The sequence below is a fragment of the Phoenix dactylifera genome, unplaced genomic scaffold (assembly GCF_009389715.1).
Source record: "Phoenix dactylifera cultivar Barhee BC4 unplaced genomic scaffold, palm_55x_up_171113_PBpolish2nd_filt_p 000919F, whole genome shotgun sequence".
Taxonomy (NCBI): Eukaryota; Viridiplantae; Streptophyta; class Magnoliopsida; order Arecales; family Arecaceae; genus Phoenix; species Phoenix dactylifera.
Genome location: NW_024068279.1, coordinates 91,097 through 163,185, shown reverse-complemented (window position 1 = coordinate 163,185; position 72,089 = coordinate 91,097). Strand labels below are relative to the sequence as shown.

The window sequence follows — 72,089 nt, the reverse complement described above, 5'->3', positions numbered from 1 at the left end:
TTGGGGGGGAAAGGGGAGCGGCCCGTTGGCCGCGCTCGGCCTGGACCGTGGGTTACTCACCGGCTGACGGAGTCGGAGGTGGCTCGCTTGAGCCACCACTTCTCGTCAGTCTTTGAGCTCCCGGGGGAGCCCATCGAGGCGGCACGCCGGGAGTGGGATGGCCTCGCCGTGGTTGGCCGGAGCCTTGGTCGGCGGGTGCCAGTCGAGTGGGTGGCCAAGGATGTGGCCGCCCGGCTCAAGAAATGCAGGCGAAGTGGTGGCGGTCCTCCCTCGCCGAGGACCACTTCGCACTGCGGTTTAGGTCGCCGGAGGGCCCGGGACCGTGCCCTGGTGGAGGGGGCCCTGGGTGGTGGCGGGGCAACTTCTTGCCCTGGAGCCGTGGTCGCCGGATTTCTTAACCCAGAAAAAAATCCGGTGAACACGGCGGTGGTCTGGCTCCGGCTGCCCGGGCTTCCTCCAGAAATACTGGTCGACTTCGACCATCATGGATATAGCTGCCAAGGCAGGGCGGCCTTTGGCAGTGGATGGGTGTCACGGAGGGACGCCGTGCCATGGGGTTTGCGCGTGTCAAGGTGGCGATTGACGCCTCCGCCCCCTCCTCCCGGAATCCGGATACTCGGAAGGACGAAGGCTCTCTGGCAGCCGTTCGTCTTCGAGAATATCCCGGATTTCTGCGAGCAGTGTGGTAGGATCGGCCACCTCCGAGCTAGGATGCCCATTTGGGGGTTCCGGCGACGACGGGAGTGAGCCTACCGGGGGAGGTGGCTCCCGGGCCGATCTAATGGCCCGTGGTTGGTGACTTCCCGCGCCCGGCAAGCCACGGGAAGCAAGTGCCACGGTCGGGGAAGGCGACGGAGCCCTCGCGTGGGCCGCCGACCGCAAGCGGGGAAGGTGTCGGAGCCCTCCGGTGGGCTTCCCCCTTCTCGGCCCTCCTCACCGGCCGCCTCGCCTAGGCCTCCGGTGGTCACCACCGGACCTAGAAGGTTGGCAAAAGCCGACCAAAAGTGGCCCGTCGCCACTCCCCGCCGGTGGTGGTAGAGGCCCCCCGGCTTCCGGTGGGCAGAGAGGGGGCTCCCGTGTTGACACGGTCATGGGACGTGTTGACTCGGCCACAGGGGCGAGTTCGAGTTCGAGCTCGAGTGGGCCGTGTGAGGTCCGGGCCGGCCAGTTGGTTCAGGCCGGGCCGGCTGCTGGTCTGGGTGGGGCCCCGACATGGACCTGTCCAAGAAGCGGCCCAGAAATGCTGGGCCGCTACTGATGTGGCCCGTCCAACCCGGTAAGGGGCGCGCGGGACCCACGGGAGATCGGAGATCGCGTGAACCGTGTGGTTCACGCGGTGAATCGCGGCGACGGGCTCCCAGGCCCGTCGCGCGGTGGAGAGAGCGTGGCCCAGTTTGGCTGGGCCACGCGTAGAGGACTCAGGGAAGGCCCCTGTGGACGGGGGCCTCCACTGTTCATTGGCCCACTTGGGGCCTGCTGTTGGGCCTGAGTCGCTGGCTTTGCTGGCGGGGCCCAGTGAGTCTGGGTTCCAGTTTAGGGCCCAGGCCCTGGGGGTGGTTCCGCCGTCTGAGGTTCCTATTACTTTGGGCCCTCTAGAGGTGGAGGTGGGATAGGGGGTTGTGGTCGCGAGTGGGCCCGATTTGGGCGATGCGACTATGGCTAGTGCACTCCCTGTTTGCGGAGACTGCCCCTGCGAGGGACCCTCTGGCAGGGCGGGACGCGCCTGCATTCGTGGAGCCAGGGGTAGGGGACTCGAGTAGCCTTGAGGGGGCAGTTAGTAGGTCCGCTGATCATTCGACGGTTGTTCAACGGGTGAAGGCGGCAGTCTTACGAGTCGTGTCCGGGCTAGCGTCGATGAGGGTCTGCGAGACGACCCTGATCATGAGTTGATGATGGACCCTGCGGCCCAGAGGGTGGATGCACCTGTGGCCGACCTCTCGGATTCTTCCCCATGAGGATTCTTGCGTGGAATTGTAGAGGGCGGCTAAGCCGGCCTTCATGTCTTCATTTAGGCGGTTGGTTCAGATCCACAGTCCAGAGATCTGCCTTCTCTATGAAACACGACTATCCGGTAGTGGACTGGATCGTGTAGTACGCCGGTTTGAGGTCGACTGGGAGTCATATGTAGTTGAGTCCCAGGGGCTGTCCGGGGGTATTGTGGCTCTGTGGAAGCGGGGTGGGGCTACAGTCGATGTGTTCCATAACTGCTCCCAACAGGTCCTGATGATTATTTCGGCACCTAACGCCCGCACCATGGGTCCTGAGTGGTGTGTATGCTAGCACTGACCATCGGACCAGGAGGGTCCTGTGGGATGAGCTCACCCACTTAATCGCTCAGGGGCTTCCAACGGCGATAGTGGGTGATTTTAATTGTATCTTGGAGGGGAGTGAGAAACGTGGAGGTAGGGCTTTTTCTGACACTGTGGATAGGAGGGAGTTTCGAGACTTTCTTTCGCGAAATGGCCTAGTGGATCTAGGATTCTCTGGCCCGCAATTTACTTGGTGTAATAACCAGTCTGGCCAAGCCAGGGGTGTGGGAGCGGCTCGATAGGGCTATTGCTTCCTCTGACTGGCTTACCAGATTTCCGTCCTACAGGGTTAGTCATCTACCCCGGATTGCTTCGGACCACTGTCCTTTGTTGATTTCGACTGTATCCTGGTTCTTCTCACCAGTGCCCCTTCCGCTTTGAGAAGGTTTGGTTGTTCTCTCCCTCAATCCTGGGACATTGTCCGAGGAGCTTGGAGTCTGCCGGTTCCGTGGTGACCCCATGCAGAGGGTTTCACGTAAATTGGAATTGACTAAGCGTCGGTTACCGGCGTTGGAACCGTGAGGTAGTGGGGGATATCTTCAGGAGGTTGGAGAGGTGGAGGCTGCGATTGCCGACCACCAAAGTAGAGAAGACCAGATGGGTGCGCACCCCGAGGCCGATATGTCAGCCTTCGGGGTCTCCTCGGCCACTCACCACCTCGATCTTGCGGCAACATGAGATCTTCTGGAGGCAAAAATCCAGAATTCAAATGGGTCAGAGAGGGTGATCGAACACTAGTTTCTTTCACCGCCTCTAACGATTATCAGGAGGCAGAGGAACATGATTCGATCCTTGCGGGATGAGCAGGGTCACCGGGTTGAAGGCGATTCGGCCATCACCCATATCCTGCTTGATTTCTTTCGCTCTCGTTGGACGGAGGATTGTGAGTCCGATCCTGCCGGTCAGCTCCCGAGGGCTGCTTCCCAAATCAATACGATTGAGAATGCTATGTTGGTTCGTCCAGTGACGGAGGGGGAGGTGCGTGAGGCTATCTGGGCACTGGGTGCGGATAGGGCCCCTGGTCCAGATGGTTTCCCACCTTTCTTTTTCCGGAGATACTGGGGTATCGTTCGGACTGTAGTGGTGGAAGCGGTCTTGTGTTTTTTTTCAATCAGGCAGATATGCCCGACGATTGGAAAGCCACATTTGTCACGCTTATACCAAAGCGTCAGGACGCGGCCGAGCCAAGTCATTTTAGGCCGATCAGCTTGTGTAATACTTTATACAAAGTTGTGGCAAGAATACTGATGGATCGTATGAAGCCCCTCCTCTCCGGCATTATCTGTCAGGAGCAGGGTGCTTTTGTGAGGGGTCGGAGTATCTCCGACAACGTTATGGTGGCCCAGGAGATGATGTGGGATCTTCGACGGGCCTCGCAGCGGCGGAGTTTGATGGCCGTCAAGCTAGATATGGAACGAGCTTATGATAGAATCAGGTGGAGTTTTCTTAGGCTAGCTTTGGAGAGCCTGGGGTTCCATGAGACTTGGATTGGGTGGGTTCTAGGGTGTGTCCGGGGACCGAGGTTCTCTATCTTGGTCAATGGCTCCCCATCTCCTTTCTTCAGTTCTACTATGGGGCTTCGGCAGGGATGCCCGTTATCTCCGTATCTATTTATTATTTGCTCTGATGTCTTGTCTCGGGCATTGCGGGCTGCGTGTGCTGCCGGTGAGTTGGGGGCCTATGTCCAGCTCCGGGGGCCCAGCCGATATCACACTTACTATTTGCCGATGACTGTCTCCTCCTGACCCGGGCTCGCGTAGCTGATGCTCGGGCTATCAGGAGGGTTTTGGGTGCCTATTGCACGGTATCCGGTCAGAGAGTGAATGGCCAGAAATCCTCCATCTCCTTTAGCCCTAGCACATCACTCAGGGTTCGACGGGGGATTCGGAGGATTCTGGAGATGCCTGAGCAGGATGGGACCTGGACCTATCTGGGTGTTCCGATCTCGGGCAGGAGACTGCGAGTTTCTGAGTGCACCGGGATGGTGCAGCGGGTTCAGAGCAGACTAGAGGGCTGGAGGGCAGCGTCCCTGTCTATGATGGGCAGAGTCATGCTGATTCGAGCTGTACTGGGCTCCCATGCCCATCTATCTTATGGCAAATACGGTGGTGCCAAGGTCTGTTTTATTGAAGATTGAGCGACTTCTTCGGGGCTTCTTATGGGGCTCACATGGAGGGGGTCGTGGCGTGCACCATGGTGGCATGGGAGCGCATCTGCCTTCCCCTCAGGGAAGGTGGTCTAGGGTGGTGTCTCTCCTGGAGAGACGAGAGCTACTTCTTGCCCAGCATGCTTCCCGTCTCATCCTGGAGCCGCAAGGGCTCTGGAGCCGGATTATGACTATCCGCTATGGGGGGGCAAGCCCGGAGGGCTGGGCCCGAGGAGGGCGGAGATGCCTCCTTTCTATGGCGTGAGATAGCGACGTACTTGCCATTGGTGTCGAGTCACACCCGATGGCTGATAGGCGACGGACGTAGCATCGATGTAGCTGGTGACCCATGGGTCGACGGCCTCCCGCTGTGGCTTTGGCCGACTATGGTTAGTGTCGAGGCTGGGGAGGGTCTACAGGTTTGTGATCTCATGACCCCCGGGGTGGCTTGGTTGGGATGAGACTCAGTTGGCCCGTTTGTTCGGGCAATCTTTGGCGGAGCGGGTTCGCTCACTACCGTTACCACAGAGTGGTGGACCAGATGTACGTGTGTGGGGTTCCTCAACCAGATCCAGGGTCAGGATGGGCGATCTCTCCCATATCCTGCGGCAGGATTATGAGCCTGGCCCGGATTTTGCCTGGATCTGGCGATTGGGGCTCCACCCGAGGGTCGCGTTGTTCCTCTGGAAAGGTGGCCTGGGACCGTCTTCCTACGAGAGCTGTACTCGCAGGCCGAGGAGTGAGGATCCCATTGGTGTGTGGGGCTTGTGGTGTGGCCGAGACGGTGGACCATGCCCTGTTTCGGTGCACATGGGCTAGGGGCACTTGGCGGTTGGCAGGGGTTCCACCGGTGGTATGGCGATGTAGGGATCTGTTCTTACAGGCCATGCATCAGGGATCGGAGTCCTTGGTGCTGCGTCAGGAGGCTGTCCGAGCTACCTGTATTGCCTACCAGATCTGGTTGGCCAGGAATGCTCGTACCTTCAGCGAACGACGTATGTCGCCGCGATTTGTTGTCGAGAGTGCCCGCGCTCAGGCGGCGGAGCTGTGTTACACTATCCCTGTTGGAGGGACCCTTGATAGCTCGGGACACCTGGGGTTCCCACTCTGCTTCGGCAGCCTCTCGTACGGTGTTTTTCACCTGGGAGCCCCCACCCCGAGTTTCCTCAAGGTCAACTTTGATGGGTCTGTTTTGGATGGTGGCACGCGGGGAGGCGCGGGTTTTGTTATCCGGGACCCGTGTGCCAGGGTTGTGGCTGCCGGTGGCAGTCAGTTATTTGACACTTCAGTTCCCAGCGCGGAGCTGACAGCAGCCTGGGCAGGCCTTCGCCATGCCCGGTGTGTCTTACGGGCTAGGTCCATTATCCTGGAGGGTGACTCAGCCACCATTGTCAGTTGGATCCAGGGGGGTCCAAGGCGTGGCGGGTGTGACCATCCCTTGCTCCGTGACATTTGGGTTATGGCGAGGGATGGATGGGCCTTTCGGGCCAAGCATATTTACCGTGAAGGTAATGGTGCTGCGGATTGGGTAGCTGCGTATGTAGCTTCTCACTCCGGAGGCACCTTATGGAGTGGTGATGGGGAGTTGCCTTTGGCACTCCGAGGTATTTTATTTTCTGACTTTATTGGGTGTATCCGGTCTCGTCAGGTCTGATCCCCCCGCATTAGCAAAAAAAAAAAAAAAAAAAAAAAAAAAGAAAAAAAAGGCGGTAAAAGAATTGAATGGCCTAAGGTAGGTCATATATGACTAGTGAGCCCCATAATGTAGCACCAGAATTGCAGATCAAATGTTATCATCACCAAAAACCAATGGAAGACAGCATGTCAACCTAAGTTCCTTAATAAATAAAAGTTTAATGATCATATCAAATACACCAAGGGATTCCTTAAAAAAGATACACCAAAGAATTGTTCATTTTGATCAACTGCAAATAATGTGCTAAGAAATCACAACAAGATGTATGAAAGTAATGAAAGTTTCTGTATAGCTTTCTATAGGAAGCAGGTAATGTTCTCTGATCAACCAGTGGCAACTTAGAAGGTTGTGATGGCCATAGCAGTGCAGCGGAGAGCTGAAAGCAATACTGAGCCAGTGGCTCTCAAAATTGACCTGTTGCTATTGTTGTTTCATAGGACAACTGCTGGTGTTGATGGACTGGATCCTACTAGGGATTTTAAGACCACATAATTTTAGTTATCTCAAGCAATGAAGGTGCTTAAAGTTTTATCAGTCTATGGCTTTGTTAAGAAAAGATCTATGAAACTAGGACTTAAACCGAGCTCATGATTATAGCAACAAAAACTCTCTTAAGAATCTATGAATATATGACTTGTTTAAGGAAAAAGTAAAACCCAATAATTGTTAAAGATGTTCTTTGTAAACATATTACTATAATACGTGTTATCATGAAATTATGGGTACAATATTTGTACAAAATATATCACAAATTTAACAATTTTCCTTGCTTAATACATACAATTTAGTAGATATTTTATATAATTTTAATTCCGAGAACTTTTCATGGAGCTTCCATGGAAACTCAGCATAAATATTATTTTTTTAAATTAAAAAAAAATAAAGATCCAACCTTGGCATCCAAATAAATTTAAAAAAAAACAAAAAAAAGATCATTGTCAGGTATCATATAGGAATTTGTTTTTCACACCACAAATTGTTGTGCATGGCATCCAATCTTTCAAATTGCACCAATACATTTACGCCATGTTGCATGAAGCTTTGTTTTGGTGCCATGGTTGGGTCCGTAGAATACGTATCATTTTCTTGCATAAAAAAACTAGGCTAGTGCGCAATTCTTGCCGTAAAATATTATAAACCTTGACACTGAGCTATCCCGAGATTTCCATCTTCGCCGCCATTCCCCTTATTTCGTCTCTTCCTCCTCCTCCTTGACCACCTACCCCAATTCTATGAACTATTCCGAAAGAAATTTATTAGGCTCTGAGATCCGATCTGCCCTTGCCTTCTTCCAGCCATCCGCTGCCACTATTCTACGTCACAGCGCCATTTCTTCGAGCCATCCGCTGACAGGCGCCTTCTTTGGTGTTCGGAAGGGGAACAGGGGATTAAGGTCTGAGAAGATCCCTGGTGCCACCTTTCTTGGAATCACATCATCTTCCAGGTTTAAGTCGTTCTTTGTCCTTTAAATCGGTTTATTTTCAGTTACGCGTTGAATAGATAAATCTGGTTTCTTTGTTTCTTGAGATCTATTTTCATGTCCTGAAACCAAGGTAGAGTTATCCAAGCTACTAGTTGCCAAGTTGGTAACTTGATCAATTTAATTAATGTGATGTGAAGAATGAAGGGACAAAATTAGAAACATCGCAAAGCTTAACAAAAAAAGAAAAAGAAAAATTACATATAAAATTACAATTATATGAAGTAAATACTTATGATATGAATGTGGAAAATATTTCTGTGGTATTCAAAACTCGATCGACTTGAATTACCAATCCTCCTAAACACTTTGGAACTTTTGTTTTTCATTACTTAGCTTGAGTTAGATTGCTAAAATGAGAGTTAACAACCTGACCAGGAATCTAAAAGATCAGCTTCAGACCAGTCAATCACAGCATGGTGGTTCAAAGCACAGTTAAATAATATAAATCTTAAAGTGTAGGTTTATCACTTCTCAAATTTTATTAATTGTTAGAGGGTTTACAAGCTCTCCCTCCCTCCCTCTGTGAGGAAGAGGGTTTATGAGGAAGAGGGTTTACAAGTTGAAACTCAAATCTTCCAGTTTCGCTAAGCTTTCAGAGTTAGCTTATCTCGATTCTTTCAACTGAATATATCAGTGATGCCTCATGGCAGTAGGGGTACATGATCAGTGGTTCTTTGGGACTCATATTCTACAAGACTTAGCTACCTAATGAAAGACTTCTTCCCCTCAACTGAAGAGGGGAAGAAGGACTTGTCAGTAAATATGAAAAGTACATTTATGGATTGGAACAACTGCATGAGCATATTCTACAAGACTTAGCTACCTAATGAAAGATTTCTTGTTTCCTAACATACAAAGACCAATCCCTGTCTGCCAAGTTTGTCCAAAAAGGAATCCTTGTTATTTTTATATGTCATTGACATTGATCTTACAGGAGATCATTACTCCTGTTAGATGAATGGTCCAAAGTATTTGACAGCAAAATCCTGGAAGTTTACAATGGTTTCTTTTCTTTTCTTTTTTGTTCAGGTTACAAATCCTGAAAATTCTTATTTTGATATATAGTTGGTAAAGACCAGAAGTACCCTATTGAGAGATAATCTTCTTCTTGTGGCATTACTAAGCAGTGTCTACACATTTTGTAAAAATATTTTTGACAGATATGCCTTTTCTTAGTCTTCATTATACGCCTTCCAAAAGGGTGTGTATTGATGTGAGTGAAACGTTAATTTAGTATATACATTCATATCATTCATGAATTTTGCTTCTTTGTTTATATATTTATATATATATATATATATATATATATAATATATATTATATATAAGATATTCAACAAATTGAATTACCATATCAAGATTAGCATGGACATTCATTCGCTGCTCTCCCTCTGTCTAGGTTTCTAGCTGGCATCTTGAGTAGATAGATCTATTTTGCTTGTTGTCTTAAAAAGAAGACTTATGACAATGATAAATTTTGGAAAACTATTGTTGCCACTCTTTCTGAGCGACAAGTCTGACATTTAGCCCTTCATTTTAAATGAACAAAAACTTGGGACCTTTTGCAGTTACATAAAATTGATTCAACTGTTTTTTTTTTTCTTCTCATAATGCTACTCTCTCATAAGCTCATAATTATCAACAAGCAAAATGAAGATTGCTGGTGATGGCCTAGTTAGATGGGTGTGCCCTCCTTGAGTTGACCACTGGGTTTTAGACTGTGTGAAAGAGAAATCAAATTGGGAAGGTTTCAGATCCCTGAGTTTTTTATGCCAATTTTTTACTAGCTAACCTGCTTGACAGCAAGTAGCGACCATTGGTTTGCAAGTCACAAGTGTAAAAGTATCAAAGGAATAAGCCAAAGATATATTCCTGGAGGTCCTCTTGCTTGTGTCACCATGTCTTAACGTCTATTTGGACCAGGCAGTAACCTCACTATTATGCTAGAGAAGGATATTCCTATGCAAAACTCCTCTGTTCCTCTTTTAATAATTTGATCCCAGGTTTATTCTATTTGTCAAGCCTTCCCCCTTCAAAATCATCGTCCATTTTAGACTAAATCCTAGTACAACAAGAAGCCTATTTGCTTATTTAATAGATTTTTCAAGCCTTTCCCCTTAAAAATCATTGTTCATTTTTGACTAAAATCCTAGTACAACGAAGCCTATTAGCTTATTTAATGGGTTTCAAGTTTCTGCAGACCTTCATGGGTCCAAAAATTGCCTATGCACCTAGTCTTGGAACTTAAAAATAAATTTTGGTAGATAATAAATTGTCCTTTTTTTAGCTTATAGGGAGCATAGACATGAATTTCATATAAAAACTATTATTATAGTAGATGTTGAATGATACAGATCATTGATAGGAAAAAGTTCCATAGATATTGTAGCACTTTTCTGTTGCTCCATAATTATGCATCCTCTACATGACTAACATAAAGCAATGTACATCATCCTTTTTTAACTTTTTTTGAGTGAAATTTCTGCATTACCCTTGTATTGCTTTGTTTTAAGAAAGAAAAGGCTAGTAGTAGTAACAACAACAACAGCAACAATATTAATTGATGAGAGTGACAATAATGGGGACAATGACTTCGTACCAAAAGAATACAGAAAATAAAATCAATACAAGATTCCCATGCATCTAAATATTGATGAGTGGCCAGGTTTCATATGCTGATAGATAACTGAAGCCTGCTCTTCTTTGGCTAGACAGCAGGCAATGGGAAGCAACGAGCGGCCAAATCCAGACCGGTATGTGGTCCTTTATTGGCAAATTTTTATTCTCATCTGCACCAAAATATTTACTTGCTTTATGTCTTTGCACAGGCTTGCAGTGGTTACTGGAGCCAACAAAGGGATTGGCCTTGAGACTGCTCGGCAGCTTGCAAGCCATGGCGTAACTGTCATCCTAACTGCAAGAGATGAGAAGAGGGGGACAGATGCTGTTGAATCCCTCCACCAATTCGGCTTCTCCAATGTGGTCTTCCATCAACTTGATGTTCGAAATCCTGCTAGTGTTGCATCCTTAGCCCATTTCATCCAAAATCAATTTGGAAAGCTCGAAATCTTGGTAAAAAAAAAAAAAACCTGAAGACTTAAAACACTTCTGCTATCTTATTTTCTCTTCATCACTCATTAGAGTCATACTGTGGATACAGGTAAATAACGCAGGAGCCTCAGGAGTTGTAGTAGATGTTGAAGGCCTGAAAGCTCTTAATATTGATCCTGAATCTTGGGTAACTCCTTTGGCATCAAGCCATTTGTTATTATCATGTTAAGATCAGCTGTGATACAATAACAAACATATTTATTGAATAACTAACATTTAGAAGTTAATAAAGTATCTGTTAGAAAAATGATGTTGGGAATATCAAAGCTCCAAGTACCCTCTAGACTCTGAAAAGTAGAATACTTTGAAAAATCTCCAGAATGCAAATGGCTAGCAACTTGCATAAATTTAGTTCATATTATGGTCTGTCGGACCGAAGCCGAACCATCGGTTCGGGCCGTACCGAGCTGACCCAGCGCGAGACTGGGTTGGTCTGGCTGTGGGAGTCGGAACCGACTCCGAACCGGTCGGATCGGAACCGACCCCGAACCAGTCGGATTCGAGGCAATCCTGAACCGGTCCAAACCGGTCCTCCCTCCTTTCCTCTCTTTTTAAGCGTTGGAAGGCCTCATAAGGCTCTCAAGCCTTCTCAAGCATTCGTTTAAGTTTTCTTCAAACCCTCCCCGGCCAAAAAATGTGACGATTCATGATAATTCAAGGAGGATCCATCCCAAAATAAGGTATTCTTCTCTTTACCTTATTTTCTTTTTTTTTCAACACTAAAAAATACCTTGAAATTTCCAAAATAAAGAGAGATTATGCCAAAATTTTTGATTTTGGCATGACTTCATGATATGTTGGAGATCTATGGATGATCCACACAATCCACTAAAATTTTTTATTTTCGGATTATATATAATTTTTTAAATTAAAAAATATATTTTTAGATTAAAAAATAAAAAATAATAAAATAAAACTTAAAAAGACTGTAAAATCTGAACCTTATTTAGGGGCATGAAGCTATTCTCCAACTAAATTTGGTATCCATTTATTCAAGTTTTTACGCAATTATGAGCATAGTGGCTTAGGCCTAAATTTTTTAAAAAATTGAGAAATATTAGCCTTTGATGCATGCCCACGGGCTTAGAAAAATATAGGTATCATACATGGTAGGATTCTACATGAATCTAAGCTCAAATTAATTTTCTAAAATATTTGTATTTAAAAATTATTTTTTATTTTTAAAAATGATTAAAAATATATAATTAATATAAAAATTATGAAAAATTACTACTACGTAATACATATTCAGAAGCATTTTCTGAAATAGAAAATATATTTTTTTGAATTTATGATATTTAAATATATTTTAAAATTTTAAATTATTGAAATTATAGAAATAAATTTAAAAATATGAAAAATTAGTACTATGTATAAGATAAATCAGATGTATTTTTTAAAATAGAAAAATATTTTTTTCATTGTAATAAGATTTTACTATTTTTAAATAATTAATAAACTGACATGTTTGATAAATCTGTAGGAATAGAACCATTGAGGAAAAAGAATTCATAGCATGATATTGGTTGGGATCATGGATCTCGGGTCGGCACAATTGGAGGTGCAAGCAGTGCGACATAGAATTATAGAGAGGAGTAACCAGGTTGAAACAACACATAGCTGGTGGTTATCTCGATGTATCTATATGTCAGAAATGTCTACAAGAAGGTCCGACAGGTGATGAAGAATCACTTTGCTGATTTCAAAGCAGTGAAGAAGAGGGTTTCCAAGAAGAATGCGGATGTGGACCGCCACGCGGTAGAATCACCTTTCTATCACTTTAGGAAGTCAAAAGCGTCTGCTTCAGATGATGAGGAGGTACAAATTCAAGTTGCATTTGGACAAGCCTAAATGATTAGTGGCAGCAGAATGAGGTAGCTAGGCATAGAGCTCGATTTAGACCCTCACACTACGAGTCGGTTTTCGGTTCTATGACCAGTAGGGCAGATCTAGAGTTCATGAGGACTTTCTCAGTTAGAGAGGCTATCAATGGAGGCGATGGCCATATTGAATTCATGCTGGAAGCTTTTGATAGTAGAAAGAAGTCCTCTAGAAAGATTCCATCAAGAGCCATCATCTATGAATTAGATCAACATGCCTTTTCTAGCAAGGATTCGAAGCAGCAAAAAGTTGACACCATGCTAAAGAAGGATAAAAAAAGAATGTGGCGAGCTATTGGATCTTGATTTCTCTTCAGCCATATCCCAGCGAATGTGGCAGATAACACGTACTATACATCTATCATTTTCTCCATATAGGCTACTGGTTATGGTGTAGATCCTCCAGGATTGAAAGACATCTATGGTGAGCTTTTTGACAATAATAAAGAGCTAGAGAAGTGGATTGCCCCATACAAGAGCAAGTGGCCCACATATGGACTGATGGTGTTGTGTGATAGTTGGACCAGTCCTACCAAGTAAAGCATCATCTTCTTAACATACTATGATACAAAGATTTTCTTTCAAAAATTGGTTGATGCTTTCAATCAGATACACGATGTCATGTACATCCTCAGATTGATAGAGGAGGTGGTTGATCAGATTGGAAAAAAAATATCCTGTAGATCATCCCTAATAATGAGCCACAATATAAGGCCGCCAGGGAGATCTTGATGGAGCGGCAGCTACATTTTCTGGACCCCATGTGCATATATTGTATCGACCTTATGTTGATGGATATTGCAAAAATTCGTATGATGCAACAGATAGTGGAGACAGCCCAAACCATTTCCAAATATATTTATAACGATGCATGGGTCCTATCACTGATGAGGAGATAGGGAAAGAGATCTTGAGACTAGTTGTGGCACATTTTGCTACTATGTTACATTTGATAGCCTCTTTGAGGAGGAAGCTGCCCTACGTCAAATGTTTGTCAGTGCCCAGTGGAAAAAAAGAAGATTTATGGAGGGCCGACACTGAGGGGAGCATTGTTGAGGACTTAGTGACGAGACAGATATTCTGGCAGCGGGCTGAGAAAATAGTAAAATCTATCAAGCCATTGTACGAAGTGCTTCAAGTCGTGGACAACAAGAGATACCCCTAGATGGGCTTCTTGTATTATATGATGAAGAGGGCAAAGAATCAAATTAGAGGCAAATTCAATGCATGCTAGGAGTACATCATTGAGCGGCGATGGGATTACTAAATGGGTAGAGACTTGCATCTAGCAAGTAAGCAAGAACATTGAAAATTAGCTTGCTTCTGTATTTAAACAATTTTACTAAAATAATTATGAACTCTATCTGCAGTTTACTACCTGAATCCAAGATTTTAGTATATCGTACCTGAAATCGATATAGACGACAAACTTCTAGCCGCTTTGCGTAATGTGATTTACAAAATAGATCCTGATCCAAAAGTCGTGACTTTATGTTTAAAAGAAGTAAGTTAACTTAAGTGACATGCATAAGTTAACTCAAGTGACATGTATAAGTTAACTCGTATCTTCAATGATTGACATATTACAGTACGGTTCTTTTTCACAAGCCTAAAATATTGAGTGAGGAAAATGATAGCTTTGGAATCTCGGCATCTATCGTAAGTAAAAAAAAAGTATGAATTTAGATATATTACATATCAACAATAACTATTATCTAACATTAGATGGTTACTTAAATGTAATTTTCTTCAATATTTTTTGCTGCTGAATGGTGGATCCATTTGGTTCATTCGCAAGAAATTTTAGGTAGCTAGCTATCCAGATCCTCTCCCAGACGATCTTCTCGAGTGGTTAAGAGTGCAACTTATCCACCTTCATCCTCATCCATAGCAAGCAGAGGAACCGTCTGATATAAAAGCATCTCAATGACTTAAATAAATTCATTATAATTTGAGATTGAGGCTGAAGTACATTCAGAAGTGAAGCTGAAGTACACAAATTCGATCCACAACGCATTCGTTGACGATAAGGATGATCTTATAATTGGATGGCTTGTGGACCAGCAGCAGAAGCCAGAGCTTGATTAGCCAGGATCGCCTCTACGACCAGGTAGTTTTGTAGCCAGCAAGGTTAGAGTAGATTCAGGGCAATGGGCATATTGTAATATTTCACGCATCCTTGTAGCTGATCAGCCACAACCACAGGGGTCACTAGGAAGCCGGTGATCACATGACTTCTTGTCCGAGACATCCTTCTAGAAATATGATCGAAAGTTGCTTAGATGAGGCTACTACGCTATCCGGTCGGCTTAATTAGGAGGGCGACATCGATTCTTCCAGGATAGCCAGGCAAAGAGGGGCATGAAGGATAAGTAGGTAGCTGCTCAGTGCAGTAAAAAAAAAAGAAAACATAGTTGCAGCCCTGATGAAGAGTGTGCAATTAGTTCACTCAAATTTAGAGACTAGAAAGAGCAACGAGGACAATTCCAGTGGTCCTAGGGAGTGGAGGACATGAGACCACCATTTATGAGATAGCCACAGGGTGGTCTTCGATTCACCAGTGAGTTCTAGTTTACATATGCTACATAAGATAGGGACCATGGTGCACGATCTAGTAGAGCTTGCAAGGATACGAATACATATACTAGACGGGTTCTTCGAGATTATTCAGGAGAACATGATGCAGCTGCATATAACTTCGCATATAGAGTAGGATCCATAAATGTATTATGTTTCGAGTTGTATGCTGAATTCTATTACTCGCAGCCATAGGCAGCCTATAACTCATACAGATACGAAATGGTTATGGTGTGTTTGAGGCATCGTCTTCTGGTGGCTACTATCCTATACAGCGCGGAGTATCTTATAGGTCGGATTTTGCTGCCGTCATAGTCGAAGAGGCCCCTCCATAGCCATACTATTAGTCAGAGGATACCTTTTAGAGCCAGAGCTTTAGTGAGAGATTTAAGAGTGGTTATTCCTCAGAGTGTATTTCTTATGGGATGAGCGTACAGGATTACAACGCCGCTTGGTTAAAGGGGCGGGCTGATGTGCCTCCTGATTATACTAATGATCCGGATATCTACGAGAAGCACCGCTACTCGACAAAATTTTAGATATCCATATGCATATTGTACTTTAAATATATGTAATTGATTGTATCATTTTATATTTTATAATTCACTAATTGATGTTAGGATATTATATATTGCTTCTTGTAGCATGCAACCTCTCACTAATCATTTTATGTTTTGCATCACTCTAAAATATCAAAATGCATCATTTAGATTGTATCCGGATCATGGATACATCAAATAATACTTAAAATTATTGAAAAAGTTGAACAAAATTGATTATCAATAAATCAAACTAAAAAGCATTAAAAAAAATGGCATACCGGTTCGGAACCGGCATGCCTCTACATGGCGTGTGTTGGTACGGTACCATTCGGAACCAGCCGCCGACTGGTATAGGTCCCGGTACCGGTTCAGTGGATCTTGATTTATATAATCATCAGAGTTCCAGATATTTGTTCACTCAATTATATGGTCAATCCAATGACTTAAACAAGTCAATGCTCTCTTGCATCTAAATAAAGAGCCTTTCGATAGACATCATAACAAGATAAAAATAAACAAAAAATTACTGAGTGAGTATTAAAATTGATTTGATAAGACCAATAACACAGTCTTCCTAGCAATGCAGCTTTCTGGCAAGGCTACCAACATAGTTCAAGCTGTGATCCGTCAGGACAATGAAGACGCCGTAACATGCCTAGACACCAATTACTATGGCGTCAAAAGAGTGACAGAAGCACTACTGCCTGTCCTGATGCGCTCGACCTCAGGTGCAAGGATTGTCAACGTTTCCTCTCTGAGATCAGAACTCAAGGTAAAAGTTCTATACCTTAAGATTTAAAAGTAACACAAGCAGCTTATTAACATGTAAGTTCGGTTTTGTTGTTTGGGTTGCCATCAGAGGATGCCCAATGAAAGTATCAGAAACCAGCTGAATGACATCGATAACTTGAATGAAGAGAAGATTGAGAAGTTGCTGGATGGATTCCTGGAGGACCTCAAGAATGGAACGCTTGAAGCTGGTGGATGGCCAATGATGTTACCTTCATATAGTGTATCAAAAACTGTGCTCAATGCCTACACAAGGGTTCTTGCAAAGAGGTATCCAGATATGTGCATCAACTGTGTGCACCCGGGCTATGTCAAGACTGACATCAATTGGAATACTGGGGTCCTCGCTACTGAAGAAGGGGCTAAAGGTCCGGTTATGCTTGCTTTGTTGCCCAATGGTGGCCCTTCAGGATGCTATTTTGATCAGACCACCATGGCAGAGTATTGAACAGGCTTATGGGGTTATGAAATGGTGCTTGAGCTAGAGTTTGAGGAGTTTCATGTGTTGTTTGGGAGAAATTGATTGTATGGGAGGGATCCAGCAGAAGAGATGACAGACTGAGGAAGATTGAAATAAAGAGTTTGAACTAAACTCATGTACTGATATTTCTCAAGATCCATATAACTTCAGCAGAATCTAGTAGTTAATTCCTTTCAAATGTCCTGAGCATATCTTTGGTAAAGGTGCCCCTTGTGTCGTGCAGTGTTCACGATTCGTGCCACATAATTCTCTTTTTGTTAAAAAAAAAACTCAACAGATAATATACCTAATGAAATTATTCATCTGAGCCTTGTTTCAGCAATAATTCATGATTTTTTTTTCTTGCAGAACATTGTGTCTATGTTGCATACTTTGTAGCCTAGTCTTAATATATAATCTGCTCTTCATGTAGGATCACAGATTTGCGCTTTTGTATGGAAGCTGAATTATTGAGCAAAGAGCTATGGTGGGTTAAAACATTGCAGCTTAGAGCCCATTTGATTGGAAGTAATTTAGTATGAAAAAATAAAACCTCATATTAGATTATCATATTTCGTAAGAAAAGTGGATGAAAGAAATGGTAAAATAAATAGTAGATCCTACCTCTATATTTCTAAGAGAAGATAAAACGAGTACCATCAAAGGGATGGTATTTATTTTCTACGCTGGATTATTAAGTGAGGTAATTTGAAAATATCATTTTTTGACGAAAATAGTTCACTTATATTATATTAATATTATATCAACTATATTATATAATTAATATTAATATACTAATATATTGATTGATAATATTTATAAATAATAATATATTTAATACATCTATATATTTATTAATAAATATTAATTATTAATAAACAATTAAGAAAAATGTATTAATTATCAATAAATATAATATAGGATTAATTAATAATTACTATATTTATTTATAAACCAAAACATACTAAAATTTATTTATAATAATAAAAATATTTTCTAATATATGTATAATTAATTTAAAAATATTTATTAACTTATGTAAATATATTTCAATATTCAAAATAGCTAATATTAATAGTGTTTAATGTTTATGTACATGGACCATAAATAGCCAACAAATAGATTGAGAAAAGAATGTTATTATCTAAATCGTTCGTTCAAAAGCATTGTTGGAAATTTGGCAATATTATCGTATAATATTACCTCCAACCAAATATAGTAATCTTTTTCTAATAATATTTTTCAAAGTAATTTTTTTACCAACCAAACATGGTAAAATTTGTTTTCCTCCACAATCATTTTTTCATATAAATAATTTTTAAAAATCATCAAATTACCCCATAACATGATATATCCCAACCAAACAAACCCTTAACACTATCTCAGCTTTGCAACCAAGTGGCTTGTGGGGTTGATGCATACCTAGGCTCCATTACATAAACAGGGAATGTTGATTATAGTTAAATTGCATTTTGAAAGGTGAACCTTGGAAAGGGCAATAATAGATTGTTGATTATAGACATTAAGGTCCTATTTGGGAGAGCTATTGGCAGTAAAGCTTTTGAAAGTAGAGTTGTTAGAAGTAGAACTTTCTGAAGTAAAACTTTTATAAAAAGTTGTTTGCTGTTTGGTAAACAAACTGAGAAAGTACTTATGTATGGCAAAATTATCATAAAGGACATTGTATAGCATTATACAATAAAGCATAATAAAATATGATATATATTAATATATAAATATATGATATAGTATAATATTACAGTAATGTAATAAAATATTATTATAATATAGTAATATATCATCGTATACTATAGCATAATAATTTAATATAATATTAAATTATTTAATATAACATATCAATGTATTATGATATAAAGTAACATAATATTTTATTTATAGTATAATATAATAATAAAGGTATAAAATATTATAATTATTAGCGTACATTAATTTTTCATAATATAACATAATATTAAATTATTTAACATAATATATTAATGTATTATGATATTTTGGCTTTTGTGCAACGTCGAAAGGGTCCTGATGTAGTGGGATCGTTCGGATTGTTACAACCTCTAGCAGATGGTTTGAAATTGATTTTAAAAGAACCTATTTCACCAAGTAGTATTAATTTCTCCCTTTTTAGAATAGCTCCAGTGGCGAAGGTGCATTTTGCAGGCTTTGATTGATTTCCACCCTTGAATCTTAGATTAAATACGATAAAATTCTAATCCAACATTGCCGTAGATAATGGTATTAGGATTCTCAAGATAGCTTCCATATTAGGTGGTACGTATTCGAAGATCATTTTTGAATCCTTTTACTTCAGATTATGAACACCCAATCGGATTTGTCAAGAACGAGCTGACAACTACAGGGAAGCGCCTCTTAGGGGCCCAAAAGAATTTCTAATTTTTGAAGGAAATGTGCGGGTACTCCTCGTGAGAGTCCGTCAAAGCCTATTATGAAGTTGGAGCGCATTGTCACAATAACGGCGATAACCTGCACCTCTCAGTCGTAATGAAGTTTGCAAACTTTGTGGCACCCCCTCTGAGTTTTGAGTAGGCAGAACCATTCTGTTTTGGTTCTTCTCTACATTCGCCTCCCCCTCTGTTTTCGAAAGAATACGAAATAAGATGAGTCATAAAAAACCTTGTAATATAATATTATATTTATAGTATAATATAATAATAAAGGTATAAAATATTATAATTATTAGTGTAAATTAATTTTTCATAATATAACATAATATTAAATTATTTAATACGACATATTAATGCATTATGATATAATATAATATTATATTATATTTATAGTATAATACAATAATAAAAGTATAAAATAATAATTGGAAACAAAAATATCTTTTCTTGCACGGAAGAAAATTTGATCCACAGCTAGTGTTCTTTATTAGGGCTCCACCAAATTTTTAGGTTTATAAAAGGACAAAGTATGTAATTGTTATATTTTATTATAGATATTTTGGCTAAAAAAAAATTTCCGACAAAGCTCAAAAAAGATTTTTCGAAAAGATCTAAAATAAAGTTTCTCCCAAAAAGTTGTTTTTAGATTTTTTGGAAAGCTAAAACAGTTTTTCGAAAAGTATTTTTAGAGAGCCAGAAAGTACTTTTTGGCCCTCCAAAAGCTTCCCAAACGAAGCCTAAATTGTTTCAATAAGAACCAATTCAACACTTGTTACTTTGTACTTCTGTACCATATTTAAAACAAAACATGAGTCCGGTGTTCTTGGCACTAAGATGCAGACAGGAGAGGGTTGCCTCTTATTTTATTTTATTTGTGATAAGGGTGAAGCTTTTTTATTTTTTGTCTTCAGATCAACTGGAGTAGACAAGGAACACACTGAGACAACTAGGGCTCGTTTGGTTCGCGGGAAAAGAAGGGGGAAAAGTGTGGTCAACGGGAAAGTAATGAGATGCCTCTTGTTTGGTTGGAGTTTTCAAAGGAGAGAGAAGGGAAAGTTGTATTCCCATGGGAATGTGATTCCCACATTTCATGGGAAAGTCTTTCCCATGAGAAACATGAGAAAGTTACTTTCCTATAAGGTGGGAATCACTCCATTTTTACTTTTTTCCAAAAAGTCCCTTCAGCATTAAAGAAGCATTAAAGAGGTATTAAAAAACTAATTTTTATTAAGGGCATAACAGGAATTATATATAACTTTCCTAGGAAAGTGGATGGCCAACCAAACATAAGCACCTTGGAAATTTGTCAGTTTCCCATGGTCAACCAAACATGCCAAAAGTACTTTCCTAGGCATCCTCTTTCTAGGAATTTGTTTTCCAGGAATCATATTCCTGGGAAGGAAAATGCTTCCCGCGAACCAAACGAGCCCCTAGGGAGTGAATTCTTTATCAAAATGTCTGCTCAAAAATAGAATTTTTTAATCTGCTGACAGACAGACTTCTTTTAAAAATGTAGGTCTTCACCTGTTCTTGATAGAATTTATCAACTTCCTCCTGGTGACACATATTTGAAAAGAACTTGATTACAGTTCTAAGCAATGCAAGTTTGATTGCTTTAATCTCAAGTTGGTGATCAAGAAAAAATAAAATTTTTATAGTTAGAGATTGGCACAATTGACTTGATCTAGAATATGTCATTAGAATTTTAGATCATGACCACGATACCTGTCAGCCATTGATATTTTAGACAATCCAGGACAGCAATATCTGCACCATGACGATATCGTCAAATTATCCAGATTCCATCTTAAAAATTCAATTATGGATTTAAATTACATGTGAATTGGTCATGACAGAGCCATATCAGTGGTAAGAATTATTTTATATCTGCATTGAGAAACACCATCTGTATTCAATCAATAAGAGAGATAGCTACACAACTGCTAATAAGTGAATAATCTACAGAAGCCCGTGCCAGAAAGAGCTTTCTGATTGACAGACAAAACTTCTGCAAAATTAGAATTATCTAAATGAAAGACCAGAATAACTAATCATTGATCAACCCTGTTATAGAGCTTGTTCCATCAGCGATGAACATGGAATCATGGCCTGAGAATGCCATGAATGTCAAATGGCCACCAAATGCTGGATCCAAATGTTTGAAATCAACTGATAAAATTGCAAAAATGATGGTTTCTTTCTTTCCATAAAACCTTCAACATAATAAACTTGCCAGGAAGAACTTGAAGAACCGTTCAGACTTGGCGGCCCCGGCAGGCCATGAAAACAAGGCCCAGCCAACAAAACCAGTGACCAGAAAATCATTAATTCTTGTGAAGAGATGTTACAAGAAGCTTTACTCTCCTACAGTCATACCAAACCCAAATTTGTAGTCTTTCTTCCGATGATCAATCTGCAACATGCCCATCATGGATAAGAGATTAAGAGCAAACAAATGCCAGAGGATTTAATATTACCAAGATTGGGATCGATGCCAAAATTTGTTTATAAGTATTTCAAGGTGAACAAAAAGATATATACTTAGTTCACCTTTTTCACTTGACAGTGTGAAGAAATTAAAAAATATATATATTAAACTGGACAAGTACAATGGAGATAATAAAACTGAAGTTGTAGGAAGGCATCGAGTAACTATGCCATGCTCACCTCTGCAGAAAGAATAAAATTGACGCCCATATTAAGTCGCTCCTCAAGATAAGCAGCCACACAACCAGTGGAATCAATTTTCCCCCTTAAACGACACTGTAACAAAATTCCATGCAGATAAATGGAAAAAAAAATATTAAATTAACATTTATGAGTTCAATAATTTTAGCCATTTTGCCATTTACCCCCGAATTTACTGACGAGATATCAAAAATTTGAAGTTGCTATATATCTAAATCATGTCATCTTGATGCAGTAGCAAAAATGGGCATGACTCGCATGTTGCAAGTATCTTTAATATGTTTGCTACAAGTAGCCAGAGCACGAGTAGTTAGGTGACAAAGTACTAATAAGAGACATGTATTTTGCATGTCTTATTTGCACTAAGTTCTAGCATAAATTTGGAAGTTTTACGTACATTTTAAACGAAGTCCCAGTGAATATGACCTGCAAATAAAAGCAACTAATGCCAAGGTAAGGCATTTCACCAAGTCACTTATCATGGCCTCAAATCCTTTTCCATAAAAATAATCTGAATTTGTGACTTGAGACGAATTTGTAAAAGTGATGGTCATCGTTCAGTCCAGCAACCAACTCCCTTGGCAAGCATTGGACATTTAAAAGAAAAAAATATATCTGTTAAAAGAGGACGTATCCTGTAATCTTCCCCTCCCAACTTCCCTTTAACCAAACTAATAGTTATTCAAAAAATAAATGTTTGGTGGGAGTCCAAGATGAAAATACTAGCAGCAGTTAACAATAGATAGAGTTGCTTATGCAAAAGAAAGGAAGGAGGTCGCAATTGATTTCCATATACTTGATTGTCCAAGTCAGAGATTGGGCAATGAAGTAACAGCATCTGGATGGAGCGAGCCATTATTATGAAATTTAGCCATCAAGATAAAGAAATAATTATCTTCCATATGATAATTGAAGTCGAGCTTAGGAAAGGGATGTTTTTCTATAGAGAAATGTTGGAGTCTAAATTGGAAATTGAAATAACCATGACTGTGGAGTAATATGTGCCTTATTGCATGTCTGAGGGTCTTCGATAAGGAAGCATAAATTGAAAAATTAATGTTTTAAGTGTATTGAGGTGAAGGATCAATAAAACAAACATGTCATTCAGTAGAAAGGAAATGTCATGGATTTGTTAAATTTTATGAACAAATCTTAAATCAACCAACAATTCTTTGCCTTAGGAAATCAAAATTCTTATAGCCTAGTTTGTCCCTTGCTATATATACACAAGTGCCTCAACAAGGGCAACAAGGCTGTGTAATGCCAAATAAGACCCAAAGATGTCTGATAGAGCCCACAATGCCACTTATTCTTTGATATAGAATGAATACCAAATGTTGGACAGATCAATTTACTAAGTTGGAATATGTTTTAATCCCACACATTAAATAAGCATGAAATACATGGGCCTAGGATGTATGTGCAGAACAACAAAATTAACACGCCAAAGATTGCCAGAAGTATGAAACTTATTAGATGAATAAAAACTGAATAAACATACTAGAGACTAAAAAGATATGCAAGAAAGCGATAGCATTGTCTCAATTTTTAGATTTGAAAAATTACAAAATTATGCATTAATACAATTAACAATCATAAGGATGGTAAACTGCTGGTCGGATCAGGTTCGGGTATGGTTGAAATCATTTACAAGGCCCATAGGTCCTGAGCCGAAGCTGACCCGATCTGCTAGTGGGTCAGGAATTCTCTATCCAAACACGACCTGCAGCCAGCCTGCTGACCTGTCTCCTTAGTCCAAGCTCATCTAATTTTGGGTTTCATATTGTCCAAGTAGGGTATTGTTTTCATAGTTTGGGACTAAATCAGGACATAACAGAGTCGATGAAATAACAATATAGATCACAAATATGTAAACAAATATTGCATTCCAATCCAAGTTTTAAAACAAGCTAGCATGATCATTGACCCAATAGCTCGCACTCACCACATAAATCCACCACTTAAAGATTATATCCATACACACAAACATACATACATAAATACATATAAACATGCATGCATGCATGCATGCATATATTAACAAATAATATAATACGTACCCACTGAGTTGACTGGTTTCAGCGGCCCTGGCTCAAACAGGTTAGGATTAGCTAACCCATACCCAATCGGCAAACCCAACAGGACAGGTCGGGTAAACAGGGACTAGTGATAAAAATAAGCAGAGAGCATTAGATAAAAATAAGGCTCCAGATGGGTTGTACTGACCTAACCCTGTCCAGACCCTATTACACTCGATCAATCTATTTTTGGAGACTTGTAGATAGGATCGGGGTTCAAAACTTGGGCTTAGTTTGTAAATCAATCAGGTATGGATTTTCTATTTTATGACCAGATCAGAACCAACCCAACCCGGATAATATCCTGGTCTAATTTGGGTCAACAAAAAAAAAAAAAAACTCACCTGATCTGGATCCGATTCAGCCCACCCCGAAAACAAGAATTATAGAAATCCCCTTTTTCACCTGCAATGTCTTTTCAGTTCTTCAAATGAACCTTATTGTTCTTTGTTCATCTAAACAACCCTATCTCCTACCACCTACTTTCATTTAATTATAATTAAACATTTATCATTTGTTTTGGTGGATTCTTATTTACAATACTCTCAAACACATTAACACTATTTTGTTTAAAAAAAATATAGTTTGTAAACTTGCACCATAAGAATGCCACTTTCTTGGATCAAATAAAAAAGTTTTTTGAAAGGAAGTTCATGTTTAACTTGGTGTTTTAGTTTTGTTTTAAAAAGGTCAATGATTTTTAGTTGTACATAATAGACAAATGTTTGCTCAAACTATAGACCGATTTATCTAACTCCCGACCTAAACCCAAATATTTTTGGTTGGGTCGGGTCATACTTGACACCAAACGGACCTGAATGACTCATTGGGTCAAAATCTTTTCCATGAACCCGACCCGACATGATCGACCAATGGGATTGGATCAAGCTCTAAAATCAAAGACCCAAACATGAAACAGAATTGGGTCCAGGTGAAGCATGCCCTGGACCAACCCGACCCATTTGCAACCCTAGATAAAAAGGATACAAGGAGCATGGAAATGGAAGGCAGTTCTCAACATCTATAAAAGAAGAATAATCCTCAACAAACTTAGGATAAAGTACAGACAAATTGCAATTTCAAATTAAAAAAATAAAAGTCATATCTCTTATCAAATCCAGCCAAAAACCAAGGAACAAAATATTGAATAATGAAATCAGGAATTTGTTGAAAAATCCTAAGCAATTCATGACCTATGCAAGAATATTACCTTATTGGAGCATTTTGACTAGTTGTTTTCTTCTTGCAGTGATGATCAAAAAATTTATTATCAAAAATATGTTGCATTAAGAACAAAGTCTAAAAATGTCAATTCTTGTCACAACACATCTGCTGTCAAAAGTGTGCTTAAAATACAATGGGGAACGATTTTAGCAGGAATAGGCATATTTGTTACATAGAGATGCATGTTAAAGGTATACACATTCAGGCATCAATTGTCACTAGAACGTATAGGCTATAAGAAATGCTCCAAGAAAGAAAGCCTAGTCAAAACAAGAAAAGGTGGAACAAATTTGTAACCTCTTGTAGCAATAAAGATATGACTGTTAATAGCTAAACAGGGAGCTGTTAATAGCTTAAAAACCTCATAAGGGAAAAGGTCTTAGTTGAAGGCAGAAATAATCAGGATCTTTTAGTTCATTCTTGTGAATCTTTTATGTCCGTCGAGGATTCACCATGTCTTCCAGATTCATATTGAAAATCAATAGCACATTTGAAGTATCTGCATACATGCGACTCTGAATCCAGATCTTTCAAGAAGACGTGGAAGAAAAAGCATTTTAAGTTACAGTGAACAAAATTGTTTTACAGGCAAAATCTGCTAATTCGCACTTTTTAGAGAATATAGAGTAAAGATAAATAGCAGCTGGTTTCAACCAGAAATGACACAAATAATTAATAGGTAAACATTTTCAAATAGAAATAGAACCATTAAATAAATCATTTGGATATATGTTAATATCCCATATTTCAGATAGAACTGGAGACATTCTCTACAAGTCAAGATGTTGGAGTATTACAGCAATGGATATCTCCAAGACTGGACAAGATCAGGATAAAACCAGCATAAGGAATGCAATGATGCATATCCAATGGAAACAAAATGACAAAGGGCTGAAGAAATTTAACTATGCCGATATGGAGACTGCGGATTTCAAATAGGACCAAAACTAGAAAAGTGTAAAAACAAAATCATGAAAAATAGATTATCTACTAACTCAGAAAGTACAGGAATAACTTCATTCTATGATTTTTGAACTATAATAGCCACATATCAAGCAAATTTGTCTAGGCAGCTAACATGATAAGTAAAAGTATGGAATGATTAAGAGAAGGGTGCAAATTTAAAACAAGATGTTACCTGTCTAAGGATGTAATCATAACCAAAACTTGAAGTTACATCTCTCGTCATATGATTGTACATGAAATCAGATGCAAGGGAAACCTGCCAGACAGAGGTTCAGTAAATACAAGCTTATATAGTAAAAAACTAAAAACACGAGCATGAGATAAGGTTTTCCTCTGACTATCAGAAATATGACCTTCTCAGAAACCTTTTGAACATAGCTCAGTGCGACTATACCAGTGCTTGCAACTTGCCCTGTTGCAACCTGCACCAGATTGAATTAATATCCATCATAACATGAACCAATCAATCACTCTCCAACAGCATGACCAAAAATTTTTAAGATACAAATTTGCAATGTATAACAATTTAACTGCAATTCTGAAATTTCGATACCATTTAGCCCAATTATAAAAGTGTAAGAACAAGCAGATAGTGATATTATCAACAGAGGGATTTTTTATGCTTTTTTTGGGGGGGGGAGGGGGGAGGGGGAGCAAAATATGCAGTGTGGCATATTTTGCCACACTATAATGATAGAAACCTCTAGTGATGTCTTGGTGCGAACTGCAAAATATGCAGTGTGGAAGTCAAACAAGAAATTCACACCATTCATTACTTTTCCAACTTTTGAAAGCCTACTTGCACCAAATTTTAGTTACTTTGGAGCCTTTGGATACTTCCAGACCATGAACATATTGTGTCGAATGACATGTTAGAGAAAAATGTCCTCATGTCAATTTCTTATTTAAATTTCAAGGCATGACTTTGTTAAGTATTACCTGAATCCTTTATTTTACCTCTTTGATGGTAGTCCTACATTATTAACCATCTGGCAGTGAACTGAGCCTACTTGTCTTTTCAGACGTGCCCTTGACCCTTCTTGCTCTCCATTTTGCCTAGCAAGATGGCTTCTTTACTTCTGTCTATTTTTTATTAGTCTAAAAAATTCTTTAGAATGGATATCTCATCTTATGAAACTTCTAGTATCTGCGCTCTCGTCAAGGATCCACCTGATCCTCTCCAAGCCCACATACTTGGCGACCTTCAATCAACTTCCCTCACAATCAATGATATATCATGTTTGGGTATGGTTATCCATTCATTCATCCCAGTTACATTGAAACATTGAGCATAAACAATATATGATTCCCTTGTTTTCATATCTACATAGCTCCAACACTAACAGGAACTATACAACATGCATTAATCTTTTGCACATTGATTGTCTTTAGACTTTTACAAACGTGAGATCTTTAAAATAACTGCAGTTACCACTAATCATGAGTAGCCTCTAGCAGTGACCTTTCTTGCATCTGGCATGGCCTACATGCGACATGCAGATTTCTGGTGGCTTCACCTTATTGCTTTACATCACAACCAGCTCATGGTTAATTTGTCAACTTCATAATAATAAAATTGGTTAACACATTAGCAGCCAACCTCATCATCTTGCAAATCTAAATTGATGAATTAGTATGAACTGCAAACTTGCTCGAGGCATTCTTCAAAAGAAGAAGCACACATTCAACAACATTTCTGGGTCACCTTCATCATAGTATAAAATTTCCAATATTACGAAATTATCCTACATGATGCTTCTAAATTAGCAGGTTGCACACCTACCTTGTCACAATTATGATATGTTAGCCGTTTTTCGTCATCAATCACCTTGACACTTCTTTGTATTTGCGACCTCTCACAATGGCTCATTTATCCTTAGACATCATTTTACACATACACATAGATATGAGCATATGTATGTGTGTATGTATGTATGAATATCAATTATGCCTCAATTTGATATAGTATCCATTGCAGCACTTGCCCCTAGGACAACACAAAAGCATCCTAAAGTTTTATACGAACTAGTGAAGTTTTTAGAAGCAGGAGGGAATACCTTATTCATTGCAATTATTATTCAGCATCAAGCTCGTATTCTAAAGGCGCCTTTCACATGTTTCTGCTTAGAAACTAAATAAAGTTGGGTCTACCAAGTGTAACAGCTAACAGGTCATTATAAATTATATCTGAGAGTCATTCTAGAGCCAAAAACAATAAGAAGGATTGAAAAATAAAGGAAAAAAATCATGAGGCATGTCCTTCTTTAATTTCCATGCACCACCATCAGTATCACCTTCATCATAGTATAAAATTTCCAATATTACGAAATTATCCTACATGATGCTTCTAAATTAGCAGGTTGCACACCTACCTTGTCACAATTATGATATGTTAGCCGTTTTTCGTCATCAATCACCTTGACACTTCTTTGTATTTGCGACCTCTCACAATGGCTCATTTATCCTTAGACATCATTTTACACATACACATAGATATGAGCATATGTATGTGTGTATGTATGTATGAATATCAATTATGCCTCAATTTGATATAGTATCCATTGCAGCACTTGCCCCTAGGACAACACAAAAGCATCCTAAAGTTTTATACGAACTAGTGAAGTTTTTAGAAGCAGGAGGGAATACCTTATTCATTGCAATTATTATTCAGCATCAAGCTCGTATTCTAAAGACGCCTTTCACATGTTTCTGCTTAGAAACTAAATAAAGTTGGGTCTACCAAGTGTAACAGCTAACAGGTCATTATAAATTATATCTGAGAGTCATTCTAGAGCCAAAAACAATAAGAAGGATTGAAAAATAAAGGAAAAAAATCATGAGGCATGTCCTTCTTTAATTTCCATGCACCACCATCAGTATCACCTTCATCATAGTATAAAATTTCCAATATTACGAAATTATCCTACATGATGCTTCTAAGTTAGCAGGTTGCACACCTACCTTGTCACAATTATGATATGTTAGCTGTTTTTTGTCATCAATCACCTTGACACTTCTTTGTATTTGCGACCTCTCACAATGGCTCATTTATCCTTAGACATCATTTTACACATACACATAGATATGAGCATATGTATGTGTGTGTATGTATGTATGAATATCAATTATGCCTCAATTTGATATAGTATCCATTGCAGCACTTGCCCCTAGGACAACACAAAAGCATCCTAAAGTTTTTTACGAACTAGTGAAGTTTTTAGAAGCAGGAGGGAATACCTTATTCGTTGCAATTATTATTCAGCATCAAGCTCATATTCTAAAGACACCTTTCACATGTTTCTGCTTAGAAACTAAATAAAGTTGGGTCTACCAAGTGTAACAGCTAACAGGTCATTATAAATTATATCTCAGAGTCATTCTAGAGCCAAAAACAATAAGAAGGGTTGAAAAATAAAGGAAAAAAATCATGAGGCATGTCCTTCTTTAATTTCCATGCACCACCATCAGTATCACCTTAATCTCTCTCCAATCCCATATCTACACACACCGTGATTGAAAGTGATCTAAATATTAATCATCTCTAAGTAACGCTACTGATCTAGATATTAATTCCATGTCCCATTCTCTAAATCCCATCCCAAGAGTATTGACTTAAACCCACACAAGTATGTTACAGGTATGGGGTTGGGTATCGGAGACTTAAAGCATTATCCTAGATACAAGTCCCATGAGTATTGAATCCTAAACATATTGCAAGCCAATCTCTTCCTTATATGTCCCATCCTTTCACTTTGAGAGTCCCCATGCAGATTGGATTGTATTGGAAAGAATTACCATCGAGATCATGATTCTTCTCCCCCAATTTCCTGGTTTCACATCCCACCATACTCACCCTTAAAGAAATGTTCCCATACAAATGCCAAAATATTTCTCACATATCCTAGATTTGCATGCACACCATAATTTAGAAACAAAATACTCTCTAAATCAGTCATTCTCCCAGATAATGTGTGCAGAATTTTAAACTTATCTTAAATCAATCTTTTCCCCTCACACCCCGCCCCTTCTCACTTAGGGAATTCACATGCAAATTGGTTTGGATTGGGAAGAAATATTGCAATAATAAATGTGGACAGCTTTTTTTATGAGCCTAGAAGGACAACTCCAATGAGCCTTTGTGAATATTTGAATTTCAACCACATCACTACTTTGAATAGAAGCCTGATGGGTCCTCCTCTATCTTCAAAAAAAAAAAAAAAAAAAAAATCCTTTTCATTTCAGGTTTGAACAAGAAAGGAGTCGCCTCTTCCCTTGATTTCAACCTTTCCAACTCATTTTCCCGTTGTGTAGCTTCCCTTTGGTGTTTCTAGAAGACTAGTTGCCTCATATCCTAAGCTAATATCTTCGATAAGTTTTCTCAAAATTATGTTTGGACCAAGGAGTTCGGACAGTATCGGCACGTTCCAATGGTATTCACATGTTCCAATTGTACCAGCATGTTCCAACAGTATTGGCACTTTCCGATGCTACCAACATGTTCCGATGAAACCAGCATATTTGGACGGCACCATATCATTCCAGGAAGAAAATGGTATGCAAGATGAGCGTGGACACCTATTATCTCCCAAAAATGGGATGGACAAGGACACATTTTTTATTCTCTACTTCTATATTCTTGTTAATGACTATTTTAGTCCATCCTAACTGTTCCATATGGTCCCAGTCCCCTATCAAAAGAAAACTGAGAAGGGGCTAAAAAACAAGATTTACACAATTGGTTTACTACAATACATTGAAATTAAACCCTAAGAACAATGTTTATGGAATACATACTTCATATATACATATCATGCATTGTATATACTTCATTTGATTTATCGGTTATCTCTCTATTCGTATTTATTTTATATAGGCATTTCTGATCATTTAAGAATATGTATTTTATTTCTTGATTATGACTAGAATTTAACGAATGAAATTTGCCTAGTCTAATTCATCAACTATGATACTATAAAGAATTTTATTTTAAATGTAATGCACATATACATGCATATGACTTACATTTTTCTACTAGACCGCCCTTTCTATAGACAATAAACTATACCTTTGTTTTTATAGTGTATGTATGCATACATAGGCAAGTATCAATAACAATGTCATATTACAATTACCATTCATTTTGTCTGTTATAATGGCTCAAAATACATCAGATATTTCTTATAAGAAAGAGAAGCTCAAACTAAATGGTTGTTAATAGGATAACATGCAACATATTAATTGCGAGACACTGAAAGGGGTACGTCAGTCACGGGATTGTGAATTGTTATGACAAGCATATGGCCATAATACACCAGATGACGAAGTCCATCTGACTTAGGGTCAGTAATGATAGCTTGATAGATGTGAAGTGGTGTGGTGTTAGATTTGGAGTCTTTGGATGGATCACAGTTTGGCTTGGACTCGTGGAATCTTTCCCTCTTGAGACCTCATCGTTTGCTCCATCTTTGGACCACGCAAGCTTTAGCATACCCATTTATTCAAGAGATACTACTAGCATTCAAACGCGGACTTGATATTTACCTCTAGCTATATATTAAATATTACTCAAATAAAGTTTGATATTCTTGGGAGCACAAGAATATCTATGGAGTTTCACGATCAACGGAAGGAAGAATTTGTGTTTGATTCTTCGAAAGAGGATTAAATAGTAAGAGAGAACAATTTTGAGCTGGCATTGCTTCACCAATGTATAATCAACTCAGAAGTGATCCATCCATAAAGGAACTTCAATGATTGAGTTTTGCAAGTTACTTAGATGGGTCTTGATATCTTTGGCTAGGATGGCATGATCTAGTGTTGAGGAAGGTGGGACATAATCTTTTATATGGTGCCCTGAATTGAAAGTTCAATCTCAGGTAAGCACTTGATAACTTAGCATGGGATCAGTCTTAATAAGGTGACTTTGGTGATATGGCACAGACCACGAACGATGCTACAATAACACAGAAATTTCTAGAAAAAAGTTAGATAGCCAAGCTGTAACTATATCCTGATGCATATCATGCTGACAGCCTGGATTGGGTGAAGTATTGGTTCTTGGCAAAAGAAACAATAAAAAGGCTACACATCAGTTCTGTAACAAGCCATAGTTGATTTGGTGGCATGGTCCTCAAGTACTTATTGGCCAAGCAAGCATACCCATGTTAAGGGGCCAGGCTTGATGAGATGATAAGCTACAGGCTTTATAGAGCTGAGTAGGACAACAAATGGATTAGGTTAACCAATAACCAAACCCCATAAGGTCTAAGTCCAGCTTGATCTTTCAGATTCGCAAATTCTAGATCTAAAATAAAATTCATTTGGAGAAAAAAGAAAATCATCTCCAAAGTAGCTATTCAAGAGTCCAAAGACCTCACAGACCTTTTGTCCCTCCTATGAGTCTATGACCTAATCTGCAGACTGACAAACAGATCTAGAAATGGCCTACTTGTGGAATTTTTTTAGTTAATTCCTTCTATAGATTTCTCAATAGGGGAGGCATCATATGTCCTCTGACACCACTTCTATGAAAATCTTGGGCCCTTTGAAAACACCATGAAAATGTTTCTGCATGGGTGGGAGATGGGTTATTGTTTAAACCGGTATGACTTTATGAGTTTGATTCTTGGCATTCACAACTTTTACATTTGTTTTTTTAGTTCTGGTATCCACCTGGACCAACTGAGGCTGGTGGGTTAGGCAAGTCAACCCAATCAACCTGGCCAGCTGATAGATGCTGGATCAAACATGAAATTTTCATTCCACAGGTTCCGCATAGAAAGTACTAAAATTTTTATGTGGTTAGACCTAAAAGGCTCAATATAAGGGAAATGCATAATGAAAGGTTGGATTCATATCTTCTGCCTATGTTACCTAGACACTCTTATCCAGCTCCAAAAACCTAAGCCACATACATATTTGTCGAATACGTATCAAACACTTAGATACTTATGAAGTTCTGTGATTGCCACTTTTAAAGATTACAAAAAAGTCGAACCCTTCCAAAATGAGTTTGACCCTCCATTTCAAGGTTACAAGTATTTTTTTTCTCATTTTAGTGATCGACCAAGGATATAGATATTGAAATAACTTTAGAAGATGTCATTTTTCTTCCAATCTTAGTTGATTGGGAAGTTTAAATGAGAAACATGCATATTAAAAGACCTTTTTCTTATGTTCCTAGTTGATTTGGAAGTTTATATGAGAAACATGCATATTAAAAGACCTTAACAACTAATGTTTTATTTTTGATATTTAAATAAAGAAGATTAAAGAAAAAAATAGTTAAAATTATAATTTATCTTACATATCCTCGTATATCCTTTTTCCTTCTTGCTGAGTCAAGACACTTGGATCTCCATTCAAATCTGACTCTCCTATCTGTGTAAATGCAACACTATCTTTTGCTATCCTCTATGCTCTTTGGCTCTAGATTCCATTGATCACCTATGTCTTCTCTCAAATGCTATCTGGAGATTGACAAGATCCATGTGGAAGACTGACCGGTAGAATTTACACTTTCAAAGCTTTTTGGTAATGGCACCTGGCAATTGCTCCATCAAACCTTTGCTTCCGCTTGGCACCTGCTAGTGACTACATCTTGAACTATCTAAAAGGATAGAAAATAATAAAATTATTCTAAAAGTATCAATAGATAGCATCTTCGAGATAAAGGAAGCATTATCTCTACTCCTTTCTTGGAATCCTATAATCCATCCTAGAGCTCTCCAATCTTACTCCAAACTTGTATCTCTGCTTCTTTCTTCTACACCTATATTTATGCCTATTTAATCCTCCTTTTCTCAGCCTACTTAGCTGAGCTCTTATATACTCTGTTTTACCATCATTCTCTGGTGGAGTGAGTGGAGCTTCCTCCCTCAAAAAAAAAACAATCATTTTGGAAAATTAGAGTGGGCTGGGTCATATTTCTTTTTGCCCAATTTAGCCATGCTCAATCCAACTTATTCCACAATCCAATAAATTTGAAATCACTAACTCCTTTATTACTCGTCTCTGGTTAGTAGGTCGGGCAGTGAAACTATTTATTTGTAGGTGGAAACTGAATTAACTTTAAATTATAAAATTGCAGACAGCACTTGTGGTAACATTCCATGCCAATACCCTTTTTTTAGTTCTCCCTCCTTATTATTTGTTCAATTACTAATTTTACTTCTCAAAATAGAATGAATAGTCTACTTCTTTTTTAATCTTGCATTGGATCAATCTAGACTTTACACAATCATGGACCCAAATGCATTTGGTTGGGTTTGGATTATTACTGAAACCCACCCAATGACTTGGTGGGTCTCAAATATTTCCAATATAACTAACTAAACTTCATGAACTAATAATATGAATGTAAATAAGTTGAGGTTGAGCAAAGTAGGCCAATCTCAAGCACACTTGTTTCATAATCAATTCAAGCTTAAGTCAGCTCATTTAATTTCAAGTTGAATTGGAGCTGCTTGAGGACAACCCAAGGACCTGCTTTGATGTATATGTCTAGGGTTCGAATGCTGGTGCTAGAATCTCCAGTTCTCCACTATAAAAGAAAAAGAGAAGTAAAAGCAAAGAATGGTGTTTCCATGTAGAAAAGGTAACAAAAATTCCATCTTCTATATCTTTTAGAATGGATTTGAATTAATGTTTAATACATCAAGTCAAATTGATGATCATACCAGGTGCTTGACATTTTGCCCCTACCAGATATCACATGCAGAATGCAGGTAACATATGTTGCTGTGCTTATTTGATCTATCTACTATAATGACCAGCTAAGAGATAAATTAATGTTCTATCTTAAAGAATTCTATTTGGGAGTTGTCAAGCTTTATAAGTTTTACATAAAATTTGTTGATAGTTTAAAATTCATTCTCTTCTATGCACTACCTTGGTTACAAATCTTTTCTTATATCTAATTTAATATTACACATTTTTTAAGAAAATCAAATTTACATCCTTACTGAAGCTTGGACAAATATTTCATTATATCCCAATTTCATTCATAGGATTTGATTTTCACAGATTACAAGTTATAATGCATAGGATTTGAGATATTTTAACTAAAACCTAAATTCTTAAATATCTGAAAATAATTAATCATAATTAACTATATGTGTTGTTTCACCTAGAATTTGGGTTCAAAAGTATCTCTTTTTCTTATAGTCCATATATATTAACATATCTTTTTTAGTAGTTTTTGGAGTCCATTCTTCTCTAGAAGTCTAGTATGCTTAAAATATTTTAAAATCTAATTAGGGTTATTTTTGGAATTGAGAAATTAGGAAATTAAGCACTTTTGTATAGTTTAAGGATAAAAGGTCAAGTACTATTTCTCTAAGGTGGTGTTTGGTAACCCAAATGGGATCACTAAGGTGATCTTAGATCACTGGTGACCCTTATAGCGGGGTAATCTGATCCATGATGATCTAATATCACCGTCTTTGGTATGCTTTGTTCCAGTGATTAAAGATTCTCGGATATCCACAAGTAACCTATTTAGTATTCCATGAGAATCCAAGATTATTATCCATATAATGCCAAAACTATTCCTGATATATTCCATTAAAATATATATTTTTAATTATATAACAATATATTATAATAAATTATTAGTATATTCATTAATATTTAATTATTAATATATTCCATAAAAGTATATTTATTAATCATATAATAATATATTAATTGTTATTATAAAATTAATATTGTTATTTATACTTATAATATATTGTTATTTTAATACTAATATTTGTTTGATTAGAAAAATAAGAAAAATAGAAGTGATATATTAACTAATTTAATAATATCAATATAATGTAGAATAATATATTTCTATTACAATTTAAAATATAATTGAATAATAATATGGCAATAATATGATTAATAATATATTGAAATATAATATATATCATATAATATACGTAATATCAATATAATATATAATTAATATAATAAATATATTAATTGTATATTGACATATCAATTTTTCATGCTAGACTAAGGAGGATTTTTACTCCTAAATTTCAGCTCACGATCACTGTCTTAGGTGATCTTGGATGTCCATTCTCAAGGACAAGGCTGAATCGGACTAAACCACTCGGTGGAAAATCGGGTCAGTTTGGCTATTAGAGTCAGCTCGGACTCTGAACCGGCCGGAAAAGGTCCGAACCGGCCTGTGTCGGCCTGGAACGAACCAGAACTAGCCGGTTCCATTCGAACTCGATACGAAGAGATCATGCCAAAATTTTCGATTTATGCTTAATCTTATTATATGTTATAGATCTATGGATGATCTAGATGATGACATTAATATTTTTAATTTTTGCATTATATATAATTTTTAAAAATTTAAAAATATTTTTAGATTAAAAAATAATATATATAAATAAAAATTTTAAAAAATTGTAAAATCAGAAGCATATTTAGGGGCATACAAGCTACTCTTCAGTAAAATTTAATGTTTATTTATTCAAGTTTTGATGCGATCATGCACACAGTAGCCTAGGCCTAAATTTGAAAAAAATAAAAAGATATAGCCTTTAATGCATGTCCACGGACCTAGAAAACTATATGTAGCATTCATTGTTGGATTCTACATAGATTTAAACTGAAATTAATTTTTTAAAATATTAATATTTAAAAATTATTTTTAAAATTTGAAAATATATAAATAATACCAAAATTTATGAAAAATTAGTAGTGCGTATCACATAATTCAGAAGTAATTTTTGAAGTAAAAAATATATTTTTCTGAATTTATGATATTTAAACATTTTTTTTAATTTAAAAATTATTAAAAATATATAAAAATAAAAAATAAAAATTAGTATTATATATAAAAATAATCAGATGTATTATTCGACATTAAAAAAAATTATCTTTATCATAACGAAATTTTATTTTTTTTAAATAATTGATAAATTGACGTAGTTGATAAACCTGCAAGAATGGAGACAAAAAAAAGAGCTAGAGCATGACATTAATTGGGATCATAGGCAAATACTCTCAAGTCGGCACAATTGAAAGTGCAACTGGATCTTATTAACTCCAACCGCAGACAGCCTATAACCCATACGAATATGGATACAGATATGGTGCGTCTGAGATATCTTTTGGTGGCTACTATCCTACGCAGTCCGAAGTATCTTACATATCAGATTTTGCCGCCGGCTTATTCAAATAGGCCCCTTCACGGTCGTTTTATCAACTAGTTTATCAGCCAGAGGATACCTCTCAGCGCTAAAGCTTCAGTGAGAAATCCAAAGTGCTTATAACCCGAAACGCATTTCTTATAGAATGAGCATACAAGATTACAACGCCGCTTGGTTGGAGGGATGGGTTGATGTGCTTTTTGACTATATTGATCCGGATATCTACGAGCGGCATCACCACTCGACAAAATTTTAGATATCGGTATATATGTTGTACTTTAAAAATATGTAATTAATTATATTATTTTATATTTTTTATCTTACTAATTGATTTGAGGATATTTCATATTGTTTCTTGTAGCATACAACATCTCACTAATTATTTTATGATTTGTATTATTTTAAAATAATAAGATACATCATTTAGATTAAACCGGGATCATAGAAACATAAAAAAATATAAAAAAGACAAAAAAAATTAGAAAGTATCAAATTAGACTTAAAATCATTGAAAAAGTTCAAAAAAATTGATTACCAATCAAATCAACTTAAAAAACTCCACAAAAAAATGGAAGTGCCGGTATAGAATTGGCATGCCCTATTAGACTTGTCCGCTGACTGGTACGGGTATCGGTTCGGTGGACCTTGCTCAACGATGAGTTTCTTATCACAACGTTGGGTGGTGATTTGATGAGTGGGGATGATTTGGGATCACTACTACATAGGATCATAATAATGCAATTAAATGCGATGATCTCATCACCTCCACTTACATCATCATTGATCTTAGGGTCACCACCCCAGACCAAACACCCCCTAAATGTATTGGTTGATTAGTAAACACTTGTTGCCAGTTTACCTTTCATCCAAAGCATCATTTTTCTTTCTTATCAACCCAACATAAATGGCAAATAAGTAAATGGAACACTCATAAAAAATCAGCATACTCAAACTATAGCATATCAATGAACCCCTCTTATGGAATTGCTAAAGAAAAAAGTGGAGTACAAATGGGAAGAGGTCCATCAACAAGCCTTTGCGAAAATCAAGGAGACCTTAGTGAAGGCCCCAGTGATGATGGCTCTAATAGCAGGTAAGGAACTTAAGCTATATCTTGCTTTAAATGATAGACACTTTTGAAATCCATAATTATTAAATTACCACAAATGGAAACTAGAAGGTTTGATTCAACTTCAAAACAATCTACACAAAGCTATACACTAAAAGCCACCAGAATTGCAATACTGTAGAAACACCATTAGTTCCTTGCACCAGATACTATGAATTTAATGGCTTTCCTCGTAAAGTTATGCTGGTGAAATATATGGGCTACATAAAAGAATAATAAAAATGCGAAAAATGCAAATCACATAATAAGACATCGACAAGAGGGAAAATGAAAAGAAAAGCAAAACTTACCATCTTATCTGTGTTATATCGAGCTGCAAAACCAATACCGGACTTCCTTTGATGGCCAAGCCAAAATACTTCACTACCCAAGGATAAATGTGGTGAAACACTCTGCAGAAAAAACAGAAAAGAAATGGGTTACAATGCAAGATAATTGTAACCCATAAGTAAAATAAAGAGGAACTAAGATTTCTCTTTTATAATTACTTTTTGTGATAGTAGAGTCTTAAGACCAGACAAGCATAACATGAGTAACATCTCGATGAATAAAAATGGTGAAATTTCTGTGCATAGCATAGCTTAATCAGACACTCACTGAGGTTATTGCACCTGCTAAGTCTGGAATTTTGAGAATTCTATTGGGATGAACAAAAGTAGCCACTTATATGATCAGACCAGTAACCCATAGATTACATTCTAGTTTTAACTTTTAAATCAGAAACTAAATCAATGGGAAAGCAACTACAGCTTAAGCATTCAATGAAAAAAGGCACAAGCCGTCCAAACCAGACAGATCGATACTTCAATATACAAGTAAATGGATATCCAAATAACTACATTACTTCTATGCACACTGATGACAGTTAATTTTTATGGCTTTTAACACCCAAGTTTCATTGGAATATGTGGATGAATATTTCACTTGAAAATTTAATACAGGAAAAATTAAGAAGAAACTAAGATAAATGATGTTTTGATAAGCCATATCAGCTATGTTAAGCATTCTTTGATACAATATGTGCATATCCAAGTAGTTCTTGTACGTATCAACAAATATAATATCATGTGCTTCCACTTGTCCTCAGAATTTACCCCAAAAGAATTAATCTTAAATGAAATAATGTTTATCCCCCTGATCACATAATTTTCTCGATTACTAGATAAATATTTTGATTTTCATAGATTTTTTAATCAAATGTTCCTTAACTGTTCCAAGAAAACAAAAACTTTTAATTTCTGGAAGATTTTTCAAGTATTTAATGGATTACTGCAAAATATTATGCTATTCTCTATCAAAATTTGGTGTCAATTTATTTAAGTTTGGGCATGATCATGTATATCGTGACATAAGCCCAAATTTGAATATATTTGAAAAATAAGTGGTGTTTTGTGCATGCCCACGAGCTGAGAAAAATATATATAGCATCCTTAGTAGAGTGCTACACCGATCCGAAGTACAACTATCCACTTCAAAATAACTTCATGCATGATGAAGAGGACCCGATGAGTGGTTAGCTTGAGGACCGACAGTAGGAGCCAGAGTTGGATGAGCCAAGATCGCCTCCTTGACCAATTAGTTTCGCAACCAGAGAAGCTAGGATGGATGTGGAGTGAGTAGAACAACATTCCACGCTCACATCCAGCCGATCAGCCATAGGGTCAGGAAGGAGCCAATCATCGCACGACTCCATGTCGGAGGCATCCTCCCAATGATTTGATTGAGAGATGCTAAGGAGAGACCACCATAGTACCCAATCTAGTCAGGGTAGAGAGCTCAGTCGATCCTCCCAAAAGAGTCAGAGCAAGAAGGTCGTTATTCAGACTAGCAAGAAAAGCAAAGGAAAAGCAATTGCACCTTCTATGAAGAGACTCGAGAAATCCATTCACTTTGATCTGGAGACCAACAAGCCATCTGATAACCGATTGCCCGAATCACGCAATACCAGGGATGATAGTTCATCCCATGATGCATCTGGTGGCCAGGGATATAGAGGGCACGGGGTAGCATAGTTTATAATTCATAACTCTAGGATGGTTTTCGATTCACTGATGAATTCCAATTTATTCATGCCATACAGAATCGAAACCATAGTGCATAACTGGTAGAGCCCCCGAGGACACCATTGCATATAGGAAACGGGCTTCTCATGATCGTTCCGAAGGTGATGCTGCTGCTACAAATGATATTGCACGTGGAGTAGGATCCTAGGGCGTATCTGGTTCCTGGTCCCACATTGGATCCTATTCCGCACTGACACCAATGACCCATATTCACATGGATTGTCTGAGGCGTCATTCTCAAGTGGTTACTATCCTTCGTAGCTTCAGCCATCTTTCAAGTCGAATTTTTCTATTGGCATCTTTAGATGGCCAGCCTAGTCTCAAAGTCAAACAGACAACTCCCAGGTAACTATCCAGTGGACCATGGAAGGATCATGAGGAGTTGGTGTGAAGCTCCTCTGGAATACTATTATGATCCCGATGTCTATGAGTCACATCAAAACTCCAGCATTAGATATTGGTATGCATTTTATACTTTAAATACATTAAAATTAATTTAATTTGTTGTATTATATGTGTTTACTTAAAATACGTTGGTTAGTCCACTCCAATTTCATTTCAAGATAAAAGAATATCAAAACAAGGTTAAAACCACAAATTGGACAAGAATCCCAATAAAGTTTTTAAGTACAAATCAAAAAGAATTAAGAAAATAAAAAATTGAAAAAACAAAAAAAAACAAAATGGTGTACCAATCAATTAACTGGTACACCAAGGCATACTGAGTGTCGATACGATACCAAACTGGTATTGTACCGTATCGGTGGCCTACCAATACAGATCTTGATATCGGTTCAATAAACCTTACTAAGATATACATCTTTAATAAAAGATAAAATCAATACAAAATAAAAGAAATAAATTAATATATGTAGCACTAATATTACTATTTCTAAATCTACCTCGGACAATTTCTCCTTCCATACACTAAAAGATAATGAAGAATGCAACCTCAATTGGTCAGCAACATAATCAAATAAGGAGCCGAATGGGACTCCAATAACATTAAAAAGTGGAGAAATGTTTCATACCAACAAAATAAGGTGCTCAACCAATCAGCAATAAAGATGATGATGATGATGATGATGATGATGAAATATCAAGATATGCTGCATTGCATGGTACATCATTACCTGGATATAATTGGCCCCATAGAAGGCATTGTTTCCAACTTGAAACTGAGACCTGTAATCCTTTCCCTGTACCAACAGGAGAATATAATTTGTATTAACAGTAGAAAATAGTCCATAGCAGCATGACAGACTGTAAAAAAACAGAATAGGTACATTCAGAATTAGAAGTCTCCACTAACTTTCAAGTCATGTACTGTTTTACCAGAGTTTCAAAAATAAATAAAGAATAATGTCATAAAAAAATAGATGCCCAACGAAATGAGAATAGTAGACTTGTAAGATGAGGTATAGCCAATTATACTGTTTATAGGCCTTGTATTTCATAGCATTACATACAACTAAATACACTTTCCAGACACCGAGTACAGAGAATTAAAATTGATATTAATGTCAGCTAACATGTTTCACTGATCATGAATATAAAGAATTTGGATCAGAATGACATGGTTGAATTATGCTCATGTATATCATGGGAATAGAGACTAAGTTCCTAACTACAAGAACCACATAAGACAAATGGACTCAGTCCCCTGGGCACAAGTTGCTGAGAGAACATTTGTGACAGGATGATCAGCAAAGTAGCAAACGGGAATAGCAAGTTGATAACAGAAATTGAGTTTTGTGTATTAAAAATTACCGGTGCAATACTTGTAACCGAAAAGTATCCAATACATATTGGATATTGACACGCCTTCATGTATGGCCTAATCTCAGATACTTCCATAAGTATCCATTTATTTAGAAACGAAGGCATGAAATGCAAGAAAGATATAACTCAGATGTCAGAGACTTCTTAAACATCTTTCGAATTGTCTTGAGCTGTCAGGTACCAGGCTATGTGTTGAGGTTGTAAAGCAGGTTCAACACCCAACCTGTTAAGGAAAACAAACGACCTTGGGCATTTATAATTAAGTGTGCCCTAACTAGAGGGGAGGAAGGGAGGGAGGGAGGGAAGGAGGGAGACTATAGTAGGAGAGTGAGCAAGACCTAAAATGTAGAATGTTTGGTAAACTAAAAAGCCTGATATTCAAAAAAATAAAATTATATGGTAGATTATTTACTATTATACCTCTGTTGCATGCATATCTTATTTCTTTCGAGGTTGTCCACATCAGAGTTATGTACAATATTTGATATCCATATTCATGCTCCACAATACATAAGTTATCTTGGCATCATATTCTACAAGGAGCAAAAGCCGTAACTCCAGAGGTAAGCACTAATATATGTATAAGGATAGCTGTGATCAATGGTTCTCATGCATAGGTAGATGCAGATCTGATACTGCAGAAAAAAATACTAAACTAAACAGAGACAATATGTAACAGTTTTAATCAACTGAGCATACTTTGAAGTGGAGACTGCATGGAGGATACGGCTAGGACCTAAAAATGATGCAGCAGGTGCATACACCTTTTCATCTCATTTAAGCATCATGGAAGGAAACCACAACAAGCCTATGGACTATAAAGTTTAAAAGCACAACACTTGATCTAAGAAAATCCATATCCTGGAAAATTTCACAAGTCAGTACACAGCAAGTGCATACACCTTTTCATCTCATTTAAGCATCATGGAAGGAAACCATAACGAGCCTATGGACTATAAAGTTTAAAAGCACAACACTTGATCTAAGAAAATCCATATCCTGGAAAATTACATCAGTACAACAGATTGTTAAGAAAAAGCAACTTGATAAGACTAATATAGAGACAGCCATCTAGACTAATGTCATCTGAGTAGACAAAATCCAAAAAGGCATCAGCAAAGACTTAGCCAAGTCCACTTACATGTTCATGATATATTATTCAAACCATATTATTATAGTATCAAATTTGTAGAATAAGATAAGTTAGGCATAATATTTAGGTATTGCAAGGATTGGCAAAAGGTTGGATTGGATGAAGTGAATACAAATATCAAAACTCTAGCGGTCTGACCCAAACTTGATGCGACCAGCAGGGCTGCAAATGGGTCAAGTCAACCCACGACCTAATGCATTCAGCCCGGGTTAGGCTCAGCCAGATCCACTTCTGAAGACTCATAGTTATAGGACCTGTGTCGGAAAAAAAAGGAGGCGCACCAGAAAAAATTGTCAGGTCTAGGTCATTTTTTTCTCTACCCAACCTGACACGGCTTGGTTCAATCCAATTCGATCCAAAGACCCACAAATCTAAAATGCCCAAACTCTCCATCATTCACCCTTTTGCCATATTTGTATTTGTAAATTGCATGTTAAGATTAACTATTTGTAGATTGAAGGCTTAATCATGCTCTTACCAACTTTTTCCTTGTAATCTTTCTACTTGCTATCCTTATCATTCTTACGTAATGAGTAATGTTTTTTCCTTTAAACTTGCATTGGACCCAAATAACGCATGGATTGGGTTGGATCATGCTAGCCCCCACCAGCCCTGAATGACCTAGTAAGTCTAAAAATTCAAGGACCTAACCAGACCCAACAAAATCAATTAATGAGTCAGGTCTAGCTCTAAAAATGTGACGCAAAAGAAAACCAAGTCCCGACCATACTTGGCCCATCCTGATCTAGTCCACTTGCAGGCCTACCAAACAGCTCACACTACTTTGACTTGAAGCTGCTGAATGGTCATATTAGATGCCCTAGACCTGACTTGAGGAGAAGGCCAAGAAGAGGAAATGAAGGAGGATAAAAGGGAGAAGCGGGCAAGGAGGTGGGGCAGATGGGCAGTGGGCACTATGGTTGACATTGGGGCAACGGCCAACAGAAAAGAAAGCTTTGTTTGGGTGGACAGCAGTGAGGCAACCAATGATAGCAGGGTATGGAAGGGTTGTGACTGACAATGGGCCTATGATCAGTGGCAAGCAACATAGCTACAATTCAAGTGGCAGCAATGGAGGAAGAAGTGCAATGAAGGCACACAGACTGACAATGAGGGGCTGGCAACAGAGCTGACAATAGGCAAGGGCTCTGTAGGGTATAGCTAAGTTGGTAGAAGAGGTGAACAAGGGTTTGATGGTGAAGGGTAAGAAAAAGAGGAGACAATAGGAGTGGGCAAGGAGAGAGAGGAGAAGAGGCAAGGAGGAAGAGAAGAGGAGAGAGAGAAGGAATTGTGGGAGGGGACGCGTGAGGAAGATTCCTGAAGAAGAAAGAGAGTTCGCGTGCCCACCATATTTCTAAAAAAAGAGAAGGCTGATTTAGGTTTTTAAGGTTTTAATATAATACAAAAATAAATTATCTTACAATGTAAATATACATGGTTCTGACTCAGCAAGCTAGAACCCTCTGACCTAAATTTGATGCAATCTGCCAACATATAAGTTTAGCTAGAAGCAAACCTGATCCATGAAGAAAATAGGTGAACCTAAATGGGTCGACTCTAGGTTGGATCTGGTTGGGCTAATGGGCACAGGTCAAGATGCTATTAGGTATTACTAAGCAAAGCAATAACAGTGGAAACAAATCAAAATGATGTACCCTATCTGTATGTTAAGTGCATAGTCATAGTGAACTTATTTTTATGAGAAAACCTAAAATTGCACTTATTGGAAGCACAAAAAGCAAGTGCTTTTAAAGAAGAGCTTAAGTAACAATACATAGGCGCATGAACATTTGTAAGACACTTTTGGAATCTTAAAAATGTGCACAGGTTTGATAGAAAACATCCACTGGGCCAAGCGCAGAAGCAACAAATATAATGGTATAAAAGGAAGCAAAGTTAACTATAATGAATCATTACAGATATCAAATGTCATAAAAATGAATCATTACAGATATCAAATGTCATAAAACACTTCAACAGAACATGAATGTCAACCATTTCCAGTTTATGAACTAAGTACTAAATTTCAGCAAGTGAATCCACCATGATGTGAACTTACAGAATGAGAAATCCTACATTACTTAAAAGGAAGAAACAGCTATTAGTATAATCTTTCACCAGAAAGCCCAGCATTATAGAGATACATAAAAAAAAACTCGTATGTTTCTTACTTCCTATGTTTTCTTAGGTGGCAAAGTAATCTGTAGTCGATACTAACATTTTACGATGTTTTTTTGACAATAAAGGCAACAATGCATAATAGTGAATCAGCAAAAAGAAAGTGAAGCGAGCCAGACATTGCTGAAGCTTCACTAGACAATGAAGTCAACCAGAAAAACAAAATCAAAAGTCTTAAAGGCACAGTTCTACTTTGATGAAACATCCAAATGCTAGACCATTTAAGAGTAAGGAAGAGTTGAGGAACAAACCTTGTAATCGAAGTTAAACATGCCTTGAGAAAAGTGTGGCTCATTAGTAAGCTGACCAAAATGAAATATGTGTCACTAAACCAACAGTCAAGAGTAATAAACCAAAATCATTCTCCTTGCTAAAAGATTTTAAATGATTAAAAAAATTACTATAGAGCACCTGTGCATTGATTTTCAAAGTAAGGTTATCAGTCAGATCGCATTTAACTCTTGCATTCAGTCTTCCATCAGTAAGCACCCTTCCAACAAGCATTAACTGTATAAATGCATGAAAGGTCCCATACTTCAGTTATCCATCAAGAAGCTATCGAGCTCCACAGCCATCATCTGGCCATAAAATGCAAGAAAACTAACCTTTGGATCCAGAAAATTGGCACCAAATTCGTAATGTGCAGTAGGGACTTTGATAGTATCAGAAGACTGTGAAGGAACTTCCATTGATCCCATGAAAACACTGACAGAAGGTTGTCAAATCAAAGATTTTCTTTTTAAAACGATCACCAATAGGAGAGCATATATATCATATGCAGCACAAGCTAAACTACCTGTGGCTAAGTGAAAATTTTTGATTTAGGCCCTTTGTAAAGTCAAAACGCAATCCTTCGAAAAGCTCTGGCTTCAATGACACTGCAAAAGCAAATTAAAAAAACATTAGAAAATGCCCTGATCTCACATTGATTATGTTAGCTTTCATTTTTGCAGGCTGAATTTTAACTCTAGTGAAGCTAGAAGATTAAAATTTGTACAAACTCTAATTTGTATCTCATTAAACAAAAAATTTAGAAAAAGTCTATGTCGCAAGAAGGGTAATATCATCTGCATTAAGGAGCACTGGTATTAAGATGTTTCTGCCATGAATCCAAATTACTTAATAAGAAAATACTGTAAGCAAGAGTCCCCCCCTTCAACTGCCAACCCAAGTGCTCTTTTATCTCAATAAAATCAAAACCAATTATCAATGCCTTTCTCCCTTGTTACCATCACAATCCCTTGCCATTTGTGCATGTAGAAAGATTAAAGGACATGAATGAAAAAGGAAATGAATGACCAGCTGAAATTCTTAGAGCAAAAAAGGAGACAAAGTGGAAAGAAAGGTAGGTTTCCCGGGGAAAAAATAAAGATTTCCACAAACAATTTATAAGAAGAGAAGCCAAATTTATAACAAAAATTCTTTTACTAGAGCTAGATACTAAATAAGAATCACCTCTGCTGATCTAAACCCAGTACATGCAATGAATGTATTGAACCAAAATAAAACCTACCCTTTTCTAAATATTGGTTTATAATCATTTAATGCCATTAGCATATCATAAAACATAACAATCTCTGTCCACTGAATCGGAAATTATCTCACGAATAGAACAGATAGAATTCTGACTTCTTCTGCATAAGAAGAGCACTAGGCATCCTTCATCAGTCATGTTCCCACTGTATTGGCCACGGGACTTACTAAGACCAAGATATTTAGTATCAGAGATATGTTCGTAACATGTTGAAAATTGAATATCATTTTGATTTGATGTAAATGAGAGACAATAAGCTTCTATGAGGATAATAGATTTCAAAGTTTATGATAACTGCAAGTTTAATTTGCTTGAGGAAATTCATCAGTTAGAATTACAAGAAAAACTCTTCTTTTCTATGAAGACGGCAATGTGAGAGAGAGAGAGAGAGAAAGCATGTCTAGTCTAGAAAGTAAATTTAAAGTTAAGAAGACAAAGGCAGATAGCTCAAAGAAAAAAGGGTAAAAGCTCTTTAATTCAGCGTGTAGAATTTCGGACATTAAAAGTCAGATGTCAACAAAACTATATTGCCAGAGTCATATTCAAGACAACATTTTTTAAGTGTTAAGGAAATTGTGAGATATTGTGGTACTCCATATATATCTCATCTCTGGGAAGGGTTTGGAGGCCTACTCTTAGACTTGAACATTGAAATGCACAACTCAGAAGAACAAGACTAAAAGGCCAACCAGATTAGTAATCTATGGAACCCTCAAAATTCCACATACAGTGCTTCAATATATGATCATGTTTTAGCATTAAACAAGAAAACATAACATGAGTGTCTTCACAAAAAGTTGACAAGTAATTAACAGCATCATCATGAGGGAACCTACTAGCCAAGTTGGTAAAGTTTCTTTTGTTAATACAAAAGACTTGGCTATTCAGTTTTCTATCCAGCCGGGCTTCCACATGTCCTAGTTCTCAGAATTAATATTATCATTATCATCATCGCCTATTTCCCGTCATATATGGGGTCATCCATAGGGCACAACTTCACATTGAGAAAGCTCCATAAAGGATTAAACAGATTTTCTGACCAGTTATCAAACCAACAACAACCTTCTAGAAGTCGGTGTCAGTGGTTGCCCAAGAAGAATTTAGGCAGGAGAGGAACCTGTTACAAAACAAGCAAGACCAGTCAACAATAGGGAGAACTACCCCACTAATTGCACCTCAAGCTCATGTAAGTGAGGAGCGACCCTAATTTTCTGGAGCTGGATAGTGTCTGGTGAAGAGCACGAAATAGGTAAAGAGCACACAGCTTAAGAATTGCTCAAAGAAAAGTTTTGTTACTTATCTGGCACCACTCAAATATGTCACTACTAGTCCAACTAAATCTCAGATCACCTAGAGCACTCTCAAATTCCATTACTACTCAATTTTAATGCAACTTGTTCAAACATGGAGATCAGTAACTCACTGAAACACCCAGCGTTAACATAATGTTCTATGTAAGTATTAAGTAACAGTGCCACTAGAAATTCCATGAGATTTACCATTGAAAAAGAGATTCAAAATAATTTTTTATTTAATCCAACCAAAAAAATCAAATAAATGCTCATAAAAAATTTCTAGAGAATCCAGAATAGAGATTTAAACGGTTCCCAGCGAAAAGCAACAAAAATAGGCGCCGCCTTGGGATCGAGACTCACTCAATGCCTCGCGCTGGATCTCCTCGAAGGGGACCGGACACGGGAGATTCAACCAATCGACCTTCGTCTCGCCCTTTTCCTCCGTCTTCGGGGGGAGAACCCCGGTGAGCCCGACGGCGGGCGGCGGCGGTGGTGGAGGCGGCAGGGTGGCGGCGTGGCTTACGGACGATCCCATCGCGTACGAAAGAGTCCAAATCGGCAAGTTTTCTTATGATAAGAAGACCGAGAGAAAAGATTTCTAGGGCGAAATAAATATAAGGAGAAGGCGGAGGAGTAGTAGGTTAAGAAGAGAACAGCCCTTCTTCCCCTCTGGAGGAGGAGGGTGGGGGTTAAGGAGGGGAAGAAGGGTAGGAGGTGTGGAGGAGGGTGTTACCAGGACTTTTGCGGCTGGGGTTGCGAAGGAGGTTTTGGGAGGGTTTTCTGTTTCCGTATAGGTGTATAAATATGTACGGAGAGAGCAAGTCCATGGATTGGTAAGGTATATCAGAGGACATCTAGGTATCATGTACAATGAACTAGAAATGATTGGGGTTTTTTTTTTTTTTTTTTTTTGCTAAGGCAATGATTGGGGTTTTAGTTGGTGAATTTTGTGCAACTGATTCACTTAATTGATTTTGCAATAAAAAATTAGATTTTTTCCTCTTAAAAAAGAAAAACATATTTACGGATCTATGGACAGCCAGCGCTTGCTCTGCAAAGAAACAAGTTGAGCCAAAGCTAGACTTAGCTTGCTTGAGCTTGGCTCAAATTACCTCAAAATATTGATACATAAATAATATATACTATATTATTTTTAATTATTATTAATAATTATTTTATGATTGTTTTTATAAATTAATAAAAATATAAATATATATTAATTATAAGATTAAAATATAATTAGGATTAAAAAATAATTGTCATTAGATCTCATGAGCAAGCTATAGATCAGTTGCTTGAGCTCCGCTCGAAATTAAATAAGCTAGTTCTTAGCACAATTATAAAATCGGTTGAGATAGAGATCGGTCTGGCTTTGATTATGTTTGGCTTTTTCACCCACGTTCCTAGATGATTTTGCCTCTACATCTAAGTACATTACAGGTGATGAACATGTAAAATCATAAATGTTATAGGTGAGAAATTATAGGTGAGACACATGATTTTGCCCCTTTATGTTTTTTTTTTAACTTTTAATTTAGGATTGAGATAACCTTAAGAAGATAGACAGGGGATGCATGCCAAAAAAACTTGGTCTCAAAACTCATGTCAAGGCCAAAATAGTAGTAGCAAAGCATCATGGATGGTCTATGGGGAGCTTTAGTTGATGGCTAGCATTAAGGCATGTGGAGGTACTTGATTCGCATGTATCTAAAGAGCTTAAATATTTACAATGCTAAAAAATATTATAAGGTTGTAGCAAATTTAAAATTCAACAAAAATAGTAAAGATAGAATTTTGGCAAGAAATTACTTTGGTCACATCTATTATAAAGTTGAATTGCATCAACTAAAGGTCGGATGATAAAGTTACAACCAGAAACTAAGGAATGGAGGTATGTTCATAATCATCTAATAGAACTTACTATTGGTGATCTTTCACATAGAATAAAAACTAGATCTTCAATTAGAGAGGCATGTAATTATTTACTTTTGTTTCTCAAACAGAAATAAAAACTATAGATGAATTCGAAAAGGATCATAATTGGATAAATATAATGCAAAGAGGAACTTAATCACTTTAAAAGAAATAATGTTTGCACCCTAGTGAGTAGGCCTAAAGACCATCCGATAAATGGAATAAAATGGGTATATAGAAACAAATTAGATGAAAATGGTAATTTAATAAAAAATAAAGTAAGATTATTTGCTCAAGGATATAATCAAGAAGAGGCAATTAATTTTGATGAAACCGTTGCTCCTATTACTAGATTAGAAGCTATTAGGTTATTGCTTGCTTTTGCATGTTACATGGATTTAAAGTTATTTCAAATGGATGTTAAAAGTGCTTTTCTAAATGGATATATAACTAAAAAAGTATATGTAGAACAACCTCCCAGTTTTAAAAATCATGAATTTCCAAACCATATTTTTAAATTTAAAAAATCCTTATATGCTTTGAAATAAGCATCCCGAGTTTGGTATGAAAGACTAAGTAAATTATTGCTAGAAAATAATTTTACAAGAGAAAATGTAGATACAACATTTTTTAGAAAAAGGAAAAAAATATGATGTTTTGATTTTTCAAATATATATCGATGATATTATTTTTGGTGCTACTAATGAAGCTTTATGTCAATACTTTGCTAAGCTCATGCAGACAGAGTTTGAGATAAGCATGATAGAAAAATATTTCTTTCTTGGCTTGTAAATCAAACAAACCAAGGAAGGAACCACCATCAGCCAAAGCAAATGTACAAGAAAGATTTTAAAAAAAATTAGCATGGAGAAGGCCAAGCACATTGGCACCTTGATGAGCCCTTCATGTAAGCTAGACAAAGATGAGCATAGTAAAAGCATAGACTTAAAGCTTCATGGAGGAATGATATATTTTTTATTGTATCTTATTACTAGAAAATCGAATATGCTAGATTTCAAGCTAATTCTAAAAAATCTTGCTTAATTGCTGTTAAAGGAATCCTAGGATACTTAAATATCACTCCAAACTTATGTTTATGCTATTCAAAATAATTCTCAATTAATTTGATTGGCTACTTAGATGCAAATTTTATTGGTTATAAAATTGATAGAAAAATACTAGTGGAACTTGCCAATTTTTAAGAGTTAACTCAATCTTTTGATTTAGTAAGAAACAATATTCGGTGGCATTGTTTATAGCCGAGTCCGATATTACAGTCGAAAGTTGTTATGCTCAAATCTTTTGGATTTAACGACAACTTAAGAATTATGGCATTAAAGATAATAAAATTTTCATAAGATGTGATAATAAAAGTACAATTAATTTAATTAAGAATCCTATTAGCTTTTAAGAAATAAACATATTGGGATAAGATATCATTTCATAAGAGATAATGTTCAAAATAATGATATGGTGCTTGATTTTGTGTGCTGATAAACAATTAGTTGACATTTTTACTAAGCCCTTTAGTAAAGATAGATTTAGTGATATTAGAAGAGAATTAGAAATTTTTGACCCACTTTCCTAACTGTTATCTCTAGACTTTTGCTTAATCTTCTCCTTTGTTTGATGAAACTTAAGTTCTTGGACCACTTCTCCCTTATTTAGATCTTCATTTTTGAGGTTCGTAGAGTTTAAAAATCTTTATTTGCTGACTCCGATATAGTGGAGTAGATCTCCAGCATAGAAGGGTTCGACCTATGCAATCTAGAACATTAAGAGTTGATCTCCAAAATGACCACTAGTGGGCAGCAGGAAGAGGAGTCGAGCAAGGGTCGACCCTTGCCTTCCAACTGCCTAAGAGTCAACCTCTAGGGGGTTGACCCCTAGTGGTCAGCAACTCCAATTTAAAGGGAGCCGACCCTTTGTTTCTCAAATTCTCTCATCCCAAACCGAGTTCCCTCTACTCCAAATAGCCAAAATCCAACTGTTCTTCCCTCCATTCCTCAAATCTACAAATCATGACTAGTTTTTTTTGGGTTTCTTGCTTCCATTTGCTTCATATGGCTCCAAAGAAGATGTCTCAAAGAAGAAAGTCTTCCCGAGGCTATGAAGAAGAGAGAAGAAAGAAGAAAAAAATAGAGCTTTCATCACCTCCTCAAGCTGGACTTCACTCTCCCTACTGTTCTAAGTTATCTTCCTCATAGAGAACATCCAGTAAGGTGCATTTAGCCACTCGTAATGTTACTTTGGGTAGAAAACTGATTTTGCATTTTTAGAGAGTGAGGGATTCACTATTGAGATAAGAATCAAGAGGCAAGGATGAGAATACACATGTAGCCTTAGAGTACTTACTTATGTCGACCTTGTACATGAGCATTCTCTACATGCCCAGTCATGGCACACTCCTAGATAGGTTGGAGGAGAGACGCATTAGGCTTCAATGCATTTTGGATAGGGAGGATGTGAGGAGTATGAGAGCATGGAGGCTAATCAATTGAGTGATGAGATGAGACTGCTCTACCATATTGTCGATAGGATTTTCTTTCAAAAGTTGGAAAGATTTGAGTTTGTATCCAAGTGGGATATATATATCATGTTCTATATTATGAGAGAGATTCCCCTGAATCTACCCATTCGGATATTACAACACATGCATGAGGCTATGAGTTGGTCAAAAGCCTCATTGCCTTATGGTATGGTCCTCACCCCTAATATTTAGAAATTAGAGATTGATTTTGAGGAGGAGACCACCTTGTAAGTTGATGTACTTAGATATAACGACCTCTACATTAAACAAGATATAACAAGATAAACGATCATTGGGTCAAGAACAAAAGAGCTAGGAGAGATAATGGGGATGAAGAGGAGGATATAGCAAAGATAAAGGCACCACCATCACCTTCTAGAGAGGCCGAACCTAGTGAACCTAGTCATGAGTTCTACTTTTCTACATAACAGGAGTCAGACCTTCTACAGCTAGAAGTAAGTTAGAGCAGCAAACAACACCTGGCAGTATCAGAGCTAACCATAGACGATAAGAGACTCAAAGGCATGATTGAGCCTAGTATTTAGCAGTTGCAAGAGCAGACGAGAGGCTCGAGCAACTCAGTTATATCAGGCATTGCTTCTCTTCTTCAGTCTATGGATAAATTGATTGGATAGCTTGAGATCCTTACTACTTCTGCCAGAGTGTCTGCAGCTCCTAGAACTTTCTCTAGCACCATTAGACCTTTTAGTTAGCCCAATTAGCCTACTTACTATCCTTTCCAACCTTCTTCATCTTCCGAACCTTCTCGTCCCTTCTTGGACATTGGGCCTTCTAACAAGACTAGAAGTCGGAGTGCCGGTACCTCATCTAGATTATCTGTTCACCAGGAGGTATCTTTTTTATCTAATGAGGATTAGAGCTTCTTCTAGATTTAGCTTTTATTATCTTGGACTCAAGTGTTATTTATGTAACTTTATTTTAGCATCATGTTGTGGGATATGTATTCATGTATTATGTTATATTTGGCTTTGTGCTATGCCTTATGCACCATGTTTATGGATGGCATTGTACCTTATCTTATTTATCTCATGACCACATCTTTATGCTATGTATAGCTTTTCTTGATTGATGATGCCAAAAATAAGGGATATATACATAATGTAGTATAAGAAGAAATAAATACATGAGATGAATGAGATGGATTAAATGCTTGAGATGATATTGTGGATTGATGGATGTTTTTGCAAGTTGTTTTCTCTGATACTATGAAATGATATTATTGTCTGCTCTAATACTTTGATATTATTGATAATTTTTTGCACATTTTTGTTTTGATACTGTAAATTGATACATAGGTTTTCTATGATACCATGGATTCATACTATTGACTAGCATACATTTTTACTCTTAACAATATTGACTAATGTGTTATATATATGCATGCATGTCAAGTATGAAGTTATATACTCTTGACACTATTGTACATAAATGATAATGTTGTGATACTATAGTACATTTTCAATCTTACATGTTCTGGTATTATTGTCTATTCTGGTTATTGCCATAAAAAAGAGTATATGATTTGTACTTTAATATTGACACCACTGCCTTGACACAACGAAATTTGGTTAAAGTCTCATACTATTTGCTTTGATATGCAGACCGTCTATTGTGCGTTTAAGTGTTCCTCTAATGATCCATATTTTTATACTCCTATAATATGATTTGAGGATCTATGGAACAATTATTGGATGCTTAATATATGTCCTAATTTGGAATGTTTTACTATTTGTTAGAAATGACATATTACATAGGCATTATGCTACTCTAATACATTCATGGTTTATTCTACTTATACTCAATATTTTGTTATCCTCAAGAAAAAAAAAATGACCTTGGGATTGATTTTGATGATTATAAAATAATTAAGCAGTTTACTAAGGCTTGTATATTTTGGAGCAATTTAAGTTATTTTTGAAGAAAGCCTTAGAAGCTTAAATGTTTAGAGAAGCATGGAAAAGCTCAAAGGATCAAATTTTCAAATTTGAAGACAAGTTCAAAGGTGTTTGGAGGTTTCTGAAGCATGAGACAACTTTCTGAGCATCACAAGTCGACCCCAAGGGCCTAGGGGTCGACCTCCAGGTTGATTTTGGCACCTTGGAGTCAAGTGGCATATCTGGCACAAACCAGGAGTCCACCTGTAGGTCGACCCTTGTGCCACAACTCACAAGCAAGAAATAGAGGAGTGTTTTTTCTAGCTTCTTCAAAAGTTGACCTTAGGGTTGACCTCGAGCTAGTGTCAACTTGCAGGTAGACCTCTCTATTCTAGCAGCCTACAATGGCTAGTTTTGTAGCATGAAGAAGATGCACTTAATAAACTCCAATCACTCTCCAATGGTCTCCAAAGGCTAGTATTCATGCTCAAGCAACTATTCTTCATAAAAAGACTTCCAAATGATGAACAAACACAAGAAGGATTGAGTGAGAAAGCCTATTAAAAGTAAAAGAGCATTCGTTGAGTAAGAAACATTCAATACAACTTCAACAACCACTTCAAGAGCATTTATTGAAGATTGTCAACTAAAGTGCACATCAAAAGAGCTTCTTCCCGTAATTCTAAAGAACTTTTATTAGTTTTATTTCTGCTCATTAAATAGCTTTTTTTGTATTCATTATATATTCATAATTTATCATTGTATCTCTTTGTATTTGTGGGGACAAGTTTCGGTTGTGCTTTAACTTGGGAAAAGTTTGATCCGTACCTTAAAGAGTATGTAACACTTGCTCATGCTCGAAAAATGAATGACTAGCTCGAAAAAAGCTAGGATTTTTGGTCAGTGGTGCTGCCATAATTATTTGCGAATGATTAGTGGATTACAATTTTCAAGTAGAAAGCTTAAGAAGTGGATGTAGGTGCTGGGTTTGGCACCAAACTAGTATAAATCTCTTATATTTGTAGTACTTTAATTGTTTGCACTATGCATTTCATTCATTACTTGTAAGCTTATATTAGCCATTGCACATCAAAGTGATCTCCTTCTTAGGTTGCTTAGCTAGGCAACAAAGCCATAAAATCTGATTTTTGATCTCCTTTTTTTTCTTTATGATGTTTCCATTTGTTGCCTGGTTCCATTTCTTTAACTTGGTTCTGAGGTATCTAAGTTTTGATACCAAGTTTGTTGCTGCATATTGATGAGAGCACAAAAGTGCAATCGTCGTACCATCTTAATTAGTATTATAGTTAATCATTAATGATAAAATTAATTAATTAACGATGTATTTGTGTTTAAATGCAAGTAATCCAGGAAACCCAATAACATTGGGTTTGAGCCCAATGACCGGCAGCCCGAGCTCAACAAATTTTCCAACTGCCATGCATGCATGAAATTCCGACCGTCCACGTCTCATCCGAACCTGCATTCAATAAAACATTACTAAACCATCAACTGTCCGCATCAGCGTCATCCCCGTGCTAGCTTCTACAAAATGCATCTCCAGCTCTCAGCCCGTATCTGCATCCCGTGACTCGTCCGCACCTGCAGCCGTGGCATCCCTTCCAAATCCTCCATGCCATCAACGCGATCGCTGCCAGCGTCCCAGATTTTCGATGATCCAGCATCCTCCCAGTTCCATTCCATGATCAACGCCCCCAACGCTCCTCTTTCGCACTTCACAAAATAATGAAGGGAGATCCTCCAAAACTCTTCACCCGGATCCATGCCTTCGTTCAAGCGCCCGTTTGAACGCAGCCCAGCACTCCATCCGCCCGTGATTCTCCCCCAAATCCCAGGCGATCGCACGTCCGTCCGTGATCCCACATTGCTCCCCCGCCTCTGCTTCCTTTCTCCGTGATCCAAGCATTCTGGATTGGTCGCCTTCACCGCAATCTCCCAGCAATTTTTAGATCACGCGATGAATGCCAAGCTTTCCGCATCTCATCCCGTGCGTATGCCCCATTCCTCTTCTCCCGTGATGCATCCAGACCGACGTCCGTCCAGATTAGCTCCCCTCTGCACTCCCGGCGATTTTCCAGCTTCCATGGATCAAGCTTCCGCGAGTAATGCATCCAAGGATTTCCGCTTCCAATCCGGCACCCAAAGAAGGAAATCCCAGCATTCGTTTCTCCTCCCGTCGATCCTGCGGCACTCTTCATTCCGGATCAGCCTCCTCTCAGCATTCCGTGGCCAGCTAGATGGGAATCCACGTCTCAGCCTTCCCATGATCCCGCGTTCGCTCCGAAGAAGAGATCCCGCGTCTGTTCCAAAGAGATGATCCCGTGCACGATCCCAGGCGCCCGTTCCTCCTCCTCTCCATACGCAATCAAGGCTGGCTTCAAGGTCTTCGATGATTTATAAGAGGAGGACGGGAGGATAAGGGAGGAGCTCGGTGCGGGCTGGGTGTTGAGCCAAAGAACAGAGGAGAGGGCTCGGTTTGGGAGAGAAGAAAGAAAATCAAAAAGAAAATCAAACAGGGGAGATGGCTCTGTTTTGTGAAAAGAAAGAATAAAAAATAGGAGAGAGGGAAAAGGGGAGTTTTCTTGTTTTTCTTCCTTTGTCTTTATATTTTATTTTGTAGAAGGAGGAAGCATTAGGCTTTCAATCTTCATTTTACTATTGTAATTGTTCTTTTATGCAATCCATTAATTTTTGTTTTATGCAATTCATGTTTTAGGTTAAGTTTAATTCCTGCAATTTATTTTTATGCATTCAAGAATTCTTGTTTTCGTTGCAATATATAAAATTTTCTTTCATGCAGTTTATGTTTCAGGCTTCAATCTTCCTAAGCACTGTTTTCATCCATGCCAAAGTTTTCCTTTGAATAGTTAAATATTTTATTAAATTTATAAATGTTCTTCTATTCCAAGTATTTGTCTTTTCGTTATTTTCAAATGGAAAACCTTTTCTCGCAGACTAGAGAATCATTTAACATCCTCAAAGTAATGTTTTTCTTTTGTTATTCAAAAATCGATTTTGAATCCGAGTGAACGTTCTAATTTTTATGCAACTCCAACCGCCTCCCTGTGGATCGACCTCTTACAACCACTATTCTTCGGGTAGAATAGGTAAGAGTAAAATTTAAATTTAACTTTTGTTCGTCGGTTCTAACAACGATCTGTCTAGCATATTTTTAGGTAGACAGGAATCGGACGAACAGAAATTTTGGCGCCGTTGCCGGGGAGGCAAATCGAGAAGCAAGAATGATCATGAAGATCAAATCGGATTTTGGATGTCCGGAGTGAATGCACTCCGGTAGTAAGTTTTTATTTTTATTTTTATTAATTTTTCTTATTTTGATAATTTCTAATTAATAATTTCGTAGTTATTAAATTCTGAAATTTGAAATTCGAAATTTAAAATTCAAAAAAAAATTTAGAATTAAAAAAAAATCCAAAATTCAAAAATTCAAAAAAAAATTTAAATTCAAAATTTGAATTCTGAGATTCAAAATTTGAAATTTAAAAGAAAGAAAAAAATAATTAAATAAAAAAAAAATAAAAAAAAATATTATTTTTGCTAGTAATTGATAGGGTGCAATCCTCCGAGGTTATCATACCTCTATTGGGACTCCTCACGGAGTAATCTCCAGAGCTTATTCAACGGGCATTCGGAGATTGACTGACGCATAAGGATTGTGTTTAGTTTACATTCAAGTTATTGCTATATAAAATTTTTTTAAAAAAAAATAAATAAATTAGTTAAAAAAAATTGCTTGCTCATTTAATCAGTACAACCTAATGACATTGCATAAACTTTAAAAAAATTACTGAATATTTGCTGCATTTAGTATTAAGCATTTGCATAAAATAATTTAAGGGCAAAACCCATTAAAAAGATAAGGTCGGAAAGTCATTACCTATCCTTAGCCCAAAAATCACCACCTTGCATACTTATCCTAAGCCAAATTAAATTAAAATCAAATTAGATGTTGGCCTTAGGGTTTTCGAGCTCAATTAGGCTCTTGGAAAGAAGCGGCTAAAAGCCACTCCAGTGAGGATTTAGTAATTGGTGATGTCTAGGAAAATTTTACAACAGTGAGAACTGTTACGGATATTGTGGTATCGGTGTATCCCTTCTAACACCACCACACACCCCAGGACTTTTCTGGTCACTGGTTACTGGATCGCTTAACTGGTAAGCTCAAGCTTAATCTGAAAGGGAGATTAGGAGCTGTCTAATCTAGAGAGAATTTCGGGAACTTTTTAACCTGATAAATCTCTGTGCAACTAGATTTAAAAAGCTACTAAACCTCACTTAATTCTAAGACTAATAGGGTCAAATTGTTGTGTGGTGTTGATTGTGGTCATCTGTATCTAGCCCTTCTCTTCTCTTAGGATTTCGTTCATTTTAGGAGTCGAGTCTAATTAAGTTGTGATAATGTATGCATGGTAGAAGGTCATTAAGGGATAAGTTAACCCCATTTGATCCTGAGATTGATAGAACTTTTCATCACAACCTGCGAACTGTAAACCAACCGTCGATCTCTACAATGGGTGAACATATTAGAACCCTGAATGAATTGTTTGCACCCGCATCCGCTAGTCCCCCTACTTGCATAGTATTACCAATTAATAACGCAGCCCAATTCGAGATTCGGGCTGCAACAATAAACATGTTACTCAAGTTTCATGGGTTCGAGAGGGAACAACCCTACATTCATCTAAACAAATTTTTGACAATCTGTCAAACATTTAGAAATCAAAACTTAGATAAAGAGGGTATTAAATTAAGGTTGTTTCCCATGACTTTAGAGGATCGTGCCGCTGCATGGCTGTATTCTCTTGCTTCTAATTCCATCACATCATGGGAACAACTATCTAGGAAGTTCATGGCTAAGTTCTATCCCATGGTAAAAACTGAAAAAATTAAGGATGCCATCAGAACTTTTAGAGAAAAATCTGAAGAGGAATTTTTCCAACTTTGGAAAAGATTCCATGATCTTTTGGTCAAGTGCCCGCACCATGGGCTTGACAAGGCTGATCTAGTACATTTCTTTTATAAAGGACTAACTCCGGCACATAGAAACATGATTGAGTCCATGCACAAAGGTAGGTTCATGAACCAAACCCCGGATCAAGCCTATGAATTTCTTGTTGACTTAGCCGAGAACGCCCAAAATTAGAGTAGCTATGGTGAGGAAGTAAATAGAGATGAGTTCGGATCTAGAAAACCAGGCAATTATGAAATGAAAGCAGACCCAGAACTAAAAATGTCATGTCCAATCTGGTGATTGGAATGAACAACTTAAGCAAAAAGTTTGATGCTTTCACTGTTTCCACTAGCTCAAGTTTATATAAAGAGTTAAATTCCATTATGAAAGTGGATCACGAGTCACAAAGTTTATGTATCTTGTGTAACAGTTCTGAGCATCTAGTGGAGTGTTGTCCTAGTTTACCCAATATTAAGGCTGAGCAGGCAAATGCTCTAAACTCATATAGTGCCTTCAAGAAGCCCACTCCCAATTCATCCAGCTCAGTCTACCACCCTGATAATAGGTTCCATCCAAATTTCTTATACAAGCAAAATGAACCTATTCAACATCCAGGTGGTTGTTGCCCAAGGTGACAAGCCAAGAGGGGGGGGAGGTGAATTGGTTTCTCTTAATTTTTACTATCTTACTTTAGTCAATTGATGAGTGAGTGAAATTAGAACAATGCACAATACAAACACACAAGACGTATAGTGGTTCGGTGCTCTCCTAAGCACCTACGTCCACTCCCCAAGCGACCCCTTGGAAATTCACTATAATCCCGCGGATTACAGTTGGATTGTTTTTCGGGCTCACAATCCAAAAACCTTTACACTTTGGTTTTCCAGGATCACCAAGAACCTATGTTGGTTTTACAAGCTCACCAACGAACCTTCACAATTGGTTTTACGGGTTCACCAATAAACCTACACCGTTGGTTTTACGGGCTCACCAACAAACCTTTACAAGGTGATTAAAAAGAAAGAAGAATGTTGAAACTCCTAGATAAGCAAATATAACATTTATAAGCTTCAAAGAAGAGTTTAGAGAATAGTTATCGCTTGATGAAACTTCTCTCTTCTTTGTCAGGAATGCTTCACTCTTCAAAGGTGGATGGAGCTCTTAATATCTTCTGGAATCTGCTCAACCACTTCCTTTTGACTCTTGAATGAAGCACTTGGATGAAGAAGATTAGGGCACTTGTCTTTCTTGTGTAAGCTTTGATATTTTGCAAAAGAATGTTTTCTCTGATGAATAGTGTCACTTTAAATAGTTTTCTTCATCCATTGGACAAGCCTCAATGGTTAGAATTCAAAAACTAGCCGTTACTCACTGTTGGGAGGTCTGAAAGTACTTCTGCAGAACTAGCCGTTATGCTTCTGTCCGTGCTTGGGTCGACTCAACTTTTACTGGGGTCGACCCAACTTTCACTTGGGTCGACTCAAGCATCATTGGGGTCGACCCTCTCAGAAACCACAGAACCTTGTATTTCAGCCTTCCTTCACTTGGGTCGACTCAACACTTTTTGGGTCGACTCAAGGTTCAGTTGGGTCGACTCAACTTCCACTTGGGTCGACCCTCTCAGGGTTTCCAGAGAACCTATTTTTGAATGTCATTGCCTTTGGGTCGACTCATGTTAACTTGGGGTCGACTCAAGTTTGGGTCGACTCAAGTTTCATTTGGGTCGACCCTCTCAGGGTTTCCAGAGAACTATTTTCTTGAGGCTTGAGGATTGGGTCAACTCATCCTTTGCTTGGGTCGACTCAAGTACTGTTCATCCATGCCATTTTTGCAGAAGTGTGCCAGATAGTTTCTTGATGTGCCGGGATCGACTCAATCAATCTTGGGGTCGACTCAATCCATACTTTGCTGCAACTTAAGGTTAGATTCATCCATATAATCAATGAAATAAACTTTAAACAATTTTGAATATATGTCATGGTAGTGCTACATACTCCAAACAATGAAAATTACTATTGTCCACTTAAGAGTATGTTTCACTTGAAACTTTGCCGAATTAGAATTTAGAATTCACTATCCTTTTCCTATCGCAAATTTTATCTCATTAATAATCATTGAAATACATCTTAATCTCATTATACTAATGTATCGAGAGTGACGGACTTATTAATGATGTATCGAATTAACTTGTAACATACTCTTAATCATTGTATTAATCATCAAAATACCACTATCATCCTCAATCTCCCCCTTTTTGATGATTACAAAATATTAAGTATGATCAAATTGATCCTTATCTTAAAATTAGTTTTAGAAGGGCTTAAGTTGCTGAATTTCAGCTTTTCAAATATGAGAGTGAAGTCTCCCCCTATTTCATCCAAATGTTGCCAATTTGAACTTTTGATCTTCTCCCCCTTTCTTTTATACTTGATTAAAGATGACACTTCAAAAATTTGAGTTACCGAAAGAATTTCAGATTATGTATCGAGGTATGAGAAGTATGTGCCAAATTCTGAAATTCTATGTGCCAAATTCTGAAATTCTATTTAAATGTTAGACTTTAACATTTTCATTGTTACAAATTGCTCCCTCTTAAATGTATACCCTTTTCTATTATAATTTTCAACTTGTTTGTCAACTTATTTCTCTTTCCTTGCTTCTCCCCCTTTTTGTTATCATCAAATAGGTGCATGGGAATAGATAAGTAAACACAATAATTAACAAACATTTCAGTTTTATTGATCAAAATGGAACATTGTAGTACAATAATGCCAAAACAAAACAAATATAATGTTCCTCAATCAAAGTACAAAGTATATGATCAACACAAAATACATATGAGAACTGGATACATATCCTAGGCTCTAATCATAATCCTAATATCAGCCTAGGGGGTATCTAATGGCTGTGATCTAGTCCTCATCCTCCTAGCATAAGTGGCGAGGGGAGGTCGAGCCTAATAGGACTGAGTCTGACGTGGAGCTCGGTGAGCTGGATGACTCTGTGCCGAAATCTCTGACTCAGCTGCCTGGGGCACAGATGGTCCATGAACCTCTCTCTCTCTCTCCGTAGAGCTCCTACCTGCTCTCTAAGATCACTAATCTCAGCAGTCATAATATCCAATCTGCTCGTCAGTCCATCAGTGATAGTCCTCGCCTGAGCTGACATAAGCTCAGTCATCCTATTCCAAAACTCATCTGTGTATCCCGCAGGAACAGATGACGAAGGTCCAGCCTCTGAAGGTGCTGTAGGATGATCCGTAGGCTCCTCATCCTCAGAGATGGGGTCTCCAATCTCTGGTGCATCACCCTCTGGTGCATCACCCTGAATCCCAGCTCCTGCACGTACCCACTGCCCGTTCACCTTCTCATAACCCATGCGAATGAGGGATCGTGCAGTGTATGTGTCAGTGAATAGTAGATGCCTGGAGATCTCTCCCTCTACTGATATGTCATACTGTTGGAAGATCAGGGTGAGTATCATACCATAAGGCAGGGAGACTCTCGAATTGCATATGACCTTTCTCATCTGCCTGAGTATCATAGCTGGGAGGTTCAGGGGAATGCCCTGAATAATGTGCTCCATGACGACCAGGTCTCGCTCAGAAATGAGATCAAATCTTCCGCTTTTCGGAAACAAAATCCGACCTATGAAGTTATGCAACAACCTCATTTCAGCTAAAAGAGAGCTTGCTATTAAATTTTTTGAATAATCAAAGTCTTCATTCTCAAGAATCAACTGCAAGGCTCTCAACTTATTTTCGGGCTTTTCTGGAGTTGCACCTTCGCAAGGGAGATGAAGCAACTCACTCAAACTCTCTTCGGAAACCCTAACCCTTACTCCTCGGACTTCAGATATAAGCCCTCCCATTCCAGTTTTCAGGAAGGCATAGAACTCACGAACCAATCCTGGGTAGATCACTACATCTAGGGAGCAAAGATACTCCCATCCTTGCCTTCGGATCCAATCACCCAACCGAAACCCTTCTTGATCCAAAAACTCGGAGTGGATCCTTCTTCCTGTGGTAACCGGTCTTTCCGCAAATTTCGCAAGTTGGACTGAAGGGGAGGGAGGAGGAGGAGGTTCTACACGTGTCTCACCTTGTGGGGACACTGTAGAAGGCTCTGTAGCATCTCTTTCAACACGGGTGGTCCGTGAAACCCTCCCGGATCGCTTGGCTACGGCTTTCTTGGGTCCCATTTCTTCAAGATCTTGATCTAACGGCTTGGGGAGGCTTCCTTCTACTGTTTGAAGATGATTGGAAGAGATTTGAGAGTGGGGAATAGGGTTTTTGGAAGAGGACAAAGTGAAAACAGTGCCCTACATTGCTCACGGGTCCCCCTTTTAACAGTGGGGTCCCGTCGTTGGGTCGACCCTAGATTTTTCTTGGGTCGACTCAACGTTGGGTCGACCCCATTCTGGGTTGGGTCGACCCTAGTTCGGAAATTTTTCTTTCTCTTTCTTTTTCCTTTTAAAATTTTTCCTTTCTTCCAATCCTTACAAATTCTTACTGGGACAATGATACATGAGTAAGAAATCCATAGATGACTAGTTTGACTAATGTTTCATGGGTTTTTAGAAATGGGAGGAGAGTATCATGAGACAGCTTGCTCCTTTTTATATCTCCTCAATCAAAAGGATCACATATGCCTAATTCCCTCCTAAGCATGCAAAATCTATCTTCACTCAAAGGTTTTGTGAATATGTCAGCTAATTGTTTCTCAGTACATACATGCTCAATACATATGTTTCCATTTTGCACATGATCTCTAATAAAATGATATCTTATTTCAATGTGTTTGGCTTTAGAGTGCTGAACCGAATTTTTAGTAAGGTTGATGGCACTAGTATTGTCACACTTTATAGGAATGTTATCTAGTTTAACTCCATAGTCCTCTAGTTGTTGCTTAAGCCATAGTACTTGAGCACAACAACTCCCGGCAACTATATATTCAGCTTCAGCCGTTGACAGTGCTACTGAATTCTATTTTTTGCTAAACCATGATACTAAGTTATTTCCTAAAAATTGACATGTTCCACTAGTACTCTTCCTATCTAATTTGTATCCAGCAAAATCTGCATCTGAGTAGGCAAGCAAATCTAGATAGGAGTCTCTTGAGTACCATAATCCTATGTTTGTAGTTCCTCTTAAATATCTAAGGATTCTTTTAACAGCACTTAAATGTGACTCCTTAGGATCTGATTGGTATCTAGCACATATTCCCACACTAAACACTATGTCTGGTCTACTAGCAAAGATCCAATTAAACCTCTATAAAGCTTTATATCTATACTTTTTCCTTTCTCATCTTTGTCTAGCTTACTAGTGGGATTCATTGAGGTGCCTATTCCCTTGTGATTTTCATTTCCAAACTTCTTTAATATTTTCTTTGTATACTTAGTTTGATGAATGAAAATACCTTCTTTGGTTTGCTTGATTTGTAATCCGAGAAAGAAACTTAGTTCTCCCATCAAACTCATCTCGAATTTTCCATGCATTAAATTAGCAAACTCTTTGCAAAGATTATCATTAGTGGCACCAAAGATTATGTCATCTACATATATTTGTACCACTAGCAGATTTTTGTCTTTTCTTTTGAGAAAAAATGTTTTATCTACATTTCCTCTACTGAAGTCATTATTTAGTAGAAATTTGCTTAGTCGATCATACCAAGCCCTAAGTGCTTGCTTCAATCCATATAATGCCTTATGTAGTCTAAACACATGATTTGGCAATTCATGATTCTCAAAACCAGGAGGTTGCTCTACATATACTTCTTCCTCTATAAAACCGTTTAAGAAGGCACTTTTTACATCCATTTGATACAATTTGAAATCCATGAAACATGCAAAAGCTAGAAGTAATCTAATAGCCTCTAATCTAGCTACGGGAGCAAATGTTTCCTCAAAATCTATCCCTTCTTCTTGATTGTATTCCTTAGCTACAAGTCTAGCTTTATTTCTTATAACTACCCCATTTTCATCTAATTTATTTCTAAAGATCCATTTTATTCCAATTATAGAGTTATGCTTTGGTCTCTCAGTTAATGTCCATACATTACTTCTTTTGAATTGATTTAATTCTTCTTGCATAGCATTTATCCAATTGGTATCTTTTTCAACTTCTTCATAAGTCTTAGGTTCTAACTGTGAAACAAAAGCAAGATAATCATTTAAATTTCTAAGAGAGGATCGTGTTCTTACCCCTTGAGATGGATCACCAATGATTAAGTTTTTAGGGTGTCCATATGCATACCTCCATTCCTTTGGCAAGTCTTGAGATTGTGGTGGCACGCGATCATTTTTCTTATCTTGATTTGGCACGTCATCAAGATTCAATTTTTCAAAGTTAATAATTCCTGCATCATCATCAAGGATATCTTCTTTTCTAGCAGACTCACTATCAGACTCATCAAATATGATATTAACTGACTCTTCGACTACAAGAGTTCTTTTATTAAACACTCTGTATGCCCTGCTAGATGTGGAGTATCCTAAGAAGATACCTTCATCTGACTTGGCATCAAATTTACTTAGATCCTCCTTGCCATTGTTTAAAATGAAACATCTACATCCAAATACTTTAAGATATTTAGCGGTTGGTTTCTTATTCTTCCAAAGTTCATAAGGAGTTTTCTTGGTTATAGGTCGTATTAAAATCCGATTTAGAATATGGCAAGCAGTGCTTATAGCTTCAGCCCAAAAGTACTTTGGAAGATTTGACTCGCACAACATCGTGCGTGCCATTTCTGCCAAGATCCTATTTTTTCTTTCAACAACTCCATTTTGTTGAGGCGTTCTAGGTGTTGAAAATTGATGTGAGATACCATTTTCATTACAAAATTCTTCAAAGTGTTGATTTTCAAATTGAGTTCCATGATCACTTCGAATTGCTATTAAGGTGAGCTTCTTTTTATTTATGATATTATTATAATATTTCAAGAATGCTGAAAATGCTTCATTTTTATGTGCCAAAAATGAAATCCATGTATATCTTGAAAAATCATCTACTATAACTAGTCCATACTTCTTCCCTCCTAGACTCACAGTTCTAGTGGGTCCAAATAGATCCATATGTATGAGTTCAAAAGGCCTAGTTGTTGATACTATATTCTTTGATTTGAAGGATGATTTTGTTTGTTTTCCTAATGAGCATGGTCCACAAATTTTGTCCTTTTCAAAGATCAATTTTGGCACATCTTTTATTAATTCCTTCTTGGCTAGTTTTGATATTAAATCCATACTAGCATGTCCTAGTCTACGATGCCAAAGCCAACTTGTTTCATTTTTCTTTTCTTCATTAGTGATTAAACATAACCCATTTTTCTTGCCTAATTCATGAAGATCTACCATATAAATATTTCTTTGCCTTTATCCTATAAGTACAATGCTATTATCTTTAGGATTTGTGATTATGCATACTGATGCTTCAAATGTGACTTTAAACCCTTTATCACAAAATTGACTTATGCTAAGTAGGTTATGTTTCAAACCATTAACTAATAAGACATTTTCTATGAAGGTAGATTGAGTAATGAAAATTTTATCCTTTCCAATGATATACCCTTTTCCATTGTCTCCATAGGTTACTACTCCACCCTTCTTAGACTCCAAGGTGACAAATTGGTCTACGTCACCGGTCATGTGTCTTGAACAGCCGCTATCTAGATACCATCGTTTATCCACCTTATTAGCTGCAAGACACCCCTGCAATCAAGATCAAGAATGAGCTTTAGGTACCCAAACTATGTTGGGTCCTTTAGGGTTAGTACTTGATGTTCCTTTTGGAACCCAAACTTTCTTGGATTTAAGCTTATAATTATTACTCAATTTGTTGTAGCTAGACTTTCTATAGTTACATTCATATGCTTTATGTCCTAATTTATTGCAACAATGACAAGTTATATTTTCATTTTTAACTTTTACAAATATGTTCTTTAAGTATTTTTGTTTCCTATTTGTTTTATATCCTAATCCAGCTTTATCATATACAGCTTTTTGACTATCAAGAATCATATTTAATTTGGTTGAGCTAAGTGTAAACTTGTCTACTAAGGATTTATATTTTTCAGCATCTTCTTTTAACTTGACATTTTCAGCAATTAGATTCTTGGTTTCATTTGTGAGTCTCCTACTTAATGTTTCACAGTTATTAGATAGTTTCAACTTATCTTTGATAAGAGATTGATTTTCTTCTTTTAGAACTTTATTTTTATTGATCAGTTTTTTGTGTTCTTCCATGAGTTCTAAAAATGCATCATGTAATTCATCAACAGTAAAATCACATTCAAGTTCAGAATCTACCTCATCGTCATTGGCCATATGGCAGATTTGGGCTGTCTCTTGATGATCTTTCTCTTCCGAACTTGACTCCTCACTTTCACTTCATTCAGCCATGAAGTTCTTCTTCTTAAGTTTTCTTGCCATCCATTTTAATTCCGGACAATCTATCTTGAAATGCCCGGGCTTGTTACACTCATAACAAATTGGTGTTTCCTTTTCTTTCTCTTTATCCTTACCCTTTTTTTTGCTTGAGCTACCTTTGAAGAAGGGTTTCTTTTTATGAAATCTCTTCTTACCTCTCATAAATTTTCTGAATTTTCTTCCAAGCATAGCCATTCCTTCTTCATCAAATTCATCATCATCATCAGATTCTTCCGATTCAGTTTCTTATTTTGGAGTGGTAGACTTTAGGGCAATGGTCTTTCTTCTCTTGACCTCATCTTCTGAATTTTGCCTCATGGTCAACTCATGGGTCATGAGTGATCCTAGAAGTTCCTCCAATTGCAGTGTATTGAGGTTCTTTGCTTCCTGAATTGCGGTTACCTTGGCCTCCCAAACTCTTGGTAGAGACCTGAGAATTTTTCACACCAATTCAGAGTTAGTATAAGACTTTTCTAGACTCTTTAGCCCATTTATGATTTCCGTGAAACGAGTAAACATTTCAGTTATGGACTCAGTGGATTCCATTTTAAACAACTCATACTTATGTACTAATATGTTTATTTTTGACTCCTTAACTTGATTAGTTCCTTCATGTGTGACCTCAAGTTTATCCCAAATTTCTTTTGCGGAGATGCATGTAGATATTCTATTGAATTCACTTACATCTAGTGAACAGTAAAGTACATTTATTGCTTTAGCATTTAATTGTGCTAGTCTTCTATCATTCTCATTCCAATCCATTTCTGGTTTGGGAATGATAGTGCCCTCTATACTAATTGTGGGTGTGTGAAGTCCTCTAGTTATAATATACCACAATTCATAGTCTAGAGCTTGAATGAATATCCTCATCCTAGCTTTCCAGTATGTGTAATTAGTGCCATTAAATAGAGGAGGTCTATTTGTGGATTGCCCCTCACTCATAGAACATCCTACTTGGGTTGTCATGATCTTTGTCTCTTGATTGTGAGATCAACAAATACTATATGAGCACCTCGCTCTGATACCACTTGTTGCCCAAGGTGACAAGCCAAGAAGGGGGGGGGGGTGAATTGGTTTCTCTTAATTTTTACTATCTTATTTTAGTCAATTGATGAGTGAGTGAAATTAGAACAATGCACAATACAAACACACAAGACGTATAGTGGTTCGGTGCTCTCCTAAGCACCTACGTCCACTCCCCAAGCGACCCCTTGGAAATTCACTATAATCCCGCGGATTACAGTTGGATTGTTTTCCGGGCTCATAATCCAAAAACCTTTACATTTTGGTTTTCCGGGATCACCAAGAACCTATGTTGGTTTTACGTAGAGATGGGCACTGGGCCGGGCCGCCCACGGCCCGGCACGGCACGGCCCGCCAGCTACAGTGCCGGGCCGTGCCTGGCACGGCCCCTTTGATAGGGCCGTGCTGGGCTAGAGGTTCCTGGCCAGCGGGCCGTGCCAGGCACGGCCCGCTTCGGGCCTGGGCCGGCACGGCCCGGTCTAGGCCCGCGGGCCAAGCACGGCACGGCCCGCGGGCCAGCACGGCACGGCCCATATGGGCCTGCGCCGGGCTGGCACGCGAGCCTGGCACGGTCCGGGCCTGGGCCCGGCTCGGCCCGATAAAATTTTTTTAATAAATTAATAAATATTGAACACTAAGAAATCTTGATTTATGAATATAAAGCCACCTTAATGGTGGGGGGTTTGGCATAGACCCCTACCAGTTTATTAATTTAAATCAAAATGGTACATGAAGGGAGGTTTGGACCTTGGTCTGACCTCTAGATTCTAGAATACAATAAGAAACTAAAAAAGGGCCGAGGTTTGGACCTTGGTCTGACCTCCAGAATATAATAAAAATGTACAATTATAAAAAATTAAGAAATCTTACTAATCATCAGTGATTCAGTGAATCAGTATTCACTCTTCAGTCTTCAGTCTTCAGTCTTCAGTCTTCAGTCTTCAGTCTTCAGTAGTGTTTGTATCATCATCATCAGAGGATGTTGTATTATGTCCACCTTTATCTTGAAGTCTTGCCTCAGCATCCAGCCAATCCTTGAAGCAGAGAAGCATCTCCACCGTTTCGCCCGTCATCCTACTTCTCTTTTCGTCAAGAACACGCCGACCTGCACTAAAAGCGGATTCCGATGCTACCGTGGACATCGGCACAGCTAAAATATCGCGTGCAATTGCAGACATAACAGGATATTGATTTCTAACACTCTTCCACCAAGATAATACATCTAGATTCTCTATTTGATTTTCATCATATGCAGACTGAAGATCATTTCGTAAATAAAATTCTAGTTCACTACTTAAAGATGAAGAAGATGAAGAGGAACTTGAAGCATGTGTGTGTCTTCTCTGTGCAATAAATGAAAAAATAGATGACGAACGAGAACTACTAGAAGGAGGAATAGAGGTTTGTATTTGTGTTCTAGATCCACGAATTTTTTCATCATATATAGCATAAATATCATAAAGAAGTTGTCTTACCTCATCTTTAGCAGATTCAGCATCTTGATTCATATTTTCAGCGTATGCATCAAGTAAAATTAGCACGCCATTTAATTTAACTCTAGGATCAAATACAGCAGCTAAGTTATGCATAGGACATATCCTGTCCCAATACTCATTCCATTTAGATTCCATTAGGTGAATAATAGGCATTAAAACATCATCATATCTATGTTCTGCAAATTTTTGACTAATTATATATGCTTGTTGTAAAAATGAACATGAAGTAGGGTAATAAATACCAGAAAGAACATTGGTAGCATTATAAAAACTAAGCAAAAAATCTTCCAAAATTTTTCCTTTATTCCAATCAGTTTCAATCAATGTAAATCCTAATCCACGATCATTAATATATGCACTTAATAAATTTTTATATGGGTATGCATCATGTATCATGCTATATGTGGAGTTCCAACGAGTAATTACATCAAGTTTAAATTTTTTAAAACGTTTACCATGATTTATGCATAATTCCTTAAATTCTTGAAGTCTTGATCTAGAAGCATGAATAAAAGAAACTGCATTTCTAATTTTTGAAATCACATCTTGAATCATGCCCATGCCAGCTTGAACAGAAAGATTTAAGATATGACATGCACATCTAATATGCAGTAAATTTCCATCTAATATGGGATGCAATGAGTCTTTTAATAATACAATAGCAGAATTATTATTAGATGCATTATCAAAAGTAATAGACATAATTTTATCATTAATATTATATGAACATGCAGTTTGATAAATTATATTTGAAATTTGTTGCCCAGAATGTGGAAAATCAAAAGCACGAAAAGCAAGAATACGTTTATTTAATTGCCAATCATTATCAATATAATGAGCAGTAATGGCAATAAAACAATTACTACCTACAGATGCTGACCAAATATCAGAAGTTAATGAAATTTTTACATTTAAAGTAGAAAGTGTTTCAATTAAATTTTGTTTCATTGCTAAAAAATTGGTCATAGCTACTCTTCTAAATGTACGCCTACTAGTTCTTTTGTAAGCAGGTTGTAGGTTTAATTGAACATATTCTTCAAAATTAAAAGATTCACATAAATTAAAAGGTAATTCATCCTTAACTATCCATTTTACAAGTGCTTTTCTTTGATTTTCATGATTATATGCAAAATTACCTACAAGTAATCCTCCTTGT

The 72,089-nt window shown here is 37.7% G+C and overlaps 2 protein-coding genes across 5 annotated transcripts; one reads left to right on the top strand and one right to left on the bottom strand.

Moving 5' to 3' along the window:
• The first annotated feature begins 7,292 nt into the window (after positions 1 to 7,292).
• LOC103707669 ((+)-neomenthol dehydrogenase-like) lies at positions 7,293 to 17,338 on the top strand. 4 transcript variants are annotated; one of them, XM_039120931.1, is made up of 6 exons: positions 7,293 to 7,595; positions 10,345 to 10,386; positions 10,462 to 10,705; positions 10,794 to 10,871; positions 16,330 to 16,515; positions 16,603 to 17,338. In XM_039120931.1, exons 1-6 carry the CDS (start codon positions 7,384 to 7,386, stop codon positions 16,978 to 16,980), a joined length of 1,140 nt encoding a protein of 379 aa, XP_038976859.1. In that variant the 5' UTR covers positions 7,293 to 7,383; the 3' UTR covers positions 16,981 to 17,338. The 4 variants fall into 4 exon arrangements, with proteins under 4 accessions (XP_038976859.1, XP_038976860.1, XP_038976862.1 ...); XM_039120932.1 differs by having other exon boundaries at positions 7,398 to 7,595; positions 10,349 to 10,386; XM_039120934.1 differs by having other exon boundaries at positions 7,457 to 7,595; positions 10,352 to 10,386.
• Positions 17,339 to 21,278: 3,940 nt separating this feature from the next.
• On the bottom strand, positions 21,279 to 49,446 carry LOC120107601 (mitochondrial import receptor subunit TOM40-1-like). Its single transcript, XM_039120936.1, has 11 exons — positions 49,019 to 49,446; positions 46,626 to 46,707; positions 46,435 to 46,534; positions 46,241 to 46,336; positions 46,081 to 46,131; positions 41,850 to 41,915; positions 38,944 to 39,045; positions 26,725 to 26,793; positions 26,544 to 26,627; positions 22,083 to 22,178; positions 21,279 to 21,828 (listed from the first exon to the last, which is right to left on the bottom strand). The coding sequence occupies exons 1-11, from the start codon at positions 49,191 to 49,193 to the stop codon at positions 21,772 to 21,774; spliced, it is 978 nt and encodes a 325-aa protein (XP_038976864.1). The 5' UTR covers positions 49,194 to 49,446; the 3' UTR covers positions 21,279 to 21,771.
• Between the last annotated feature and the right edge of the window lie 22,643 nt (positions 49,447 to 72,089).

What these genes read in the sequence shown, in the direction of transcription:
- LOC120107601 (XM_039120936.1), bottom strand. Translation starts at nt 49,193, where the DNA reads ATGGGATCGTCCGTAAGCCACGCCGCCACCCTGCCGCCTCCACCACCG. An exon ending in CTTTGAAAATCAATGCACAG is followed by an intron (nt 46,132 to 46,240) that starts GTGCTCTATAGT and finishes CATTTTGGTCAG; the next exon opens with CTTACTAATGAGCCACACTT. An exon ending in ATGGGGCCAATTATATCCAG is followed by an intron (nt 39,046 to 41,849) that starts GTAATGATGTAC and finishes TTTTTTCTGCAG; the next exon opens with AGTGTTTCACCACATTTATC.
- LOC103707669 (XM_039120931.1), top strand. Translation starts at nt 7,384, where the DNA reads ATGAACTATTCCGAAAGAAATTTATTAGGCTCTGAGATCCGATCTGCC. An exon ending in GAGCGGCCAAATCCAGACCG is followed by an intron (nt 10,387 to 10,461) that starts GTATGTGGTCCT and finishes GTCTTTGCACAG; the next exon opens with GCTTGCAGTGGTTACTGGAG. An exon ending in CTCTGAGATCAGAACTCAAG is followed by an intron (nt 16,516 to 16,602) that starts GTAAAAGTTCTA and finishes GGTTGCCATCAG; the next exon opens with AGGATGCCCAATGAAAGTAT.